Below are 72,089 nucleotides of genomic sequence, written 5' to 3'. Positions count from 1 at the left end.
GATACTCCAGAAGTAGGTGGGGTAGATTGAACAGATGTTGTAGCAGTTGCAGCAGTCGTTTGAGGCAGAGTACGAGGCGTACTAGGCCGAGGCGTACTAGGCCGAGGCTGAGAAACTACAGAAGGTGCAGAAGTTTGAATAGTAGACTGTACAGGTTGCTGGGGTGAACCAAAAACCAAGGGTTGTCCAGATTGAGATGACAACTGCACATTCGGTTGCAAGATCTGTTGAGATTGAGATGGATCCCACACTAAGTTCATTCTGGGGTACGGACCCATAACAGGTTGAGAATATTGAGGACCATAACCGGGTTGAGGGTAGGGTTGATAATTCAAAGGTACATTTCTAGCTCCTTGGACAAATGATTGACCGAAAGGTGGTTGGAAACCTTGGGTTGGGTACTGACCTTGAGGTTGATAACCTTGAGGCACGTACTGATACTAGGGTTGACCTTGAGGTACATATTGATACTAGGGTTGACCTTGAGGTACATACTGAGTCTGGGGTTGACCTTGAGGAATGTACTGTCTCGTGGGTATGTACTGTCCTTGAGGTTGCCCCCCAGGCAGAAATTGGGTACCTTGAGGTTGCCCCCCAGGCGATAATTGAGGACTTTGAGGCTGCCCCCCAGGTGGTAACTGGCCACCTTGAGGTTGCGGAATAGGAATAGTAATTGACATCATAATAATAGCTTCTACACTCAACGGCTTAGTTCTGTTATTACTAGTTAATAACCCTTGTTCAATAGGTTGAGGAGATGCTCCCGAAAAAGTACCAGTAAGTGACTGATACCTAGAGGGAACAGAAGGACCGCCGTATAAAAAGGTTTCTGGAGATTGAGAAAACATGGATGACTGTCTTGACATATTTAACGGAGGATAATAACCCCTAGGTGTTGCGTGAAAAGGAATGCGAGGTGGTGAAAAACTTAGTCCCGAGTTTTCCAAAAAATTGGTCAATGAAAGATACCAAGCGTTGCTCCTAGGTGGACTGTAAAAGATCGATTCACGCTCCCTAAGTTCTATAGCTAGTTGATTTTCAGGGATAGGGATACTTTCTTCTGGAGTAACAAGTTCTTCAATAGCTATAAGTCCAGAAGGAAGATTTTGGGTAATTACTCTTTCTACCCTGGGTGAACCAGGACCACTAGAAGTTGGAGAGGCAAATCCTGATGTTGGAGTAGTAGCAAATTCAGTTTCAGGTTCAGATATTTCAGGTTCCTTAGCTAAATCACTAATAGATGAAAAACTACCAGTAATTTCGGAAAATGAAATAGATTGCGGATTATACTCTGTTACTAGAGCTTGATAATTAGGATGTACAACTAATGAAGACTCTCCTTCTTCAGTTGACCCAACTCTACTATCTCTAGGAGTTACAAGGGCTCGTAGCCCTTCAGGCTAGCTCGGTGAAAACTCAGGAGGTTGGCCCCGAAGTCTACAGTACTTCCTCGGTAATTCAGCCACGATTAAATATTTTAACTACTTCACACGCAAACGAAGAAAAATCTCAATGAAAACCAACTAAAGCCTCTAAAGCACCAAACAATTTTGAATCACATGCCTAAAGAATCTAGGAGATCAAACCACACTCAAACAGTAACTTTCCGTACTGAAAACACTAGTTGGTGATGAAATCCAACGTCCCAGAGTTCAATATAGAAATGGTGGTTGGAAAAGTTACCCCGGCAACCTGCTTAATGAATAGACTGGCACGAGTTTCTCCACTAAACCGTCTCGAGTGAAGAGAACCCCCCAGAAAATCCAAGTGAGTCTAGCCGACATCTGCTCCAGGTACAGTGGGATCTTCCCTCCACCGTCACCTTAGGAAAGAATCCTATAAAATATGGTCACTAAGGTTACCAACGGAAACAAATATACCTGGGGGAACAGTCTACGATCGGATACGCACACAAGGGCAGAGTAACAAGCTCAATCCCCTTGAAGGCTCCTTGACATAATCCAAGGTTTACCAACAAGTGACCCCAGGCTCCTTGACAATGGTTAATCCGAGGTTTACTGTTTTTAATACGTGAATATCTTCTATCGTTCCCAATGAGGAAGGATTGATTCCCACACTAGTTCAGATATGATCTCGTGCTTCTCCTTGAGGAGCTTTCCCAGAGCATAGATGTAACAATTGGAATTTATCTCCTACCGCAAGATACAACTACTTGTTTGTTTTACTATCTTGGAGAGTTAATTACTCCCTACTCCAAGATACTAGCCTAAGCTATGTTGGTGATATAGAGCCCTAGAAATAAAAAGATTACTAGATAGATTTTACTTTAAGCGTTATTTTTATTGGTTTTTCCTTAAGTCAAAGGTGCGGAGATGAAACTTATGGTGTGAAGACTCGACTCCAAATCACTAAAAAATGCACTTAAGATGATAAACAATCTTTTCCCTTCAATGAATTTCTAGCTAGGAAAGAGTTGAGAATGCAAATGCTTGTAAAAACAAATCTTTCTTTAACAAACAAATCAAAAGAAGAGCTTTTTGTCTTTTCCAATACACTAAAAAACGAGACAACTAGTTATGCTCACGAAAATTTCCCTTTCTTTTCAAACACTCAAATACTACTAAAACAAACTTTTTCAAAAGAGATTTTTTTTATTTTTATAAAACACTCAAAACTATGGAAAAATCTAATCTTGAGATCTATAAATTCTAAAAACTATTTGAAGTAAAAGCTTACAAGATTTCTTTTCAAGGATGTTTTGCTTAGCTATAAGAAAACTAAGGACTAATTTGTCGAGAATCACAAATCATTCAAAAAACAACCAATTTTTGTCTTCTTTTCTAAAAATGAAATCCAAGACTTTTAACACAAGTCCTTTCGTAGTTTCGCAAAGAGAAACACAAGATGGATTCCTCAACAAAGGCAGATTTTGCAAATGGTCAGACTCATAAGAAGGCCAGTAAAAACCAAGGTGATCTGAGGCTTCTAAGGCTTCTAAGCTTTGAGCTACTACAAGACCAAAATGAAAATCAAGCCCGACAAGCAAAACTTCTAGGAATTTCACCTAAAACCCTAATGCTAATGGAATTAACCTAAGAAAAGTTCCTGACAAGTCACGTGCAGATCTGGGCAGAGGCTAAAAACACCTAAACAAATCCTAAGCTGACTGAAAGAGAAAATCTTAAGTTTTTCAAAATTTTGATAGGGTTCGCAGGTCCACAGTTCACATAGGTGCGGGACCGCTCTGTGTGTAAAGCAAAAGTGCAGATAGTTCCGCACTGTGTTACAAGGAGAGGGTGCGGTCCTCTCCCAAAAGTATGAAAAATAAAAATTAATTCAAGATCTACTAAACCTACCCAATCCCACACACATCAAGCCAAAAACAGAAACAAAAACGCAGTTTCTCAAGTCAAAGTAAAAGCAAATCAAAAATTCAAGTCCCTAGTGGAGTCACCATTTTGTCGGCCGGATAAGTCGTTCTTGCGGACAAGGCTGACCTCCCTAGTATCTAATGATATCTAGTGACAAGCAAACCAAACAAATTCTATCTTTCTCTAAATATGCAATTTATAAATAAAGGCAAACAAGTGTTTTAGGCCTACCTTGGGTCCAATGCAAGTTTGTGGAAGCCTCGCTTCGTTGATTCAAATGAGCTCCCTTGTAGAGAATCTTCAAACACAAACAAGCACACAAATAAAATAGCACCTGAAAAACCAATATAATAAAGCATACTTATCATGATGATCAAAGAATTCATGAAACAAATCACATAAGACAATTTGTTGAGAAAAATGAATCTGATTGTATTAACTTAAATCAAAGAAGAACTTTACAACCTTGGTGCCTTGATGCTGTACAAGCTTCTCCCAGGGTCCAGCAAGAAGTCTCCTCTACTTTGACAAGTTTCACTCTCTTCCCAATGAAGCCAAAAAGGTATGTGATCTCTCCTCTCAAGCTTAACTAGGAAGTCTCAATTCCAACAGCATTTACCCTAAAAAACGTTCAGCTTCTAACCTCCCTAGCAACCAGCCCAATGCCTTAATTTATAGTACAATGGAGGGAAGTTACTAGGTCCACCTTCAAAGGGATAAAGCCATCCTTCAAAGGGATAAGCTCCTCTCATCAAGGGATTAGCTCCTTCAGTTTTGGGATGCATGAACCACCTAGGAGCGAACCATCCACGTCAAGATTCCTTCTAGAATTAACCCAAAGTGAGATTTTAAGAATAAACTTGCGCATTTTTGACTTTCACAGTGGTCCACACCCAATCCTTTAGAGACAGAGCGGGCAGGTCCGCATGTAACATGAACAGGGGGTGCGGGACCACAGGTAGCAGTGAGAGAAAGTGCAAAACCAGAGCTTTATTGATTTTCAAAGTCTTTCTCTCATTTTCAAAGCTTGACATGAAGAGCTGAGGTTTGAGACTTGCTTAGGAGGACAATATGAATGATGATAGACCCATACTGACTGCAAATAGTCATGGTGACAATATTTTGTGTAACAGTGTGTTAATTCATTAGTGTGCTTTTTTTGTTTTTGGTGTGTTTGTTTGCTTTGCAGTCATGTGATTTTCTACTTACCCTGTGTTCCACTCAGTTTGCAGATGTCGTCAATCCATTAAGTTGGTTTTGCTGATGGTGCTTGTCGTAGCACACAGAATCTTTCTTCCGCAACATGGATACTCTATGACCCTAATGGCGAGTTGATTAACTTACAAGGTATCTGCCTTAGTCGAACAACCAATAATATTGTTGAATACAATCAATTATTGAACTCTTGTCAGAAGCAGTTTCTCTTGGAATTAGGGATTTAGTTGTCAAGTTGGATTCACAACTCATTGTGTTACAATTAGATAATCATTACTTAGTGAGAAATCCACAAATATTTTGTATTTATCTACGTGTTAGATTTATGGAAAGAAATTTTGATTTCATTACATATCAACATATTCCATGTAATTTAAATGCATTAACAGATGCATTAGTAAATTTTGTCCTTGATAGGAATTTGTGTTATGAAACCAGCTCACAAAAAGATAGAAAAGAGAGATCAACGCCTTAGAATTCAGCCTCTTCGAGGGGGCAACCTCCTTTACATTACAAAAATGAAAAATTCTTGGATGATACAAATGAAAAGACCTCCTTTCTATATATAGGAGTCTAAGGGGTCATAACATAATCAGAGCCAACATAACAATAATAATGTAAGGGCACAATAATAACAATAGTGGGCTTCTATGGGGCACAATAGTAACAATATGGGCACTACATGGGTACATCAATATAATAAGTGGGTTGTATTAATAAAATAAGGGGTTACACTAGTAGTATAGGGGCCTAACATGCCCCTCTCCTTCAGAAAGTGTTGTCCTCAACGCTTGAGTAGTTCTTGATGCTTCTGTATAAAATTCTTGTCCTCCCATGTGGAATCTTCAGCTGGTAAGTTCTTCCACTTGATGAGATACTCTGAAGTTGATCGATTTCGTAGCTGTCGGGTTCTTGTTTCTGTGACTGCTCCAGGTTCCAATATGTTTTTTCCTTCCTCTTCAATTTCGGGAAATATTGTTTGAATTGGGATCTTTTGCAAATTTTGAATAAGTGGCCATACTTCTTCGTCCTTCTTCCATTTATCCCTTGCTTCGTTTATCCAATCTGGTTGGATAATAGAAATAGCACAAAACAATGCTTCCACGTCCTTATCCTTGAAGAGTCTTCCCATTTGGTAAGGTCGCCATTTTTTAAGTGCATGTAGTATTGCCAACATTTCCTTTTCATAAATAGCTTGCTTGAGATGTAGCAGTAAAAATACCCAATCACCTACATCAAAACATTTTTCACTACGATGTTGTTCTACCTGTTGTTTCATTTGATTTTGCACCGAAGTGGCGTTATCCTTTAAAAGTTGGAGAACTTGTTGTTGATGCTCGATGTGATATTTCACTGCTTGAACCTTTTTCTTCTTGATATGTCCTTCTACCTCTAGAGTTTGAGGAGTGGTAATTTCTTCCAATCCTTTACAAGATATGGTTGGATTCATTTCTTGATGCTCGATGTGATCTTTCACTTCTTGAACATTTTTCTTCTTGATATGTCCTTCTATCTTGATAGTTTGAGGAGTGGTAATTTTCACCAATGAATTACAAGATATGGTTGGATTCATTTCCTCTTTCTTGATGTGATCTTTCACTTCTTGCACCTTTTTCTTCTTGATATGTCCTTCTATATTGAGAGTTTGAGGAGTGGTAATTCTTTCCAATGCTTTACAAGATATGGTCTGATTAATTTCTTCTTTATCTGGGGTGGGGTCCTGGCATATATCTTCTTCTTTTGATGTTTCTTGATCCTTTTATTCCTCCTCTTCATATTCTATGTAAAATAATTTCTTCTCAACACACTTATGACCTTTAGTGCATTTGCTATCACAATTGTAACAAAGCCCTTTTTCTCTTTTTTCTTCCAATTGTTGTGGTGTAACCCTTGTAGGTTGTGGAAGGCTAGGAGAAACAACACTTCCATATTTATAATTGTGAGGGGTATGATTCCTAGTTTCCATAATTTTGCTTTCCACTATGTCACAAAGCCCTTTTACTCTTTCCAATTGTTGTGGTGTTGCTCTAAAGAAGGTGTTGCTCTTTGTATCCTCATAATGTGCTATCATTTCCTCTGTGAAAATTGACCACGTAACAAGTTGTTTACGAGAACAAAGCCCTTCATACCATAAAAATTGATCTGGTTCTAAATATGAAGATGCAATACATACCTTTTGTAATAGTGGTACACCATGTAGATCAAAATATTGCTCCATTTGAAGTATCCAATTTACTGGATCCTTGCCATCAAACTTCCTCATCTTGCTTTTTCTTGATTTTAGGAGCTCGATCTTGAAAAGACTGTAAATCTGTACTTTCAGATCCTTAAAATTTGAAATTGTGACCTGTAGTATCCCTCTGTGTCCTCTTTCCAATGCCACTAGTCTGATCCAAATTGGATTCTCCAAGAAAGAGTTATGCACAATCTCCCAAGATGACCTGATTATAGACCTTTCTAGAAGAGCGAACTTGTATGAAGTGCCACGTGTCACTGTTTCTACCTTTGGATCTGAAAAATGCATACAAGAAACTACAGCCTGTTCTCTTTCTGTACCTTCTTACGAAATTTCAATCTGATCCCTAGAGAGAAAGTTATGACGATTTTCCCAAGGTCACCTGTTTGGAATGTAATTCAGGAGTCTGCAAAAAGACCAACTTCCTCAGATCCTATCTCCGCAAATATAGCACGAAAAGCTCTGAAATTCGGATCCGAGGTTCAGCGCGATTTCTTCTCAAATGGTTTTTTTTGAAACTTTTGAAACATCGCAGAAAAGAAGTTATAGCGAAAATTCCACGATGACCTGTTTGGAGCAGCGAAACCCTAGTATCCAAAGCTCCGATACCAAATGTTATGAAACCAGCTCACAAAAAGATAGAAAAGAGAGAACAACGCCTTAGAATTCAGCCTCTTCGAGGGGGAAACCTCCTTTACATTACACAAATGAACAATTCTTGGATGATACAAATGAAAAGACCTCCTTTCTATATATAGGAGTCTAAGGGGTCATAACATAATCAGAGCCAACATAACAATAATAATGTAAGGGCACAATAATAACAATAGTGAGCTTCTATGGGGCACAATAGTAACAATATGGGCACTACATGGGTACATCAATATAATAAGTGGGTTGTATTAATAACAATAAGGGGTTACACTAGTAGTATAGGGGCCTAACAATTTGCGTCATTTATAAAATTGATCATGTTATGGACACATAAGTAGGAAATGAAACATGCATATATATATATATATATATATATGTAACGAATAAAATATATATAAATAATGTAAAATAATATAAATGATAATAATCATAAATAATTATTAGTTAATTAGTAATTAGGTTGAAGAGGCATGTCTAAATGAGACATGACTCTTCATGAAGAGACACTTGCTTGGTATATAAGCAAGCCTCTTCTCATTTGTAAATCATTCATTCTTATTTTTATTTAATATAATATTTATATCCTAAATGGATAATTTGATATTCCAAGTCTTTTGGAGTAATTAATCTGTAGAAGGAACTTTGTTCGCTTCATAGATCATGCCCTTTCCTAAAGGGTGTCCATGGCAGTATTTAAGCCAGGAAACCCCATTGTAATCAGACATCATCTGTCTATTCATTTATTAATAAAATATTTCTATATATATTTCTGTTATCCAGAAGTTTTTATGCTTCATTTGGTATCGGAGCCACGTTGGCTATCAACCTTGTTGCTGTCATAATTGAAGCGTTTCGCCACACATTTGGAGATTCTCCATTTTTTAGGTCTTTGGCTATTTGCTACTATTTAAATAAATAAATAAATAAATAAATAAAGAATAAAGAAGAAGGGTATATAAAAAAAAAAGAGGAAAGGAAATAATATATTTTGAACAAACAAAAAAAAGTGAATATATATATATATATATATATATAAAGGTTTTACATTGTTGATAAAAAATGCATAATAAAGATAAGCGGGAATCTTTTCAAGTATATTTAAGACTTTTTACGTGGAGAAGCTCGTGGTTTTAGAAACCAATGGTAATTGCACGTGGTTTTAGAAACCAGTGGTAAGTTTTACATTTTATGTGGAGACATTCACTGAGGTTTTAAAAACAACCCATGGTAATTGCCCATGGTATTTTAGAAACCAATGGTAATTGCCCGTAGTTGTAGAAACCAGTGGTAAGTTTTACATTTTACGTGGAGAACATTAACCGAGGTTTTAGAAACAACCCATGGTAATTGCCCATGGTATTTTAAAAGTAAAAGATATTTTGATAACATTGGAGAAAAAAGATGTGATCTAAATAATTTTAATTGTGATGGTACCAAGAGTCACGTCTCATCCAAATTTTTTGAGAAAAGGAGATATTATTATAATTATAAAAAGGGATACTATATATTTTTTGAGAAAAGGAAATATTATTATAATTATAAAATGGGATACTATATAAGCCTTATATAGTTACATCTAAAAGAAAAAGCGGGTCTCAAAAAAGTATATATAAATTTTATATAATTATAATTTTATAATATATATAAATTAAAATTATATAATATATATAATTTATAATTATATATATTAAAAAAATTTATTATTATATAAATTTTTTATAAAAAGAGTAAAAAAGAAGAAGAGAGATTATATAATAAAAAAGATAAGAAATAAAAAAGAGGAGAGAGGAGAGAATATATCATAAAAAATAGAAATAAATAAATTGTTGAAAAAAAAGAAGAAGATAAAAGAACAAAAACAATTCCAAAGAGATGTAAAACAAGAAATCACAATACTTAGGCAACAATATGTTGGACTTGTGGATATGCATTACAAAGAAATGATGGAAAAGGACGAAGAAATTTCTCGTCTCAAGAACCACGTCGAAAAATTACTGGTACAAGTGAAGAAGACTAAATTCTCAAAGAAAGAACTCAAGCAGCATTTATGAGAACAAGAAGAGGAAAATTTGCATTTAAAGAACCTTAATAAAAATTTATTAGAACAAATCAGAGATCTAAAAGATGAAAGACTTAAAATTCAAGACACTGAAAATAAGGTTGTTGAATCAAAAACCAAAGAACTTTTACGTCTGAGAAATCATAATCAAAGTCTGCTCAATCAAACTAAGAAACTTAAGGAGGATAAGAAAACATTAAAAGATAAGTTGGAACAAGTCACTCAAGAAGAAGTATCGAAATCTCCAGTCGCAACAGTTCAAGTTGAAAATAAGGGAACGAATACCGATCCAGTGAATATGACAACTCAAGAAGACAAGTCAGCTGAAGAAAGGACACATGTAGATGTTGTAGTTCAAACAATGAACATCTCCAGTGAATGTTTCATAACCAACACAACAACATCTTCTCCAAAAGAAAGTATAAAAATGGCCACATGCCCAATAAGGAGAAATCAAACCAAAAAAGTTCCATATTGGCATCCGAATCATGAGAACAGACGAATCAACCATGCTACATATCAGGACTATTCAGACTAGAAACAACAAATTGATGTTTCAGAGAATAATGACGTAAAATCAATCTAGTTTTATGCTAACAAGTCGTTACAAATTCCAGTGATCAAAATACCATACAGAAGATTAATCGCAGACGGTCTGATCCCTTCTTAGTGCGACAATTTTGTTTGTCACTAAGAAGATCATATCAACTTGTATTGAGGATGACTATTCCAAGAGAGAAAGATGTTCGAAGCTGAAAAAGAGATCAAGCCTTTTTTTCATTGACAAGCTTTGAGGACAAAGCTCTTTGAGGAAGGAGGCAATGTAACGAATAAAATATATATAAATAATGTAAAATAATATAAATGATAATAATCATAAATAATTATTAGTTAATTAGTAATTAGGTTGAAGAGGCATGTCTAAATGAGACATGACTCTTCATGAAGAGACACTTGCTTGGTATATAAGCAAGCCTCTTGTTCTCATTTGTAAATCATTCATTCTTATTTTTATTTAATATAATATTTATATCCTAAATGGATAATTTGATATTCCAAGTCTTTTGGAGTAATTAATCTGTAGAAGGAACTTTGTTCGCTTCATTTGGTATCAATATATATATATATATAGCATCTATCAGAGTGTTTACATCAAAATATCAAAATATAAAGTGTTCTGGGACACTTGGCTTTCAAAGCCTACAAATGTGTAAAGGGACTAGATAAACTATTAGCTTGCATGATGGTCATGATAGCACGAGACTGCTCTGATCACTCGACCTAACAGTCGACGCAGTCTTGCAGAGACTCCAACTATGTGTCTCTACCAACGTAGTGGAACATCATCAATAGTTGCATACTCTAGGACTCCTCGAGTTATCTCCTCCAGATTGCGCTCCATCTCAACTAAGGGGTCTGCCCCTTCCTCATAGTTTGCACCCACTATCTGATGTGCAACTCATCGTGCTATTGGCGACATGCCTGGTGGTCTCTCTGGTCCCACATCTGCACATTTATCACAAGTTGAGTCTTGGTTTACACTTTTAACAAAAATCATAAAACTTGAAAAAAATCCAAAAAGCAAGTTTTTACCTGCATCGGTCCACTGTTTTCCTGGTGGCAGACAAAGATCTAGATCCCACCTAAAATCTATGCCAACATAAGCATAGCCGTCCACCACGAGTAGTTGGTGTTCTAGCCAAACGAAAAATTGTGGTGGGTAATGCATATGTTGAGCCGTTCCTCCTTGAGGCATGACTTGACTCCATTGCAGGAATCTCGGATCTCGGGGGGCAGGATTTGGTACCTCTTCCCACTGATACTAGAATAAGGGCACTCACTCTAAAAATAAGGTCACCAATATAGAACCAAACCCAAATTGCTTCAGGTGTCCATGCTTCCCCTTGGTCAGTTGTTATTTCATGTTTTCCAAAAGGCCTCCACACCAGTTGAATACAGTGGGGGTCAAACATGTGATAGCATATTGGAACTGGAATTTTGAAACCTCATGCAAGTCTTGCGTGCCTGCTACACGCACCATAATGAAAAAAGTTGTCCTCAAGACAAGGTTGTTGGTGATTGTTGCTATCTTCACCTTCCCTCCATTTGTCATTTCAGCACCAGGACAATGCCTCTGGACTAGAGTCCTTGTACTTTCACCTCCTTGGCAAGATCCAAAGAGTTGGACCACTTCCCCTCGTCGGGACAATCCCGTGATGAAGTAGATATCCATCTCCTCAAGTTCTAGTTCCTGGCCTTTTATGATGATTATCTCTCAATCTACAACCCAGAGACTGATCAAATAGGGAAAAAATTCCATCTGAGCCCTTAACCCTATAGTCTTGAAGAATTTTAGCATCCCACAATTCCTCGGAGCATTTATGCATTTAGGATCCTGAGTTTCTTGGAAGTCTTCGGCCTCATGGCCTCTTTCTTTCCATTCCAAGACCATTTTCTCTTGCAAAACATCATTTAAACATCAATTAATGCTTTTTTCATGGATTGAAATCATCAATTTTTGCTTTAAAAGAGGATTTTCTTCCCAAAAAATCTGCCTCGGCGCCATCATGCCTGTTTTTAAAAATAGTGTGATGGCATTGTGTGAGCCTTTGGGCTCAAGCGTGATCATTGCGGGTCCAATGACCATATCCGTGATGGTCGTCGATGCCCTAAAATTTTAAAATCTGCCCTTATAGCATAAAAATCATCGTTTAAAATGGATAAAAAAGGTGATAAAAATGCAAGAGCGGGGATGAGACTGTTACTTGTTGCAAGATGGTTTGTGAAATGGTACCCTGGATCTCCCGCAACAGCCACTGGAAAATCAAGAGAATTAGGGCACAAAATGCACTTTCAGAGCTTACTATGGTAAAATGGTAAAAAAAAATTACTTTTGGCTATTTATAAGTTTTGCAAGTCATTATTGTCAATATTTTCATAATATTTTAATATTTTCTCTCGATATCAGTGATGGGTGTGTTTCTTGTGCAGTTAGAGGTACCTTCAAAGTGAATAGTGATCATTATTGACTAATTCTTGTGATTTTTATTTTATCTCTTTTTCGGACTCATTAAATAAACGAAAAAGGAACCCCCCTGGAGTCATCCTTGAGCTCTTTTCTGACTCTTGAAAGCCAAAAAGATTGTCGAGTACTTGTAATTTTGAACTCGTTAAAGATTTAAATAACTTGTTTAAATAAATCTGAGTTAAATCATGCAACCAACCTTTTCACAGCGAAATCACTAGTTGGTGATCAAACCCAATGTCATAGAGGTAAATGTGAAAAGTGGATAGAGATAGAGTAGGTGGAATCAATTATGCTGACAACTTACTTAATGGGCATGATCTGGTGCAATTAAATTCACTTATGCCATCTCGAGTGAAGAATACCCTCCAAAAAGGTCCAAGTGAGTCTAGTCAACATCTTCTCCAGGTACAATAGGGACTCCCCCCCGCCATCACCTTGGGTAAAATCCCTAAGATAATGGTCTCTGAGGTCACCACATATAACAATTTAACCTGGGGGAATAGTCACAGATCAGACGTACACGCAAGGGCAGAGTAAAAAAGCTCAATCTCCTTGAAGGTTTCTCAACATGGTCAATATGAGGTTTATCCTTCAAGTAACTCCCAAGTACCTTCCGAAACCATTTCTAATGTGTGAAAATCACACTACTATAAGCAATAAAGAGGGTTTGATCACTTCATTGGGTCCAATATGATCTCGTGCTTAACTCCCTTGTAATAGGATCTTCCCAGAGTCAAACAATAATATATGGATTTAATCCCTACCGCAAGATTCTATTGTTTGTTTGTAGCTTTGGAAAGTTAACTCACTTTCCTATTCCAAAGCCCTATAATATTATCTAATGTAGGTTTAATGAGCTCTATAAATATAAAAAGTCCAATTATTTTTTTAGCGTTGCATTTTAAGTTGTTATTTACTCAGTAGGTTGATGGATGTGAAACCGATGGTCTTATAACCTGGCTCAAAACTAAATGCAATCGAGCATGATAATGTAATATTTTCACTTCGATGAATCGTAACTAAAGCAAGGAGATAAGTTTCATTCACTTTTAAACAATGCAAGAATCAATGATCCATTTTAAAAATGCAAATCAGAGAGAGTGCAACCTAATTTCCTTAAAATCCAAGCTACAAAATGCAAAATTTAATCTTAACAAATTCTTTCATACCCAAAATCAAACAATTAATTATTCCTTCAACAGACACAAGCCATAATTTCAACTTGATGTAATTAATTACGAATTACTGTAATCAGAATATTGTGTTGTCTTGTAGAAAGGAATAACCACTATTCACTTCGACAAAACCAACAAACTCCAAATCACAAGTGTTGTCTTGAAAAACCCTAACTTTTTACCAATACTAATGATTCTTTAAAATCATAAAAACAAAGTACTTAATCTGATATTTTTATAGAAGAAGGACAACCTCAAGCTATCTTAGTAAGGACTGATCTTTCTTTTTATTAATCAGTAATTCACTAGATCAAACTCCAGACCCTAGTTGGCAAAGATAAGTAATTTCTCAAGAAGGAAACTCAAAACATCAAATAAAAATAGAGTGGAATTTTCCAGAATGTAAATAGATCCAAGAAAGCACAACAATCAAAAAATTATGGACCCATCAAATAAAAACCCTATTTTTTCAAAAATTTACGAGACTTTCAATTTGCGCACTATTTCCAAAGAAAAAGTGCACGGGCTGAGAAAACTTAAGAAAATAAAAAACAAAGCTAAAAATCTAGAAATTTAAGCTTTCAAGATTCAGATCACAGTAAAACAAGGCTATAAAACGAAATCAGAGGTCACATGAGGACATAATGAAGAAAAAATCATTCCCTAGTATGATCGCCATTTTTTATGGAAGACTAATTTCTCTTGTGGACATGAGTGATCTCCCCAGATTCAAAAAGAGATCTAGTAACAAACAGTCAAGCGACTACTACCTTTCCTTAATTCATAATTGAAGAATGAAGTGTGATGTATGCAAGAGCCTCTTACCTTTTATATGAAATAGTTTTTCAAGTCCTTCTAATGCTTTCAAAATCCTTTCCTCGTTGCTTCAAAGGAAGATATTCATCAGCATAAACAAACAAGGCATAAAATAATAATGTAGATAAAGGTTGAACATAACATGAATGGAAATCATAACATAGCATAAATCTCAATATTAAACCAATATTCAACTATAAACCATGCAAACGATCAAGGAGCTTTGCAAAGAGCATTAGAACAAGTGAAAGTAGGAAAGAACAATGCTTGTATTAATATTGAACAAGAAGAAGCATTACAACCTTGGCCTTGATGATGTATGCCTCCTCCCAATGGTCTCCAATCCTCCCCTTAGGTGACAATATTTCTAGCCCTATTCCAACAACATAAGTTTACATTCAGAAGTCACTCCTTCATCCTCTTACCTGTGTCAAATTTATAGGCTAAGAGGAGGAGGTTTGAGATCCTATTCTCAATGGATAAGATCCTTAAAAGGAGGGATTAGGGTTCCATAAAGGGAGGGATTTTTCTCCATAAATAAAGAGATGAGGCCCAAGTATGTAGAGGCTTGAGGCCTTTAGTTGGGAAATATTACTCCAACAAGGCTTCTAGAAACAACTCTTTTTTTTTACTCTCGTTAAGAGATTTGCACAGTTCAAAGTGGAAGACAATGCACAGACTTGTGCAAGTCACAAGGTTAAAAATGCACTTGTGCAGGTAATGGACATAGAAACTGCACAATTTCTTAAAAATATTTTTTTGAGAAATGCAATACAAAATTCTTGTATTCTTTGGGATTGTTTTACTTTCAACTTTGTAGGGGAATGCTTGGAACATTACATTGGATAGCTAGGTGGGCATTTGGCTAATGGTGACAAAATGACGTGTAACACATAGTACCAATATTTTACAACCATTGTAAGGACCATATTAATTGAGTGATAATTTATTATCCTTCTTAGCTTTCTTGAGGGACATTTGTTTTATGGTTGTAGTCATAAAAATACCTAGTCGCCTAAGTCAAAACTTCTTTCACTATGATGCTGATTTACCTGTTGTTTCATTCGATTATGTAGCAAAGTGAGGTTATCCTTTAAGAGTCGGAGAACTTGTTGTTGATGCTTGATGTGATCTTTCGTTGCTTGAACCTTATAATTTTCTATTAAATATTATGTGATGGACAGTGGATGATATCCATAAAGTGTCATAAATGGGGTCATTTTTGCTACAGTATGGAAGGTAATGTTATACCACCATTCAACCAAAGGTAACCACTTGACCCATTGTGTTTGTTTATCATATACAAAGAAACAAAGATATCCTTAACAATGTAAACTTTGAAACAGGAACTATAAACTCAAAATGGGAACTCTCGCCAAAAAACCCCGAAAAAACACCAAAAACAGTGCTAAAAATGAAAAGTGTGTATACTGGAACGATGGTTTTTTTTTTAGGGTCAATTTTGAACATGTTTTAAAAATGGCAGTGAAAACGAAATTTTCGTGCAAAAAAAACCTTGAAAACGAAAAAGTGTTGATACTAGAACGACGTTTTTTTTAGGGTCAATTTTCAACATTTTTAAAAAATGCTAGTAAAACCGAATTTTTATGTGCAAAAAAACAGTTGTTTATGAGGAAAAAAACACACTAATGTTTTTGGTAGAATAACATTTTTCTTTCCTAAGTATAAATTCAACATGTTTTCAACCATAACATGCTAGATACAAAAGAAATTGGAATTTTTTCAACGATAAAATTAAAAAACCATGACATTATGAACAAATTACATGACTAAATGAATCAAAATGTCATTATTTGTATATTGAATGAAACATACATTATATCTCTAATTTAATGTTGCATTATAGATATTCTAAACAATAAAAATTATCATAATTAAGACATATAATCAAACAACATAAAAATGACTCATAACTTCTAATTTAACACCATATGGAAATCAATAATTTTATTTCAAGATACGATGCAAACATCACTTATATAAACTATCTTAGACAACTATTCAAAATCATTCATATTTTCTTGCACACCATCAGAATTCACATCTTCAGATGAATGACTAGATGCAAACAAAGATGTTCCATATTCTTCTCTTTCATCAACTAGTGCCCCATCTCAGTCCACATGCATGCCCACCATTTCAGGTTTCAAAATTCTTCTAGATCTATGACTGGTTTCAGCAGACTCCCATCTCAACACTGTTCCTTTTGGTAACAACCTTTTCAGAATCTCTATCGTCATAGCCAAGCCAGACACCAAATTGGTGTATGAGACCCCCTTGTTTGTGGGACAAGAGACCCACCTCCACGCAACAATTTAATTATTGTCTACGAAGGCATACCTACTCTAACCCCTTCTGGTTTTTGAACCTATGACCTCTTAGGAGGAAACACATGCTCTTAACCATTAGGCCTATTCATGCTCTAAGAAAGTGGATTTGATTAGCTAAAGATAGTAATCTAGAAACTCACAATTATAACTCACGATCACAATATATAACACACATGTAACACACCTGTAAGATTACAAATTATGATAATATGTTTGAGAATACAAGCATAACTATTTCCTTTTATGCATCTCTAATGGGAATGTAATTATGAACTGGAATCTAGTCTAGGTTTGCAGGTTGTGTTTTAAAAATTGATGCATTAATAAAGCCTATATGTGTAATCTTAAATGTATAAAATTGTATTTTATGCTATTTCAAAAAAATTGATTTGAACGTTCATTTTGTTAGGTTTAAAGGTTACATAATTTAGCACAAAATTCAACGTTGATTTCCAAGTTATTAATTTGTTTCAGTTTCCAAAAAAATTACATAATGCTACAAATTTTTCCACAATTCCCCAAAATAACCATCTAAGCCCAAGAATTTGAAGATATTAAAGTGTCAAAGCTCCATGATTTCTAGTAGTGCAACAAGTTGTTTATTTATTTTATTTTAGTATTGAACTGTAATCTACATTACTTGATAATTTTTAATGAACAATAACTAAGCATTAATGCCTTTCAAAGCATTTAGTGCTACTAAGTCTTCTTGATGAGCAATGCAATGAACACTTATTAAATTTGGCACACATTTCTTTTTAATAAAATGATAAATCTTGTTTGATTAACAACCATAAAAGAAGCGCCATTCGTGGAAACAAATACCATTTTTTTTATGTAATATGTTGGCTTCAACGTCTAAAACTTACACTATGGTGGAAATTGTTTTTCCCTTGATATCATCTAGTAATTTTATAAGCTCCACACCTTATGAGACATGCTCCCAAAGTCTTTAAATCCAAAAATGTAACATGAATATCAATATGTTTTTCTATTGTATGATCTTTTTATTTTTGTTTAACATAAAAGAGATTAAAGGACTCTAAAGCATATTTCTCAATTGATCTCTTTCAAATATTCAAATTTAAATAATGGATAATCTTATTTTTGGCATATTTGGATACATTAAGAGATGACAAAGGAACAAAGAGGCTTATGAAGGGAAAAAGATAAATCTTGTTGTGTTAGCTATAGTATGCCTATTGTGATAGCTAACTTTTGGTTATAGCATAACCATGACATTTTCACGGAAGGTTATAGCATATCCTATTGTTTTAATTAAAACTTTCTTTGTTGAATCTACTTATGCATGTTTAATGGACTGTCCAATATGATGTTTTTTACAATACAACAATTTTATAGTTTTCATACAAACTATATTTGCATCTTAAGATATGGTAGTAGGTGAGGTTGGAGTGAGACCATTACTAGATGAAGGAAATGGAGGTGGAGTAGAAAAGGAGTTGAACATCCACATGACTACCACCCAAGAGGAGAGAAGCAATGGATGATCAAGGAGGAAAGGAAATCAAATGCAACAAGTGTTGTTGGAACAAATGTGGATCCTATTTGAAATTTATATTAGTGACATATGGTAGAAAATGTTTTTATTCTTAAGTATTCAATGCATCCCTCTAATTGACTATTGTCAATTTAGCACCAAAATTGTGGAGTAAGGTGAGGAGGCAAGCATCAATAATTTGCAAGCAAAGCATCAACATCTTTACTAAGACGAGAATAGATAACCTTGTAGTGCAATGCAATTAATAGTAGGGAAATGAGATGAGGTAAGTTTCCCTTGGCATGTAAGCAAGATCAATCTAATGTGATGTGATGGGGTTATAAGTAAAATACAAATCTTATAAAATTTAGTAAATCAATTTTTTTTTAGAGAAAGTAGGCGATAGATTTAAACAAAGCTTAAAAAAAAGTGTTCAATATAATATGGATATAAATAATGTGCTATTATATAAATATAATAACATAGATCAATATTCATATTATAATAACTAAAAAAGATAATTGAAGCTACAAAGTGTAAACAACGATAAGAGTACCATAAAGAAAAATAAATAAAGTAGTGATATCAGTGATAGGCATGCCAAGAAAACAATGAATTGAATAATTGAGAAGCAGATCACTCATTTCCAATTCATGAATACAACACCCATTTCAAAAGACAGCCCAATGGAAATGGCAACAATCAGCCTTTGTAGGTGGTAGTGATAAAAAAACCGATTCAAAATCCGTGCTATGGCCGGGATGTTTTTATAACGAAGTTGCAGTGGCCCACAATCAATGAGTTTCCCATGGTTTGGTATTCTGGAGGCAACAAATGTGGTGCGCAATACAAATGGAACCAAAAATATTCTAGGCTAGGATTATTATCTTTTTATGAATTCGAGAGGATGATTATTGTCTTTTTCAACTTTCACTTTGGCATATTTATAATTTTTTAAAATGAAGATTTTGAAACATCAAAGCCATCTGGGTGATTTTGAGAATCGCCCCGCCACCCCGCGATTATAAGAATCACCCTGATGGCTCTTATATTCCTAAAATATCACAAATATCAGAGACATCGGGGTGATTCTGAGAATCGGCCCGATGGCTCTGATGTTTCAACGTTCGAGGAAGCATAGTTGAGATCGTAGTAGGAACAGGGAATCCGAGAGTCGTTTCAGCATTCCAGGAAGCTGCTCAGCAAGCAAGATTATGACCTCTTCCATTGTGATAAATACGATGCATTTACATTCATGAGTAGTTCCCTTGGATTCAGGAGATTTTACAGATTCATGGGTAGTTCCCTTGGATTCAGGAGATTTTACAGGAAAGAATTGGAGGATGGTTTATACGGATAGAGAAGGATGAGAGGTTTATACAAATCTCCTACTAATCATCATAATGTATGATATATGAACAACTTTATTTTGATATGTTTACCTACGCGTAGAAGTCGACATGAAAATTGCAAGTAATCAAACGTGGTCTTTTTGTTGTTGTTTTCTAAAACCAAATAATATAGCAGGCATTTTTAAATTATATCAGTGGACAGTTCGTCGACTTGGGGAAGATTAAGACGGAATGTGTGTGGATCGATGATACAATCAAAGGCAGAAATGAGGTTTACCATAAAAGATTAGGTTTCAATGTCTGCACCGCCATCTGAAACAGTGGAATAGCCAAAAGAGTGGGAAAGCCATAGCCAGATGAGGACCAAAGCTGTGATAATCTCTATCATTGAAAGGGATGGAAAGTGCACAGGAAGCCATCTGGTCTACTTTTTCATGAATACGAGTTTGTTCCCACTTTACCTTCTCTGCACGGATTCGATTTCCTTGAGTTGGGAGAAAAATGTACTTTATTATTCATATGAATGTGATCCCTTCCACGTTGCTTTTGACGGAACTGTTCCTTTTTTTGAAATACTGCCAGCTGCTATATCTTTCTCTGCAGCAACTGCTTATATACACATGATATATAAAACTGACTCTCACTCTCTAAAAGCTCATTAATCTAAAGGTGTCTCATTATATCTATAAACTCATTCTGCAGTGTGGTTTCAGGGCATTCATGAAGAGCACTTGTCATGTAGAGGATGAGTCAAAGGAGAGTTATGAGGGTACCGACAATATCAGCCGTGAAATTTGCTCACGATATAAATCATCGTGTCATGCAGAGAACTCGAAGCTTGCAGAATCAAGATCAAGCAGAAGAGTGCATTTTAAGCATCGACGAGAGCGGAATGAGAGGGATTGTAGCCTGCCGCTATCTCTTATATCTCCAAAAATCTTTGCAACTTAAGATGGGAAATCCGAATGCACACATCTTAGACTATTTTGACATTTCTACGGGGACTAATATTGGTTGAATTATCGTCTCTGCATGATCCGTATAAACCTCTCATCCTTCTCTATCTATATGATGATTTTGAGAATAGCGGGGTCATAATCTTGCTTTCTGAGCACCTTCCTCGAACACTGAAACGACTCTCGGATTCCCTGTTCCTACTGTCATCTCAACTATGCTTCCTGGAACGCTGAAACATCAGAGCCATCGGGGCGATTCTCAGAATCACCCCAATGGCTATGATATTTATGATATTTTATGAATATAAGAGCCATCGGGGCGATTCTTAGAATCGCGGGGTGGCCGGGCGATTCTCAAAATCACCCAGATGGCTTTGATGTTTCAAAATCTTCATTTTAAAAAATTATAAATATGCCAAAGTGAAAGTTGAAAAAGACAATAATCATCCTCTCGAATTCATAAAAAGATAATAATCCTAGCCTAGAATATTTTTAGTTCCATCTGTATTGCGCACCACATTTGTTGCCTCCAGAATACCAAACCATGGGAAACTCATTGATTGTGGGCCACTGCAACTCCGTTATAAAAACATTCCGGCCATAGCACGGATTTTGAATCGGTTTTTTTATCACTACCGCCTACAAAGACTGACTGTTGCCATTTCCATTGGGCTGTCTTTTGAAATGGGTGTTGTATTCATGAATTGGCAATGCATGATCTGCTTCTCAATTATTCAATTCATTGTTTGCTTGGCATGCCTATCACTGATATCACTACTTTATTTATTTTTCTTTACGGTACTCTTATCTTTGTTTACACTTTGTAGCTTCAAGTGAAAGTTGAAAAAGATAATAATCCTCCTCTCGAATTCCTAAAAATATAATAATCCTGGCCGAGAATATCTTTAGTTCCATGTGTATTGTGCGCCACATTTGTTGCCTCCAGAATACCAAACCATGGGAAACTCATTGATTGTGGGCCACTGCAACTCCGTTATAAAAACATTCTAGCCATAGCACAGATTTTGAATCGGTTTTTTTATCACTACCACCTAGAAACACTGACTATTGCCATTTCCATTGGGCTGTCTTTTGAAATGGGTGTTGTATTCATGAATTGGCAATCAATTCATTGTTTTCTTGGCATGCCTATCACTGATATCACTACTTTATTTATTTTTCTTTATGGTACTCTTATAGTTGTTTGCACTTTGCAACTTCAATTATCTTTTTTTAATTATTATAATATGAATATTGATCTATGTTATTATATTTATATAATAGCACATTGTTTATATCTATATTATATTGAACACTTTTTTTTAAGCTTTATTTAAATCTATCCCTTACTTTCCATTAAAAAAAATTGATTGACTAAATTTTATAAGATTTGTATTTTACTTATAACCCCGTCACATCACATTAGATTGACCTTGCTTACATGCCAAGGGAAACTTACCTCATCTCATTTCCCTACTATTAATTGCATTGCACTACAAGGTTATCTATTCTCGTCTTAGTAAAAATGTTGATGCTTTGCCTGCAAATTATTGATGCTTACCTCCTCACCTTACTCCACAATTTTGGTGCTAAATTGACAATAGTCAGTTAGAGGGATGCATTGAATACTTAAGAAGAAAAACATTTTCTACCATATGTCACTAATATAAATTTCAAATAGGATCCACATTTGTTCCAACAACACCTGTTGCATTTTATTTCCTTTCCTCCTTGATCATCCATTGCTTCTCTCCTCTTGTGTGGTAGTCATGTGGATGTTCAACTCCTTTTCTACTCCACCTCCATTTCCTTCTTCTCGTAATGGTCTCACTCCAACCTCACCTACTACCATATCTTAAGCTGAAAATATAGTTTGTATGAAAACTATAAAATTGTTGTATTGTAAAAAGCATCATATTGGATAGTCCATTAAACATGCATAAGTAGATTCAACAAAGAAAGTTTTAATTAAAACAATAGGATATGCTATAACCTTCTGTGAAAATGTCATGGTTATGCTATAACCAAAAGTTAGCTATCACAATAGGCATACTATAGCTAACACAACAAGATTTATCTTTTTCCCTTCATAAGCCTCTTTGTTCCTTTGTCATCTCTTAATGTATAAAAATATGCCAAAAATAAGATTATCCATTATTTAAATTTGAATATTTGAAAGAGATCAATTGAGAAATATGCTTTAGAGTCCTTTAATCTCTTTTATGTTAAACAAAAATAAAAATATCATACTATAGAAAAACATATTGATATTCATGTTACATTTTTGGATTTAAAGACTTTGGGAGCGTGTTTCATAAGGTGTGGAGCTTATAAAATTACTAGATGATATCAAGGGAAAAACAATTTCCACCATAGTGTAAGGTTTAGAAGTTGAAGCCAACATATTACATCAAAAAATGGTATTTGTTTCCACAAATGGTACTTCTTTTATGGTTGTTAATCAAACAAGATTTATCATTTTTATTAAAAAAACTTGTGCCAAATTTAATAAGTGTTCATTGCATTGCTCATCAAGAAGACTTAGTAGCATTAAATGCGTTGAAAGACATTAATGCTTAGTTATTGTTCATTACAAATTTGCAAGTAATGTAGATTAGGGTTCAATACTAAAATAAAATAAAATAAAATAAACAACTTGTTGCACTACTAGAAATCATGGAGCTTTGACACTTTAATATCTTCAAATTCTTGGGCTTAGATGGTTATTTTGGGGAATTGTGGAAAAATTTGTAGCATTATGTAATTTTTTTGGAAACTGAAACAGATTAATAACTTGGAAATCAATGTTGAATTTTGTGCTAAATTATATAACCTTTAAACCTAACAAAATGAACGTTCAAATCAATTTCTTTGAAATAGCATAAAATACAATTTTATACATTTAAGATTACAAATATAGGCTTTATTAATGCATCAATTTTTAAAACACAACCTCCAAACCTAGGCTAGATTCCAATTCATAATTACATTCCCATTGGAGATGCATAAAAGGAAATAGTTATGCTTGTATTCTCAAACATATTATCATAATTTGTAATCTTACAGGTATGTTACATGTGTGTTATATATTGCGATCGTGAGTTATAATTGTGAGTTTCTAGATTACTATCTTTAGCTAATCAAATCCACTTTCTTAGAGCATGAATAGGCCTAATGGTTAAGAGCATGTGTTTCCTCCTAAGAGGTCATAGGTTCAAAAACCAGAAGGGGTTAGAGTAGGTATGCCTTCGTAGACATAATAATCAAATCGTTGCGTGGAGGTGGGTCTCTTGTCCCACAAACAAGGGGGTCTCATACACCAATTTGGTGTCTGGCTTGGCTATGATCTTAAAATTAGATAATAATAATAATTAGGATATAGATTGTTAGAAATTCATAATCTATAAGGGTGAAAGCATGGAGTTGGGTTACACTTTTTGGCAACAGATGGCACGTTTGGGCAGAAAAAAATTATTGCTCGATTGAGCCCTTTTTAAGCGCTCGATCGAGCCATTTGAGCCCTTTTTAAGTGTTCGATCGAGCCGTTTGAGCACTTAAACAGTGTAACCCTATGTTTTTTAGGAGCTCGATTTAGCCATGTCTTTGCGGCAGTCAAATGAAGGAGATTGGGTTTGGATTTATTTTCTGGCTCAGGTAAGTTTTATTATATGGAATTGAATTTCAATATGTTATTTATTAATTTATATGTCATTGTACTAATTTACTTCATTATTTCTTTTGTTCTTGATAATTAGGTACAATACTAACATGTTGCCTTCAAAAAGGAAGAAATTGCATTGTCATTGAAAAAGATCCAATACAGTGCAATTTTATTTAGCAAAGAATTAATGCTCTTCAATTTCTTCCAGATGCAATGAAAGAAATTGGGTTGAAGAAAGGGGACTGTAGTGAATCACGTGTGGCAAAAAAGGCAAAGGAACCCCAACCACCATTACACGAAATGATTGGAAAGGCATACATTGGGAGATTCGCAGACATCAAAGATCCATTAGAGGAGGAAAATGAGCAAAATAAAATAGAAAATATTGTGGAAGAAGATAATGATGAAACTCCAGAGGACGAAGAGTTTGGATTACGTGACATTGTTGATTAAATTTAAGTTATGCTTGGAAATCAAGCTCATTTTTGGAAACTATTAATTAGTTATACTTGTAATGTTTTGACTTTGACATTTTATGAGAAGAATAAGCACTCAATTAAGGTTGTTATGTGTTCAATATTAGTATTATGTGATTTCGCAATCATTTTTATGTTAATCATTATTTTTTGGAAAAAAAACAGTGATTATTATTATTTTTTGACATGAAATTCATAAAAAAAACTATTATTTAACCATTTTTAGTTAAAATTTTCCTATAAAAATTGTGATTTTGACATGTCATCTCTAGCAAAAAATTACAAAAAATTATCAAAACGTGTAGTTTTTTAGTTATATTTATGTTAAAAATGGTTTTTTTTTTGTCAATTATTAAAAATTATTGTTTTTTAGAGACAATTATTTCATTTGGATTGAAATATTAATTAATGATGTATAAATATGTAGAATATAGAAAATTCAAAATATCGACCTTCTTCTTTAAATATGCAAAACAATAAAAACCTCACTAAAAAAAATAAAAAAAAATGAAGAAGACCAGTTCAAAAATTATTAAATTTAGAAAATAATTATTTACATTTCATGCATTAGAAAATTTAAAGTCAAAAAATAGGTCTTGTAAAAAAAGGGCCTGATGCAGAATTACCACTTTTTAAAATCAGCATGAAAATCACTACCATTATAAAACGTAATGTACATAAAAAAATGTAAAGTGCCAAAAACTATGCTCTAAAAAGACACATGTGTTTTGCATCACCCCTTTTGAAAATCGAGTCACTTTTTTTCTATCTCTACAAAACGGGTAACAGTATCAGTTCCTGTTTCAAAGTTTACATTGTTCCTTCCAAACATTTGTTCACTATCTCAGTTTGCCTGTTAGATTGAGGATGATAAGATGAGCTATGAGCTAATTGAGTACCAAGGCAAAAAAATATTCCATCCAAAAATTTCCATTGAAAATGGGATCTTTGTCACTTATAATAATATTTGGGTTTCCATGTAGCTTTTGAATTGTTTCCATAAATGCAGTAGCAATTGTATTGGCTTTAAAAGGATGAGATAATGTACAAAAATGTGCATACTTAGGAAGTCTATCAACTACCACCATGACAAAATTGTTTCCATCAGACTTGGGTAAACTTGTGATAAAATCCATTGAGACCTCCTCCCAATACTACTTGGAATTGCTAAAGGTTGCAATAAACCTGGGGTCTTAATTGTTTCAACTTTATTTTGTTGGCAAACCAAACATTTTTCCACAAACTTATGAATATCAGATTTAAGACCACCCCAAAAAGTTCCTTCTTGACCCTGTGGTAAGTTTTTAACAATCCTAGGTGCCCTCCTAAGGGGGAGGTGTCAATTCCAAAAGAATATTTTATGTGAGTTGGGAGTTCTTACATATATATAAGTGATCTTTGTACCATAATGAATCATTTAACAGATAGATGTATCAAATGTACTAAGATCTTGCTGCAAATTTTGAATGAGTGTCCACGCCTCTTCATCATTCTTTCATTCATCCCTTGCTACAATTATCCAATCAGGTTGGATAATAGAAATGGCATAAAGCAATGCTTCCACATCCTCATCCTTTCTTGAGAGTGCATCTGCAACAACATTTTGCTTCCCTTTTTTGTAGATTATTTCAAAGTCATAACCCAACATATTTGTGACCCATTTTTGTTTCTCTTCTAAAGATAATATGTCTTCCAAAAAGTATTTAAGGCTATCGTGATCTATTTTTACCTGGAAGTGTCTTCCCATTATATAAGGTCGTCATTGCTTTAGTCCATGTAGTATTGCCAACATTTCCTTCTCATAAATAGGTTTTTCTAAATACTTTCCCTTGATTGGATGACTTTCAAAAGCAATGGGTCTTCCTTCTTTCATTAAAACAACCCCAATTCCATTTCCTGAGGTATCACATTCCACAATAAGGTTTTTGTGAAGTCTAGTGTAGCTAGGACCAATGCTTGGCACATTGCCTCTTTAAGATTTTCAAATCCCTTAGTTTCTTATGGAGTCTAAGAAAATGCATCTTTCTTCAGTAATGTTGTTAGAGGTGCTGCTATTCTCCCATAATTCTTAACAACTTGCGATAATACCTTGTTAACCTGAGAAATCCTTGAATATTCTTTAGGGTTATGGGGATATTCCATTCGATTTAATTTTGTTAGGGTCTACCTTAACACCCTCCTGAGATATAATATAACCCAAATATTCCACCTCATACAATCCAAAGAAACATTTAGAGGTTTTTGCATATAATTTTTTTTCCTATAATAGTTTGAGCACCCTATCAACATGTTGAACATGATCCTTCCAAGACTTGTTGTAGATTAGTATATCATCAAAAAGTAGTAACAAAAGTTTTCTAATGAAGGGTTTTAAAATGGAATTAATCAAACCTTGAAATGTGGAATCTACATTAGTAAGGCCAAAAGGAATGTCCGATAATTCATAATGACCTTCATGAGTTTTGAATGTTGTTTTTACAATATCTTTATTCTTCATTCTAATTTTATGATATCCTAAATCAAGATCCAAGTTGGTGAAGTAAATTTCTCCATGTAATTTATCCAACAATTCATCAATGACTGGAATGGGAAATTTATCTTTAATAGTGAGCTTTTTGAGCTCCATATAATCGAGACACGTACGCCATGATCCATCTGTAGAATTTTTCTACAAATCAACTAGCTCTGATACCATGTAGAAATTTCCCACCTGTAGATCACCTAGTAATGCAATGTACTAAAGCAAAACACTTGATCTACTTCTACAACCAATTTAGCGGAAGCTTAATCAAACATGAGCAACATCAATAAGAACACATATAACTGATATGGAGAAATCAATCACATATAACACAGAAGAATTTATTCGGGGAAAGCCTCAACCTAAAACCTCAACTCTGTATTATCATACAAGTGGAAATATAGCCAGTATTACAAAAAGAACCAGCTCAAAAGCTATCATGCTCTCTCTACAATATCTTTACTGCTCATAGACAGTCAAAGGCCTCTATCTAACCTCTGGTATACCCTCCAAGCCTCCTATTTCTTTGCGCAATTCTGATTGGGGTCCAGTGCAGCCACTTGTGTGAATTGGCCTCTTCACACACTCACCAACCTCAGATCCAATTACGCAGTCCTGAAGGAGATAAATCCTCATCATGGATGGGCTTCCTTTATAGGAAAAATATTCATCCAACTGATAGTACATTGTCCCTTCTTTTATCTCAATTGGGTCTCTGTCTAAACTGACATGCATGAGTTATTCATGAGTGAATACTCAGTTATCTAAAAAAAAGTAGTTACATGCATGCAAGCACTAACTAACTGAACTCTCATTAATTTAACAAACTGTTAAATTAATCTAACTAGACTTGACTCAGTTAATTGAGCCAACTAATTACAACTCATCTTTATCTCTTTAACTAATGTATAAATTCCTCAATTAATAGATAAACTGTTGCATGTCCTCACATAGACTTCAAGTTTTTTTTCCTTAACTAATTAACTAAAGATGAATTAATTAATTAATTTACAAACTGCTGTTAATATCAAATTCGAATTTTACTTCCTATTTTTAGTCCAGGGAGTGACTAAAATAGGAATCCATCCTGAACTGCTAAAAATAGAATTCTATTTTTAGCACTTCCATTTTTCATTCCCTGTTGCCCAATCCAGCACTGGTACTCAAACTGCTATTTTTAGCAGTGTTATTTTTAGAACTTTTATTTTTAGCATTTATTGTTGCCATTTTCAACACTCCCTCTCAAAAAGAAAGGTTTCCTCTTGAACCCGATCATGTACCTTCGGAATGTTCTGCATGCAACACTTCTACCAAGTGTGGTTGCTCCAACAACTCTCGGAACAAAAAAACTCCCAACTGACCTCTCTGTTGGGCTAGAAACATACTCTGATGTTGAAGCTCTACCTGCTGCTGACAAGTGCTCCCTCTCTGACCTCTGAGCTGCTGCAACACTCCATGCATCTCGCACCGTTACGCACCTCTCTGTGCCATACTGCACTGGAGTAACACTCCTGTGCCTCTCGCATTGTTGCAGCCTGCTAGCTCTACACAGTCCTGCGACTCCTGCACTGTAGCTCTCTCTACCACTCCATCCGCATCTGTCTCTACCCACTTAGCCAGTCCTACTACTCCTCATCGGGGCTCCTGTAGCAAAGTCGAATCCAAAAGGTTGGGTACCTCAAGGATCCTGCCCCTATTCCAGCCTTCCGATCACTCCACATCGCCCCACCTCCTACCTGGAGGTATGGCTACATGTGATCCCTCTACCCACTTGGCTCGAAATTTCCCCCTACTGGAGGTCTCTGCATGAGTGGATGCCTCCACTTGGTCTCCTCTCGACTTCCCTAGTTGTGGTTGCTCCACAACCTCTTGAAGTTGCTTCACTAATTGTGGCTCCTCCACAATTGTCTGAGACTTCTTCTGGCACTGCATGTTGAGAGGTAATTTACTCTCCCTCTCAACCACCAAGTATCTAACCTTTGCCTTGCTCCTCAAAGCTTTGCATGCATCTTGTACCTCAAGTGCATACAGGTTCTTGGCTAGCACACCAATCTCTTTCATATTTCCCGCCATCACGAAATTTTCTAGAAAAAGAGTTGATTTTAAATCAACAATACCTCCCTCATCTGAACTCTGATTCAGCCGATTTTTTTTTGAATTTGGGTCTTTTTCTGCAAGGAATCCAAATCTTCTATTTTTTTTTTTTTTTTTTTTTTTTTTTTTTTTTTTTTTTTTCTGAAAATTTTGTACAGAAATGTTCAGATCTGCTCTACAAACTCTCAGCCCAAAACTCAAAACTTTGAAATCTCCTCTCAGTATATTTTTCTCTCCTTTGATCACCTTTTCTCCGATACCATGTAGAATTTTACTACAAATCAGCTAGCTCTGATACCATGTAGAAATTTCCCACCTGTAGATCACCTAGTAATGCAATGTACTCAAGCAAAACACTTGATCTACTTCTACAACCAATTTAGCGGAAGCTTAGTCGAACATGTGCAACATCAATAAGAACACATATAACTGATATGGAGAAATCAATCACACATAACACAGAAGAATTTACCTGGGGAAAGCCTCAGCCTAAAACCCCCACTCTGTATTATCATACAAGTGGAAATATAGCCAATATTACAAAAAGAATCAGCTCAAAATCTATCTTGCTCTCTTTGCAATATCTCTGATTCTCATAGACAGTTAAAGGCCTCTATCTAACCTTTGGTCTACCCTCCAAGCCTCCTATTTCTTTGCGCAATTCTGATTGGGGTCCAGTGCAACCACTTGTGTGAATTGGCCTCTTCACACACTCACCAACCTCTGATCCAACTACGTAGTCCTGAAGGAGATAAATCCTTCTCATGGATGAGCTTCATTTATAGGAAAAATATTCATCCAACTGATAGTACACTATCCCTTCTCTAATCTCAACTAGGTCTCTGACATGCATGAGTTATCCATGTGTGAATACTCAGTTATCTGAAATACAGTAGTTACATGCCTGCAAGCATTAACTAACTGAACTCTCATTAGTTTAACAAACTGTTAAATTAATCTAATTGGACTTGACTCAGTTAACTAAGCCAACTAATTACAAATCAATATTGTAACTCATCCTTATCTCTTTAACTGATGGATAAATTCCTCAATTAATAGATAAATTGTTGCATGTCCTCACATAGACTTCAAGTTTGATTTTCCTTAACTAATTAACTCACGATGAATTAATTAATTAATTTACAAACTGCTGTTAATATCAAATTCGAATTCTACTTCCTATTTTTAGTCCAGGGACTGACTAAAATAGGAATCCATCCTGAACTGCTAAAAATAGAATGTTATTTTTAGCACTTCCATTTTTGATTCCCTGTTGCCCAATCCAACACTGGTACTCAAACTGCTATTTTTAGCATTTCTTATTGCCATTTTCAACACCATCCTTATTGTCCACCAATACTATTAGAGCAGAGAAATAACTTTAGCTAGGTTGAAATATACCAGCCTCAAGCAATCTTGCAAAGATACGTTCAATTTCACTCTATTGGGCATGGGGATATCTTTAAGGCCTAATGTTTGAAGGAATATTTCCTCGAATCAAGTGAATAACATGATCATAATCATGAATATGTGGGAGGCCCTGGGAGTCTCAAATACCTTGGAATGATTGTCCAATACTTTTTGGAGATCTGGAGAAATGGATGATTTCGATGTTTGAACCTCTAATGAGCATAATTGTGCAATTACGCCCTATTGTTTTCTCTTCAAAAGATTTTTCATGCCATTAGAGTTGACTATCTTCCCTAGTTTCCCTATGGTGCCCCTTAATTCAATTTCCTTTCCTTTTTAGAAAAAATTTAAGAAATGTTCTTGAAAATTAAAAGCTATCGTTGTTGAAAATGCAACAAAAGAATCTTAGTTTGACTTTGCCTTGGTCAAACTAGAGAAAATTTCTATTTCTATTTTAGCAAAATACTTGGAGGTAGTTAAATAAGGTGACATGGCACTTGTCACTTAGTTAACTCAATTAATTTGAGTTGGGGAAGCTTGATTTCGTTCCAGTATGTCTGATTGATATTATGTAGCAATCTATTTCAGTTAATTTGAGTTATTTTCAGTTTAACTACTTCTAACTATCAAAATAACTAGTGGAGGTCAAGTTTTGGAAGTGGAACTACAACCACACTCAGTGATCAACCATTTAACTGATCAATCAACCCAAAATAATTGTTGCATGCAAATAATTCGAGTTACCCAGTTGAAATAGAGATTCCAAGGCATTTTATTATCAGTTGTAGCATATTACAATGTGTACAAGTGGTGCATGCAGTCAGAGGAATGACCCTAGGGAATTGATAATTCAATAGTGGGAAATTGCTAAATAATAGGGGAAAAATTCCCAAAAACAATGCAAGGGAATATGAGCTTTCAGGGCTTGAAAATTGGGATAAGTGTTGGCCAGAGTCAGTCAGTCGGGAAGAGGGATAGAATATACACTTTCAAGGTGTACTCAGGCTTGAGAAAGCATACGTATTTCATTTCTATTCTCTGATTAATGAAATATAGATAGTAAGGGGTTTTGAGTAGTTGTTTTCCATTATATAAATATTTGTGCATGTGTGATGTTTCCTTTTGTATGCCTATGATTCTTAGTCCAGATGGTGAATTAACTTCTGTAGATCAATAGAGTAGCTTCAAGTCTTGTGATTTAGAAAATTTCATGAGCAGTATTGAATCTACACATTAATTTCTACATGGCATCAAAGTTGGAATGAATGTGGAACAAATATTTCGAAGTTGTCATTGTAGGAGGTTTGAATTTGAAGATCAGTGTTACAGGTTTTCTTCAGGATTGAGAAGATGGCTTTCAATGGACTCAAGCTCGAGTATGCCTTGGAAGGCACCAAAAACTTTGTTGCATGGAAGGACCGCTTTGAGGTAGTATTGGATGACAATGGGTTGCTAGAATTCATCAAGATAGATGTAGAAAAATTACAAGCATATGATGCCCAGAATCTTGCTCATTGGAAGAAAGGTGTGTCCAAAATGAGGATAATCATATTGGAGGGAGTATAGGATCATATTGTCTCAAATCTCCATGGGAAAGAGAATTTGTTCGTGATGTGGAAAACATCAACATAATTGTTTGAGAACAATAGTGACCACATGAAGTTGGCACTCGAGGACAAGCTTCGAAGTATCAAGATGCAGAAGAATGACACAATTTCGTAGTATCTGAGTAGGTTTACACAATCTCATGATGAACTTGGGGAGGTCGGTGTTAATTTCCATGAAGATACTTGGTATCTCTAGCCATTTTTGGCCTTCCCAAGAGCTAGCATAGCTATCAATATTCAGTAAATGGTAGGGAGGAACTACCAACTTTCGAGCGCTTATGGTTCGATCTCGTGCAAGAAGAAATAAGGAAGAATACCAGAGACAAGACTTCATCCAAGGGTGAGGATGAGGATAGCTATGTCTTGGATAGAAAGGAAAATAAAGGGAAAGGGAATAAATCCCAATCCAAAGCACAATCTAGTCAAGGGGCAAGAAGAAAGACTTGTCCAGAATCAAGCACTTTCATTGTCATGAATTTGGGCACTATGCCACAAAGTGTCCACATAAGAAGAAAAGAAATAATACCTCAAGAGGAGTAGCAGATGAAGCCTTGGCTTCATAGTATGAGCTTGATTTTACTCTCATTGCATGCATGGCCAACACAGTGATGGGAAGTGTGTGGTACCTTGATAGTAGTGCCTCGTTCCATATGATGGGGAATATAGATCTTTTTAGTGATTTGGAGGAAAAGTATATCTATATGCACATCAATATGGGAGATGATGGAAGGTACATGACCAGGATTGGTATAGTCACATTTAAGAGGGAGTCAAGTTCCCCTCTCAAGCTCAAGGATGTGATGTTTGTTTCGTTTCTAAAGAAGAATATTGTCTCCATTGCAATTTTAGAAGACTGTGGTTACGATGTGATATTAAGAAAAGGAAAGGAATTATTGAGACACATAGCCATGGGACACATGAAGCATATTGAGTTTCGAGTGAATAATATCTACAAGCTATATGTGGTGGATTGTGATGCATTGAGCACAAAGGCAGAGAAGGTGCAGGGGTGCGATGTCAGTGAACTTTGACATAGAAGACTTGGCTAATTGCATCATGGCACTTTGAAGATCATGCAACAGATTACCACATGCCTCCCCAAAGGAGCACTAGAGAAGCATGACACATGCAAAGGGTGTACCTTGGGGAAGTACAAAAAATCCACTTTCCATGATCAGGACAACAAAGCACATGCAACCCTTGAAAGCATCCACTTTGATATTTGTGGAGTTTTCTTGACAGCCTCTACTGCCAAGAAGAAGTATTTTGTCATCTTTATTGATGACTACTCACAAAAGTGTTAGATCTTCTTCATGCAGAAGAAGGATGAGACTTTTTGCAAGTTCTTAGAGTTCAAGGCATTGGTGGAGAAAAAAATGGGAAAGAAGGTGAAGGCCCTCAGGAGAAATAATGGAGGTGAGTACATTTTGAATGAGTTCAAAAATTTCTATGCAAAAAAAGGCATTCGACGAGGGTTGAAAACACCCCACAACCCATTGCAGAATGGGATGGCTAAGAGGAAGAATTGCAACATTGTGGGAGCATCAAGGGCGATATTACATGACCAAAGCATACCTATGCACTTGTGGGTTGAAGCATGAAACATAGCAGTCTATTTGCAGAACAATAGTCCTCATCGAATTCTTGGAATGATCACACCAGAAGAGGCTTTCTTAAGGAGGAAGCCGAGAGTGTCACACTTCAGGATTATTGGAGCCTCTATCTATTTCCATGTCTCCCAAGAGTCAAGGAAGAAGTTAGAGCTGACAACAAGGTTAGGGGTATTTGTGGGTTACACAAAAACTTCCCACAACTACCATGCGTATTTTCCATCCCTCAGAATGATAGTTTTGCAATGGGATGGAAAATTTGATGAAGAAAAAGGCACACGGTGCTCTCTTGAGAGGGAGCTTCAGATCCCACCAAAGGAGGAGCTTTTAGTTCCAAAGGAGGAGCCTTATGATGTTGTGGAGTAGCCACAAGTTTAGGAGCAGAGAGTGGATACAACCACTCAAGCAGATCCATCCAGAGAAGGCAGGAATAGAACTATAGAATTTGAGAAACTTGTGGACGATGCGAGGGAGAATGTGGGTCCTCCTTCCAATCAGTGTAGGAAGAGAAGGTCACCAGATCAGTACATTAGCTACATGGCTCTAATGACTAAGCTAGTATAGAATGAACCATCCTCTTTCGAGGAAGCAGTAGAGAAGCATGTATGGGTTGATGCAATGGTGGAGGAATACAAATCCATTGTAAAGAAAAGTGTTTGGGAAGTGGTCCCAAGACCAGCAAATAAATCAATTGTGGGTTTGAGACGGATCTTCAAGGTGAAGCAAGAAGTAGACAAAAGCATAGAAAAGTACAAGGCCATATTTGTGGCCAATGGGTATTCTCAAGTTGAGGGGATTGACTATTAGGACACCTTTGATCTTGTAGCAAGGTACTCATCCATTATATCAATCCTTCCTTTGGTTGCACAGGTGGGGTGGAAGATACACTAGATGGATGTGAAAACTACATTCGTCAATGGAGTTATTAAGGAAGAGGTGTATATTGAGCAACCATAAGGCTTCAAGAATTTTGATCGAGAGTCTCATGTGTGCAGACTCAAGCGAATGTTGTATGGTCTCAAGAAAACACCTTGTGTTTGGTACATCAAGATCGATAGCTATCTCACCAGTTTGGGCTTCACCAAAAGTGAAGCTAATGAAAACCTCTATCGTATTTTGGAAGAAGGTAAATTGTTGATTGTTGTTTTATATGTTGATGACTTGATCTTGACTAGTGATTAGCAGTTGATCAGATCTTACAAGGAGGACCTTGCAAGAGAGTTCAAGATGAAGGACATGGGTCTCATGCACAACTTCCTTGGATTGGAAGTATGGAAAGGTGACGGGGAATTGTTTATCTCTCAGGGAACATATTCCAATGAGATACTTTAGAAGTTCTGTATGGAAAGTGCAAACCCATGGAGACTCCTTTAGTGATCAACTAGAGGAAAGAGGATGCCACTTCAGGTGAGGAAGTGGATGTGACTATTCAATGACAGTTGGTGGATTCACTCATGTATCTTGCGAACACATGACCAGACATGTGCTTTTCAGTCAAACAACTAATTAAATCTATGGTTAGGCAAACCAAACTATTTTGGAGGGAAACTAAGCATGTTACATGGTACCTCAGAGGCACTACCTAGTTTGGACTTCGGTACAGGCAAACAGAGGGAGTGAAGTTGTGTGGATTCACTGATGCATATTGGGCCGGAAGTACATCAGAATGAAAGAGTAGATCGGGTGGAATTTTCAATGTTGATTCTGCAGCGGTTTCTTGGTACAATAGGAAGCAGAGATCAAAGGATAGAAATAGATGATATCTATTTCATCACTGGTCTTTCCCGAAGAGGAGATAGGGTTAACTCAACAGGAATAACAAGAGGTAGCCTCAGTGTGGAGGACTACGTACACATCTACTACTCAGGAAACACCGAGAAGATTGGAACTCAGATTCCAATTAAACATGTAGAGAGATTAACCTTGAGAATCCTTCTCTTTACCATTTCCAGAGTGAATGGTTCAACTTCTCTACATCAGGCTTCTCGAGTTTCGATGAGTCTAGCAGTGGAGTCTCTCACAACAATTTTTGATTGGTGCATACCCCTCTTAGCCAATATGAAAAAACAACTTACATATATCCAAAAAGGTCAGAAAAATAACTTTGAATATGGAACCACCTTGTGCTCCTTTTTCTTTGAGAGAGTACCATGGCTTCGACCCAAGGTATTGTCCACCATCAATAGCCCAAGGGATCCATGAATGGGTAGATGGGCTGATCAAATTAAGAGACTAGGGGATGGTGAGGTCCCTAGAAACACTTTTGATGACGAGTTATTCTCCTAGTGGGAACAACAAGTCATAGCAGTCGAGGACTACCCCTATGCTAGCATGGACTTCAGAGGAGATCCAAATCTAGTGTTTCCACTAGATGCAGCGTGGGGAGCCATAGGTACAAATGTTTTTAATTTTTTAGATTTTAAGATTTTTTTTGGATTTTAAGTATAAATGAACTGAAAATATTTTTGATGAGACAAATACTTACAAAATTATTTTGATCATGACATTGATGTTGGACCAATAATAATTGAAGTTCTACCTTGACATAGGCATCACGGAAGAGAAATGGAGGGAGCCACAGCAGAGACTAAGAGGACCCTCCATGTTTTTCAGAGAAACTTGGTGAGGTTGACTCGCCAGGTACTTATGGTAGTTATAGAAGACCTTCTAGAGGAGATGTAAAGACGCATGGTAGGAGTGCCACGTGATTGGGTGCGGCTATTCTTGCGAGTGGAAAATTCCATCGTCTTATTCTGTGTTGCTCACCCTGAGCAGGACACATAGATGGATGATCAGATCTTTTTTATTAGACATGATTATGGGCACAAGCCCTAATTTTGTAGTACATTTTTGTCCCAATTTTGTATATTATTTTGAACATAAAACTCTATCTATGTACTAGCATTTTACCGTGATGATCATATATATACAGATGACTCTTCGATTATTTTTTATTTAATGTGATGAATGATTTATGTGCCAATCTAATGCTTGATTAGCGATAGAATCTGCAAATGAATTTTCTGATCGTGGAATATGAATAAATATGATATAAATAAATTATCTCTATAATAAACACACTCTCAAAAATTGGCGATATAAATAAGGATCTCTCACATGATAGATGTTATTTAATTGAGATACCACTAGTTGCGAATCCAAGTAAACTACCAATGAATCAATACCAAGAGATATTGCCTCAGATAGTAAATTAATAACAGCAGTATATTTAGCAACATTATTTGAGGCGAGACTGATACATACGCCTCTTGAAACCAAAAACTGGCTAGATGGATAATAAATCACCTAAGCTGTAGAAGCAAGGCTTCAAGTGTGTCTACTAGCACCATCGGTGAACCCTAGATATATCAAATCGTCCATCAATACCTGCCAAAGTGGATAAAAAATATCGACATCACTACGAAACCGATAGATAGATATGCAAAAATATACAATATTTACAATCAAGAAAATGTTGGGCCAAAGCCTAAGAAAAATACTTTTTAAGATAGAGCCCATTTATGGGCTCCGCCAACTCGTTTCCCTCAAAATCAACCAACTCATAAGATCCCTTTTTCAAGACCTTTTTGAATATCAAGGGACTGTACCACATAGATTTAAACTTGCCTACCCCCAAGGAATCTTTGTCTTGGTCATAGACCAAGACAAGGTTGCCTTCAGAGAAAACCCTAGGACGGACAACCTTATCATATTGAGTTTTTACTCTCTTTTTATGAGCTTCGTTGATTATGGCTGCATCTCGACATTGCTCATCGAGATGTTCTAAATGAACGAGGTGTTCTTCTATACTAAAAGTATCTGGAAGAAGTTCAACAACCAATTTAAGGGAAGGAATTTCACATTCCACGGGAAAAATTGATTCCAACCTATAAACTAGTTGAAAAGGAGTAAAACCAGTAGCAGTCTTGACTGACATTCGGTATGCCCAAAGTGTTGGATATAACATAATGTGCCAATTGGATCGATATTTGTTAATATTCCTTTGTAGGATAATTTTTAGGGATTTATTCACATCTTTAACCTACCCATTGGCTTGAGAATAATAAGGAGATGAATGATCCTGCCAGAAACCCAACTTAAGAGCCAATTCAGACATCATCTGATTATGGAAATGACTACCATGGTCAGTGAAAATATCTTTAGGAATACCAAACCAGGCAATGACTTGATTGAAGAGAAACAGGGTTGTTGTTTCACCATCATTCTTGAAAGTAGGCATAGCCTCGGCCCACTTAGTAAAGTAGTTGATAGCTACAATGATATACTTGTGATTTCCCGCCGAAGGCAGATTGCAAGTAGTAAAATCAATACCCCACTTCGTGAATGGACTGACAATGATCACAAGGAAGAGCAGAGCTAGATGTGCGCGCATTTTCCAAGTATAAACTTGAAAAGGGTGGCATCTTTTGACCACTTCAATACAATCCTTGAAGATTGAAGACCAAAAATAGTCTGCACACAAAAAAATTGGGATGTTTCAAGCCCAGAAAGATGACCACCACAAGCTCCACTATAGAAATCATTTAGCACAAGGCTCAGCTTCTTCTAAGGTTAAACAATGTCTAAGGATTGAATCAACCCCACGACGATATAAAGTGTCACCTATAATAATATAGCTTTTAGCTAGGTGACGTAACTTTCTACATTCATCCTTCGAAAAAGTGAGCGGAAACTTCAAAGTCTGGAGATATATAATGATATCTCCATACCAAGGATCTTGCGAGGAACTAAGGAAAATATGTTCATTAGGAAAATATTCCTCATAAACTATTTCTTCCTCGGAAGGCAACTCTGAGATCAATTCTGAAAACACTAAGCATTTCTTAGACTTAGCTGACATGAATTTGAGATCGAACTCTTGTAAAATGACAATCCATCTATTGTATTTGTCCCCAATCACTCGCCTACTGAGAACAAATTGAAATGGATTGATGGTTTCTAAGACGAAATTTTTTTGAAGCAGAATATAATGTCTAAGTCACTGGACAGCATGGAGAGCTGCCAAAGCTAATTTCTCAATGGGAGAATATCGCAGTTCAGGACCCACTAAGCCTCAGCTCAGATAATAGATTACATTCTCACTGAAAGCATCATCTTCTTGAACCAGAACCATACCAGTTGTTGATTCTGCTGCGGCAAGATATAAAATGAAGTGTCTTCTACAATCAAGTGGACTCAACAAAGGTGCAGAGGTTAATTCTTTTTTCAAAGCATCAAATGAGAATTACACGAAATCATCCCATAGAAATGGGACCCCTTTCTTAAGAAATCTCATAAATCCTTTAGTAATCTTGGCATAATTAGCTATAAATCTCCCTATGAAATTGGCTTTTACTTGAAGACTCTGAAGTTGACGAATAGCGAGGGGGGAGGCAACTGAAGTATTGCCTCAACCTTGAATGGATCTACCTGAATCCCAACAACCGACTAGACATGACAGCGAAAACACACTTATTTGGATTCAATCAGATTTTATAGAAACGACATCATTCAAAAATTAATCGAAGATGCTTGGGATGATCAGTTATCTTTCGAGAGCGAGCAAATAAATCATCCAAGTAAGCTTCGATAACATGTTTGATATCATGAAATTCATATGACATGGCCCGCTGAAAGGTAGCTCCAGCATTTTTAAGGCCAAAAGGCATCTTCTTATATGAAAATGTACCCTAGGGGCAAATAAAAGTTGTCTTATGTTGATATTCCAAATGAATAGTTATTTGATTATAACTAGAAAATCAATTTATAAAAGAGAAAATCTCATTACCTGCACACTCATCGATAATCTGATTAATAAAGGGTATGGGGTAATTATCTTTAGGACAAGCCTTATTCAAGCCCCTAAATTCAATGCATACATGGATCGTTCCTTGCTTCTTGTCATGGAGGATTGGATTTGAGACCCACTCAGTTAAAGGAACGTTGTATATGAAATCTTCCTTAAGCGACTTTTCAACCTCAGCTTTGATAGCTGCTAATTTTCTAGGGTTTACCGGTCAAAGCTTCTGGCGAATAGGTTTGGCATTTTCATATGTCTTGAACTCATGTTCAAATATAGATGGATCTATCCCAGGAATTTCCTCATAAGGCCAAGCAAACACGTCTCAAAACTCTTTAAATATATTGGTATAAGTTTTAATTTCTTCAGGGGAACAATCAGCTTCAACAAAGACATTTTCAATGACGTTTGGATTCCTAGATATGTTCACTGGAACAGTTTGTGAAATGACAGATATGTTACCTTTAGGCGAAAACTGTGTTGGAGCCAAAGGATTTAAAACTGTGTGAACATCACGAGTAGACAAAGGACTGGACAAGGTTGATTCTACTTCTCGCAAATCAGGGAGGAAATATGATCGATGATGCAAATCATCCCATGGTCTCTCAACACCCATCATTGCTTCTAGAATTGCTTCTTCAGATGGAAAAACAGTATCTAGGCAATCCATAGCAAAAGTTGAATCTAGAGTCCAAGCTGGAGCCACATCCCCATCTAGCTCCTCTGGTGAAAAAGGAGTAGGATCAGAGTCTGTAGTGTTAACTATATATTGATAAGAAATTTCAGCTGCAGACATAGGAAATGCCATTCCACCAACTTGCCCCTCCTCTAATGTGGTGGTAGAAGAGGTTAAGGGCCAAGGATCCGAAAAATAATGAGTTATAAAGAACTCTCTTCGAGAAGGTGTCTTGGAAGATGAAATAGCATTAATTCGAGCAATAGTAGCAAGAAAATCAAAGGTATCCATTAAGGAAGAGTACATTCCAACTCGTAGATTCTCAATAGGTTGCTTAGGATTGTTCACTAAGGGAACAGAAGATTCAGAAGATGCATTGGATTCACCTGGAGAATAATCCATTTAATCAACCATTGCACTTCTCCCTTCATGAGGAAAACTGAGGGTGCGGAATAACGGCGATACAATAGCATCCATCTCGTAAATACAATTTCTTCCCAAAAGGATATTGTAATCCAAATTTGCATCAACTATTTCTACTTCAATATTACAACCTTTCCCCCAACACAGACGGGAAAGGCTAGTATAATCCCATGTGGCCTATGACAATGACCATCAAATGTTGTTAAGAGAGTAGTTTATAGAACATCCTAAGGTGATCCAATAGCCTTCCAACATGATATGGACATTACACATGTGGAATCTCCCTCATCAACTACGGTTTAAAAGATATTGGTCTTTTGGTATGTAGACTTGATTTGAAAATCAGTATGATGTGGGAGTCTCTTCTTGATATTTGACATGTCGAATGTAAGAACAAGAGAGTTTTTTGGATCAACTACTCTGATCGCAGTGAGTAATGCACTCCGTTGTGCTGGGCACGACTAGAGTACCTCTAATGATGACATGGCATAAGGACTCTGAGCTAGATCTTCTAAAATGGAGTAGTTTTTAGCTTCCTTGGCATTGGGGTTAATTGTTGAACGTTTTGCGGAGTCTTTTGGCATTCGAGATATAGACTCAAATACGGGCCTCTCGATATGGAGCGGCTCTGAAACATCAGGAGTAGTCTTGGCCTTAGACAATTCTGGTTCACCAAAATCACATGACTGTGTAGCAATGTCAATATGTGAACTCATCATATAAGCATTTGATGGATTTTCCCCTTCTTAGTTGCCCCCAGTGGGGGTATCAGTAGTAGTATTCACACCAATAAACAACTGTTTCCCTTGGGTAAAAGGGTTAGTTATCAGAGTCTGGGAGCTAGAAGACCCTTGTTGAACCAACAAGTGCTAAGCGTCCTGAATCTTCGAGAAAATATGATTCAAATGGTCACCATTGCACAACTTGCATGGAAACTTTACTTTCTTCTTGGACTCTTTTTTACCCCCCCCCCCAAGCATCACTGTCGGGCTTATTTGCATTACCCTTCCCATCCTGATTCTTTTTTCTACCACATCCTTTTTCCTTCCCATCGGATTGTTCATTTCCTTTGGGGTTATAAGTTTGAACGGCATTGATAGATGAAGTTTGAGAAGGCATGGGCACTAATGGTGATGCCTGAATAGAAGAAGTAGTTTGCAAAGACAACTGCTACAATTGATTTAGCAGGTTATCCATGTTATTATCAATCGATCTGACTAGCTCATCGACATGGGGACCTGGATTTGGCTTGGCTAGATCAACCTTAGATCTAGGAGCATTAGACAAAATTTTCTCAAGAATCCCAGATTGAGAATATATGAGTTCTAGTTGTTGGGCTCTAAAAATAGCATGTTCTTCGGTGAATACATCGGAAAGTTATACATCATTAGATATTTCACGTTGAAAATATTTCAGAAACCATTCAAGAAGAAATTCTTGTGGAATATCGGCTTTAATAAGCCTCTTCCCTCTCCTCCATTCCCGGATATGATCAGAAATGTGGGTTACCTGGTCTTGGTGGAAATTAGCTAAGAGCTCAGTTCCAACATCATAACGAATGGGCAACTGAAAATGGTTTAAAAATATGGTAGCCAAGTCACCAAATGAAGCGAAGGTTCCCCCTGGGAGTTCAATATACCATTTAGTCGCATTCCTAGTTAGGGTGCATTGAAATAATCTCAACTTGATTGAATCATCTATCAGGGAGTTTGACAAACACCATAAATGGAAAGTGGTTATATGGTCGCTCGGATCTTCACCAGTCTTCCCTTCGAATTTGGGTATGTCTGATGGAAGTTTGGTTGGAACCGGAGGCCAAGCCGGGTTGTATCAAATAGGATCATTAGTCAACTTGATAGATATGACAAGTTTAAAGTTGCCAAGAAAGGTAAGCACGGAGGACCTTGAGGATTCCACTCAATCTGGGTAGGATTTCCGATGTTCTAAAAAGAATATTCTGGATTTGTGAATCCACCAAGTTAATTGAAGTAATTTGCAAAAATGCCTGAACCATAAGGAAAACCTTGTGGCCCAGAAAAATTTGGATTTTGTCCAACTCCTACCAAAAAATTTCCATATCCAATGAAATTTCCCCCTAGAGAGGTATTGAATGGAGCAGAGAGCCCTTGGTAATGGTTCCATGCATTAGCAAAGGGAGAAAAACTATGAAATGAACTCACAAAGGAGTACGGAATATTCCCCTATTGGCTGAAAGAGAACTGATTCTCGACTCCAAAGCTACTAATAGCTGGGTCAGTCCATCCTTAGAAAGGATTATAACTTTGACCATGGAGGGAAAAGGTATTGATCCTAGAGAGAGGTTAGAATGTGGTATATGACCACTCCCAAAAGGGAAACCCTGAAAAGAATTTGACCCACTTGCTATGGAAGTCATAGACGTGGAAGTAGCGGATTGAAAACTTAATAGAACCGAAGGAATTGTGCTGTTAGGCATTCCAAAGGGGAAAGAACCAGTGTTGGAGGCAAAATCTTGGGTGTCCCCACTTGAAGATGGAATGGAGGTAAAGCCAAAAATTGTAGTGCTAGGAGTGATTGAAGGTATGGAAATTGTACCTCCTCCTTGTACATGACAAAGGAGTCTGTACACTAGTAGCACTCATAGTTGAAACCATGCTCCTAACAGTGGCCATCGAAGGAAAAGACTGATATAAACAAGGGCTCAAAGGCCTGTGGATCGAAGTCCTGACGCATAATAGAACGTCTGGACAATCGGGAGGGAGAGGAGAAGAAGGAGTCAAAGGAGACTTGGGGATTTCTTCAACCTCTATAACGTCTTTCGATTGGAAGAGGACTCTAAAAAGGACTAGAGTGTTCCTCTCCAAATCTCAACTAACACTAGGTCTATTTTGTGAATCAATAGCTTGAACGGGAGGATCAATCTCCATTGTGTGTGTTGCCACTGATTGGAAATCATTGGCAGAATTGCTCCTACACATTCTGGAAGAAGGCTCAGCACTCGTAGGTGAAATTCCATGAAGCCTCCTAGGCCAATGAACTGGTTGATCAACCACTTTTAATTATTTTAAGAGAACTAATTAAAGACTCAAAAATTTATAAAGCTAGGCCAACTAGGAGCAAAGAGCACTCTCTAACAAAGTCCCTAGAAGATATAGTCAATCAAGCAACTTCCAAGTATTTTTGCTCTAGGTGATGAGGATCGGACACCAAAATACAAGAAACCTAAATCAAGGACCTTCTGTAGATAGTCTTGGGTAATAATGGCCCAGGCCTACCAGCGAAGGTGACAGAAATAGTTACGCTGACCTCCATACAAAAGCCTTTATCAGTGCAAGCACCCAAGCTTCACAAGGGTACCCTCCAAAAGTACTAATGAATGTGATGCAACGTCTGCTTCAGGTGTCACGGGATTCCCCTCCATAGCGACCTATGTGGTCCCTAGGAATAGAAACTATGGACACCAGTTCGTATCAAAAACTGGCCGGAACAGTGTCGCGGTGGGATCCAACAAGTAGGATAGGGAGTATCTCTCTTCCTTGTCTTCACTCTCCCTCGTGCTTGACTCCTAGTCACAGATCTTTCCCGGTCTTTCTAAAGACACTAGATTTCACTCATCATTCAACATCTATGTTTAATAGTTTGAGTGGCCTTGGAAATTTAACTCTCCACTCACCTATTCCAAGGCCCTAAACAGTTACTTGGTGTAATTAATGACAAATAAAAAAATGTTCTAGTTCTTTTTAATTAAGTGCTTGATTTTAAAGGGTTTTTTTTAGGTCACGGGTAAAATGAGAGTGAAACTTATGGTGTTTTGACACAAAAGAAATCAATAGAAACTTATCTATATGCAAATTCAGCTATTTTTCTTTGATGAAAAGAGATTTCTATGAGGTTCTACGAAAAAACTTATAAAAAAATAAAAATAAATAAATAAAACAAAATAAAATAAAAATAAAATAAAATAAAATAAATTCAGAAACACACTCCACACACTCAAAATCTAACAAAAATACTAAAATTCTTATAGTGCAAACTAACTTAATGCAAACTATAATGATGATGCAAGATTCTACGGATGCTCATATAATAAGAAAATTTGTTTCTTCACAAGATCAATAGGCCAACTTGACTACAAGGAGGGCATAAATTCAATGAAAAGATTCCTTCGAAGCCAAGCAAAACCAATCGAAAAAAGTTCACAATTGCTAAAAAAAACGAAGAAACCAAAGACAAAAACTGAAAAGAAAAAAAAAAAGGCAAGAACTATGTTTTTATCTTTTTCTTTTTTAAATAACCCAAAGAAAACATTTTTGAGACTACAAAAGACTACTAAACTTCAAAGACAAAAAAAATCATAAAGAGTCCCAAAATTTGCAAGTTATGCACATCATTAATATAATGAAACTTGAAATGATAAAGGACTACAGACTTGCATATATTGATCTGAACAGTAGTATAAAGGACTTCAGCAAACCAAAACAATGTTAAGAAATACTTTTAATATTGCCAAAGAGTCACTCAAAAACCATGAGAAACAAAATAGGTCAACCAAAAAGGAAAGCAAAGCAAAGAAATCTGGAAATTGGGTTATAAACAAAACTGAAATCAGTTTCTTATTCCGCAAAGTCAGAACAACTAAGAACTCTCACAAGAATCCTTGAACCCAAGACCCAAACTGAAACTTTAATAAAAAATAATACCCTAGGTTGACTAGGTTTTTTCAACAAGAAGAAGATTAGAAACTGAAAACTTGCAAGAAAGCAAAGCATCACTAATAGTGAATGACCAGAAAATAGCAAAAACCACTAGGCAACAATCTTAACTAGACCAAATATTTTGAAAAGTTAATTCAATATAATGTATACGCAACTGTGTAGATACACATAAGCATGTATACGCGAGTCTCTTTGAAGAAATTAGCATGCATGCGCTATTGTATCCTCTGAGAAATGTGCATATAAAGCTCAATCAAGAAAAACAAAAAGATCCAGGCCCGATCCAAAAGATCAGACTTGATGCCCAGGAAGCAAACAGGTCACAGGCACTGTAAAAGCAAGAAACCAATCAAACAGACCCTGATCAAGAAGAAACAACCCAATCTAGTAAAAACAAGAATGTAATCCCCATCGGAGTCGCCAATTCTCTTATGGATAGAATCACCCTAGGGTATTGGGCTGAGAACCCCAAGAGAACGGAGGGCATACAACATAAAGAGGAGTGCAAAAAGGCAATCCTAATATTTAAACTACTGAAGTAGGAAGAAGAGGTATTACCCGGAGGTCCTACATTTGAGTTCGTTCACGTAGGGTCCAAAACCTATGCTTCTTCCAATGCCTTAGAACCTGCAACTCATTCAAGAAAATCATATACAACAGCAATAATAGAAATCATGTTCATGATATAGGTGTTAGGTCATATAAACATGTAAGAAAATAAGCATTAACAAAAGATTTTATAAGCAAATCATAACATAGATTAATGCACAAAGACCATAAACATGAGGAACAAGAAAATGTCTGTTTATTGATGTAAGCTAAAGAAAATATGGAAGAACTACAACCTGAGTCATTCGCCACCTCCAAGCAAAACCGTCCTCTAAATCTGTCTTGCCCAAGCCTCAGCAATCCTCCTCCATAGGTATACACAAGGATGTCATGAAAGGATGAAGGAAATATCAACAAGGAAACAAAGGTTTCCTATGACTTGGGAGTGTTGAAGGCACATTTATTTCTTCAGACTTGATCAAGGATGTAATCAACTATAATATCAACATCTAATATTTTCTCCTCTCTTAGGCCTTCCCATGGAGGTTTATTTATACTTCTCCAAATTAGTTTTTTTTCAGTTTGGAAACAGTTGGGCCACGAGCTATAGTAGGTGAGAAATAGGTAAAACTTGTAAACTCCACCTAAATTTAAGGATATTACATATATTTTAATGTTTTAACACATATACGCAGTTTGGGTAAATATTGACCCGCATGTACACGCTTTTTATACAGGGCCAAATAGCATATGGGATTTAAAAAATTGTTTGTTAGAATTTGGACCAAGTCTAAAAAGGAAGGGTTGCCCTGGGCCATAACATAGAGCATCAAATCTATCAATGGTGGTAAATGGTGCTATAACAGGGGGACATCCTTAGGAGACAAAAGGTACAATTATAATAAAATGGGACTATGAGGGGTTCTAGCCTACAAAAAAATATAACGATAGAAATGCACTCACTCAATAGCTAGGGCTTAATGATGGGTTTTTGAATTAACATGGAGTGTATATATTATTAACATGCTCTTCCCCTTAAAAGGAGTGTTGTACTCAACACTTGACTATCTGTGGGTGTTTATTCATGAACAACTCATCCTCCCATGTCACTTCTTCCATTGGTAGGTTCTCCCATTTTATGGGGTACTCTGTAATTTCTCAATTTCTTAGTTTCTTAGTCCTTGTTTCTAAAATTATTTATGGTTCTAGTATTATTTTCTCTTCTTCATTAATATTTGGTAGAACTATTTCAACCAATAACTTTTCACTAATTACCTTCTTTAAGTAAGAAACATGGAATATTGGATGTACACATGAAGATGGAGGCAACTCCAATTTGTAATTCATACTTCCAATCCTCTGCAACACCTTATAAGGGCCATAATACCTCAAAGCTAATTTATTTTCCTTCTTTTTTTTTTCTTAAAGGGTGTATATTTATATGGTTGCAGTCGCACAAATACCCAACCCCCCACTTCAAATTCCTTTTCACACTGTGATGTTCATCTACTTGTTGTTTCATCATATTTTGTGCCATAACCAAGTTTCCATTCAATAGTTTGAGAACCTATTATTGGTGTTATATGTGGTTGTCTACTTCTTGAGCCTTTATAGTCCCTTTCAAGGGTGATGTGATGGATGGAGGATGTGATTCATAAAGTGCCATAAATGGTGACAACTTTTATGATGGAAGGATGTGTTGTACCGCCATTCTTCCTAGTGCAACCATTTGACCCATTGTGCTTGTTTATCATATGATAAAGCAATGTAGATATACTTCTAAAAATGTATTCACAATATTATTTTTTCCATAATATTGAGAGTGATAAGATGATAGTTATAAGCCAATTGAGTACCAAAACAAGAAAATAATTTAATCCAAAAATTTCTAGTGAAAATTGGATCTCTATCACTTACAATAATTGGGTTGAACTTAAACAGGAACGCAAAAAATCACATATATAACCATAAATACATAGATGCAACAGAAATAACACTTCATTTCATTAAAATCAAATACTAAAATATGCTTACAAATAGAATGGAAATAAACTAGCTCGGGCGATGGTAGCTTATCTCTGAGAAGAGATGTGGTGGCTAGATGCCTCTGAACTGTGCTACAATGAGGCTCAAAGGACTATTTATTATTGAGAAACAATGGAAAACCTTAAACATCCAAAACCCTAACCCTAGGAGATGAAGCGCCAAAACTATGGGCCCCGTTTGGGTAAATTGGTACATCAACTCCCCGGGATCATAACTTTGGCATACGATCTTTGTTTGGCTATCATAATACCTTGTTTCGAAGATATCAAAGAGAAGGCCAAAAGCTAACTAGTAAACCAGATTGGGACTTTTTTTGATCTCCCCTTTTTTCGCTAAAAATGTCGTTTAAGACCAAAAAACAGCTCTGGAATTTCAGGTTTCGAAAAACTGCCAAAAATAGTAAATTGCGCTACAATTAAGAAAACTGAAAAACTGAAAGAGAAGGCATTCGGGGTCCAAGTGGAATAGTTTGGTGGCCACCAATATCCACCTAGATTATTCCTTCCCCCTTAGGAAGAAATGGTACCTATTGCGTTGAGTGCCTCTATGAGATGGGGAAACTTTTGTTGAACTTGGTCCCTGGTGAGCCACTTGCCTTGGTGCAGGAGTTGGCCACCTTTGACAACACGGTATAGTTGGTGCTTCTACTAGCGAGTGTTCTTGATCAATGCATCCATGATCCAATCAGTTGTGGCTTGTTCCATGCAAACTGGGTTTAGCTTTGTTGGTGTGATTTGTTCTGCGATATCGGATGTGTCCAGCAATAGTGGAAAGTATGATCGAAGGTAGTCTACAATGAACACTGGGTGCATACCAAGAAAGGGTGGAATTTTGATCTCAAAGTTGTTTTCCCCTACAGCCTTGGTGATGTTCTATGGCCCATATTGGAGCGGTCATATCTTGTGGTGGGGTTCAGCGAGGCGCTCCTTCTGCGAATGTAGCAAAATTTGTTGCCCGCCTGGAACTTGTGCAACACTCGATGTTGATCATGGCACTACTTTTACTTTGAATTGGCTATGTACAATATATCATGGACTTGCTGACAGATGTGTTGAATCCACTTAATGAATTTTTTAGCTCTGTCAGCTTCAGACTAGACATGAGTTGAATCTGCCTGAGTAGATCCAAATGGTATGACCACATCAATGGGACCTGATGGATGAAATCCCAACCCTACCTGAAAGCAGTTATGGCCCATTGAGCTGTGGCTATGGTTTTTTTAGTTGTGTTGGACATAGGGGAGGATTTAATCACATTTGCATGGATGCTTCGAGTTGTACATGTGCATAATCTGCACAATCATCCTGTTGATGACTTATGTTTGGCCATCAATTTGGAGATGGAAAGTCATGGACTTAGTGAGTTTGGTATCCAACATCGACTAGAGACTTGACAAAAATGCACTTAGAAATCTATTGTCCCAATCAAAGACAATGAATTGTGGGATCCCAAAGTGTACCCACACTCACTCAAAGAAGAGCTTAACAGTGGCCTTTGTTGTGATACTCTTCTTGTAGGTCGTCATAATGGCCATCTTAGGGAATTTGTCGACGACCACAAAAGCGCAGTCATTGTCATGCTTAGTAGAAGGAAGGCCCGACATGTGAATCATGAAGATGGATTCCCAAGGTCAACTAGAAGTAGGTCGAGGAATATATAGGACTTGTTTCTTGATGGTTGGTTTAGCAATGACATAGGCAATGCAGGATTTAATGTACTTCCCAACATCCTAACAAAGGTTCAGCCAGTAAAAATATGTTTGCAGTATGCCAATTTTTTCTCTACTCTAAAATGTCCAATGACCTGACTCTAGTGTGCCTCCAAAATCATATGGGTATGCTCACTTGAAGGAACACAGATGTGTCCAAGGTGGCATAAAAGTGCATCCTGGAGATGAAATTTTGGAACTCGCTTACCTTGTAGGAACGTTTGGTATGTGTTGTTGAATTTTGGATTGCTCCCATAAAGATGCAGCTACCCTGAAGTCTTGTGCCCATAGGAGTCGAGAACAATGATTAGCACCATGACTGGTGGTTGACTATGGCAGTATACAACATTATTGGTGTTGCACTTCTTGTACTTAATGTTCAAATGGAATTGTTGCAGGTATGTGGACCATTTTTTATCGTGATTTTTCTGCAACTTCCGCTGTGTCTGTATGAATTGCAAGGGTCGGTGGTCTGTGTGGATGACCATTTCCTTCCCGAGAATGTAATACATCCATGACGGAAGGCTTAAACAATAAAATACATTTCTTTTTCATAGGTAGGATACTTTCGTACTGTGTCTGAAATTTTCTCACTGTGGTAAGCCACTAGATGATCCTATTGAGTAAGAACTGCACCAATAGCATAGTCGGAGGCATCTGTCTCAATCTCAAATGGTTGTTGCAGGTATGGTAATGTGAGCACTGGTGCAGAGTAGAGATGCTGCTTCAACTCAGAAAATCCTTTTGTTGAGTTTTGGACCAAAAGAATTAACTTTCGCTCCAACCTTGGTGACTTGACTTAAATACCAAGTGATATGAGAGAACCCCAACACGAACCTGAGGTAGAAATTGGAAAGGCCAAGAAAGTTGCGAAGCTCTGTTAGAGTGGTTCAGGCTAGCCAATCCCGAATTACTTGTATCTTTCTTAGGTCCACATGCACACCCTACTCATCAATGATATTCCCCAAATATTGAATCTGGGTCATGCAAAAAGTGCATTTCTCTATATTGGCACAAAACTTGTGTTGTCGCAGGGTTTGGAGGACTTGTCGAATATGGTGAAGTGCTCTTCCCAACTCTGGCTGAAAATAAAGATGTCATCTAAATACACCACCATGATTACATTTGTGAAGGGTCGCAATATTTCGTCCATCAATCTCATTAAGGTTGCGGGGGCATTCGTCAACCTAAAAGGCATGACCAATCATTCGAAAAGGCCCTCTGTGGATTTTAAGGCAATATTCCACACATCGGAGGGTTCGATATGCACCTGGTGATAACCGTATTTCAAGTCAATATTTCTAAAATATCTGGCCCCCTTGAACTAGTCCAAAAGGTCATCAATCTATGGGATTGGGTACCTATTTTGGATATTGATCTTGTTCATCGCCTGATAGTCAATATAGAGTTCTAGGTCCCATCCTTCTTTTGTACTAATACAATCGGGCTCCCACGGGGTGATGATCTTGGCTTGATGTGCCCTTTTTGAAACACCTCTTGAATCTGCCTCTTGATCTCATGTTTCTCCAGAAAAGAGCGTTAATAGATTGGTCCATTTGGTAGCGACGCGCCCGGGGTCATATTAATGAAGTGCTTGACCTGACAGTGCAGCGGTACCCTCATAGGTGAGGCAAAAATTTCCGTGTACTCCTCCACGACCATATCCATTTGTCATTATTGTGTGGAGGAACCCTGTTTGGAAGTCGTGCCCACAATCTTCTTCTTGCCCCGAGGGTGAATCATAAGGAAAACAAATTTCTTGGTTTGTGAAATGATATTACTAAATTTTTTTGGAGAGATCAAAGAGATGGCTGTAGACAGGGCTACCTCCGGTATATTGTACAACTTATTACCCAAAGTAATAATCACAGAGTGAGGTCTAGACTCATATACAAGATTTTACTTCCACAAATATGGTTTTCCTAATAATACATCACAAACCTCAAGAGGAGAAACATCACAGAGTACCTCATACGTGAAGGGATTGATGTTGTAGGGAATGTGGCATTGTTGGCTAATGCAGAGATGTCTCCTTGGTGAATCCACCCGATGGCGTATGGTTGTGGATGTGTTGTAGTTGATAGAACCAGCCGCTTCATGACCTCTACTGAAATGAGGTTCTTTTGGCTCCCGTTGTCAATAATGAACTACAATTGAGGACCCTTCACCCACATATGTGAGTGGAAGAGCGTTCCCCCTCCTCTGTAGCTTCAGGCTCATTCTTCTGGATCTTGGTGGTGGAAATGGTGGCACAGGGCTCTGCATCAATGAACCTCTTCCCTTTGTCATTCCCTTTGTCGGGTTCTGACTCAGAGTTGAAACATGCATCTTATTCGGAAGCCTTCACCTCGACCACTAGTTATTGCTTGGCCTGACACTCACTTGTGTTGTGAGTGGAGTTCTTATGGAATGTGCACCATTTTCCTATGTCCTTCTTTGTCTTTGGGGTTTTTTTATTTTCTTGCGGCTTCGATGCATTTTCCTAGGTCACCCCACCTTTGCTTTGTCCTTTTCTCTACATTTTGGGGGTGTCTTTCCCTTGCATCGAATTTTCATATCCAAAGTCTCACGTCTTTTGTTTAAACTTATGCTCAATCTTGATAGCGTATCGGTACGTCGTTCCGAGTGAGGAGATGTCTAGGAACTCCATCTCATCCTAGATGTATCTGTGTAGACATCCGTAGTACTCAAGTATCAAATTTCGCTCAGAATCCTTGATACCCAACTTCATGCAAAGGATGTGAAAAACATTGGTAAACTCTGGCACATCTGCATCCCTTCCCTTTTGCAATGTAGTCCAATTTATGTATTTATCCTCATAGATCCCAATAGGGTAGTACCACTCCTTGATGGCATCCCATAATGAATTCTGAGTGGGTGGGCTTAAAACAGTGACGGTGTACTTTCATCTTTCTTCTCACCGTAGGTTTCCCACTAGTTCTTGACGTGGGGGGCGGCTTTGAGAAGTGCAAAATTAATATTTTCCCAAATGAAAAAATCATAAACAGAAAAATATCCTTCTAGCATATTTAACTATTTATCTATGGCATCCACATCTATCTGACCTTCAAAATGTGGGGTTGTCAAAGTTAACTTGTACCTTAAAGGGCGTGGTGCTTCCAAAGTGGCTTCTCGAAGAAGATGTGTTGCCTTTGGGTAGCCGTTGAAGGATCTGGGCAAAGTTGTCCATCATTGCGTTCCTCTGTCACTCGAGGGCTTCCTCGAGAAATATTTTGAAAGGATCACCTACCCCCTCATCCTTATTCTCTTCCACCATTGGAGGATGTCGGTATTTGCAAGGCTGGTCTCGCAAAGGTTTGACTAGTTCGAGCCCTAACTCCTTATATCCTGACCTTGTTGAGTACATGCAAAGAAAAATAGAGAAAGAGCAGACCGCTCTGATACCACTGATCTGAACTTAAACAGGAACGTAACAAATCACATATATAACCAGAAATACATAGATGCAACAAAAATAACATTTCATTTCATTAAAATAAAATACTAAAATATGCTTACAAACATAATGGAAATAAACTAGCTCGGTCGATGGTAGCTTATCTCTGAGAAGAGATGTGGCGGCTACATGCCTCTGAAATGTGTTACAATGACGCTCAAAGGCCTACTTATTATTGAAAAATAATGTAAAACCATAAACATACAAAAAACTAACCCTAGGAGATGAAGCACCAAAAATGTGGGCCTCGTTTGGGTAAATTGGTACATCAACTTCCCGAGGTCATAACTTTGGCATACGATCTTTGTTTGGCTAGCATAATACCTTGTTTCGAAGATCTCGAATAGAAGGCTGAAAAAAAATTGGTAAACTAGTTTGGGACTTTTGTTGCCTCTCATTTTTCTCTAAAACGTCGTTTAGGCCCTCAAAACGTCTCTAGAAGTTCAGGACCTGAAAACTGCCAAAAATAGTAAATTGTGCTACAATTAAGGAAACTAAAAAACTGAAAGAGGCAGTGTTTGGGGTCCAAGTGGAATAGGAGTGTGGCCACCAATATCCACCTGGATCAATAATATTTGGTATTCCATGTAGCTTTTGGATTGTTTCCATGAATGCTTCTACCATGTTATTTTCTTTAAAAGGATGAGAAAGAGAGAAAAATGGGCATACTTTCTCATTTGATCTACCATTACCATAATCACACTCTTTCTTTGATATTTGGGAAAACATGTAATAAAATCCATTTAAACTTCTTCCCAATGTTAGCTCGGTATGGCTAACGGATGAAGGACCCCTAGGTTCTTGAAGTCTCTCCTTTATTTTATTGGCATACCACATATTCCACCACAATTTTTTGCACATGTTCTTTAAGACCTTCACAAGAAAATTTTCTTAGTCATATGGTATGTCTTCAAAATCCCTGAATGTCCTCCTACAGGAGAATTGTATAACTCCAATAGGACCATCTATTTGAGTTGAGAATTCTCTCATAAGTATAAGTGATCTTGATAGCATAAAAAATCATTTTTCCTTGTAATTTTTCTACTACATCAAGGTCCACCTGTAGTTATTGAATGATCTTTTATATTTTATCATATTTTTTCAATTCTGTCCTTGCTTCTTCCACCGAGTCATATTATGGAATGGAAATACCACATAGTAAGTTATTTGTCTTCCTCATTCCGGGAGAGTGCATCTGCCACAATATTTTGTTTTCCATTTTTGCAGATAATTTCAAAGTCATACTCAACATATTTGTGACTCATTTTCTATTTTATTCTAAAGATATTCTTTGTTGAACCAAGAAGTAACTCAAACTACCATGATAAGCCCCAAGGGTTAGCTCAACTGGTTGAGTCCCCATTGTTAAGTACCTCACCGATTGGGAGGTCACAAGGTCAATTTTCCTAGACACCCTTAGGGTTAGGCTTTACTAGTCTAGCCAACAGGATTTAAAAGATTCCCTTCAGGGTTGATCTGCCCAGATTTTTCCAAGGGAAAAAAAAACTCAAACTACCTTGATATTTTTTTACTTTGAAGTGTCTTCCTATTAGGTATGGATGTCATTTCTTAACTACATGTAATATGGCCAACGTTTCTTTTTCATATATGGGTTTGAGAAAGTTCTTTCCTTTAAGTTCACTACTTTCAAAGGAAAGGGACCTTCTTTATTACATAAAGATTGCACCAATACTATGGCTTGAGGCATCACACTCTATAATGAATATTTTTGTGAATTCAGGTGTTGCCAATATTGTAGCTCATATTGTGCTTGAGGTTTATTTATCATTTATATCACTATCAGGAGTTTAAACTTAATAAAACTCCTTTATATCCTTTACCATTTCCAAAAAGTCTAAAAGATATGAAATATTGTGTTTGTTATATATCGTCATCGCTAAAGGAAGAAATGTAAAAGAATCGGATATAAAGGGTTTTATGGAGCTATATGTATATATGGAGAGATATGGATATATATAAGTGCATATTGAAATAAAGAAGAAATAAAGAAATATGTTGGATTTATAAAGGAAAAAGTGTTAAAACATATATAGTCGGACCCAAAAGGTATATAAGGCATGGTTTTAAGTTCTATCAGGTCCGCCATATCCAAAAGTCCCTCATATAATAAGCGCCGATTGTGATATGGATAAGCTGGACCCAATATAATATATATATATATATTTTTATAAATTCATCGGGTCTACAAAACCTTTATGCATATAGAGGTTGGTTCCGCCGATTGCGATTGCGATGGCCAGACCCAATATAATATATAGTGCGTTTTATAATGCGGCAGGTCCGTCTTAGCAACAACATATTATATATATATGGAAAGCACCGATTGCAATGAGTGATTGAGTTCCGGGCATGATAGATTTATTAAATTGGGTTAGTTCCTTTTCAGTTTCGCTTTACGTGTTTTGCGTTGATTTTGTTGTGTAAACGGAAAAATCAATGTTAAAGCTGAGTCCGAAGAAAAGGAAGTTTTCAAGCTTTAAGGTAGGTTTTCGGGCGGAGCAAAAGCGGTAGATGGTTTTTATGGAATTCACCCAATCCCACTCAGCATTCAACATGTAGCAGTCGGGTGGAGAGAGGAAACCGCCCATTTCGGGTGGGTATTCTCCGGGCTTATGTCCCACCCGAAATCTTTACAAACTATCTAATCTAAAAGGTGCAGATCTACGGTGGGGATATATTGGTGGAAGGGTATGCCTCGATAGTTGTGCAAAGCCCACGTTAGAAGCGGAAAAAGTATGATTTATGGTATATTTCCATTATTAATAGAAAAGCGCAGATATGAAGGAATTATGCATAAGCCCAGGATTACACAAGTCAACACACTTCATTACAGCTAAAGCAAGTTAAACATCATTTAGGGCATTTAGAGAGGAACTATGAAGTGGATTAACAGAGCAAGCCAGCGGTTATTGTCTTCTTCTAAATTCAGTTGTTTCGTATTATTTCATGTTCTTTGAGGTGTCTTTAAACCTCCGTAAATTCCGTAATAGTTTTTAATTCAGATAATTAGGGAAATAGTTTAGTAGTTTGACAGTTTCACAAATGTATAAAAGGAGGAAAATTTACAGAGAAGGGGTTGAAACTTTGGAGAACCCGGAGACTAGGCCACTGTATTCCTGATATCATCGTTGATTAATGAAAGAATCAGAAGTTTCCATGAGTTGTTGCATATAATTTTGTAAGCTTCTCTGTCATGTGTCATGCTATGTTTTCTTCTTTTCAAGTATAGTAATGAAGCAGCAGGTCTTTATTTACTTATGTAGATAAGGTTAAAATTCCTTAAAAGAGCGCTCCTATACTTGAAGTCATCACTTCCCTTCTAAATTATAGATAATAGTTTCTGTGAAAAATCAGCATATTGTCTATGATTCAGTTCTCATTATCATAGTTCCTCTAAGTTACAGATAGTAGTTTCTATGAAAGATCAGCATATTATCTTTAACTTACCCTTCAAACTTTCTTCATTCGTCATTTATATCTAGCAACAAATGGCATTCTGAGATGTTCTGGTCATACATGTTTTAAGAGTTTAAAACCAAGTTTTACAGGTCCTTCATTTGAGAACGCAACAAAAAATAAGTGACATTAAGTGATATTTATTAATGTCTTAAGCATAATTTCCCTACAGCCAGGGAATTAGTTTCTTAAGGAACAACATTAATTGGCATCGCTGCCGAGGAGAGAAGACAAGAATATTTTTCCCTAGGTTTTTAAGATTTTCCTCTGGTTGTTCAGTGAGGAGGAAATACTTGGCTATTTTGAATAAAAGAAATAAAAGGCGACTCCATTTTAAAAAATACCACATACTGAAAAGCAATAAAATAAGGACACTTTTTCTTGAATTCATTAAGTTTGAAGCTGATTCTTGAGAGTGACAAGTTTCAGCAATTGGTTGTAGATTCACACCTGTGATTTTCACTTACCACATAGATTGGCGACTCCAATGTACTTTGAAGTTTTCTTTTCTAGGTTTTAATGGCTCTCCCTACATTCCTAGTCCATAAATTTGATCCATTCGATTTTACTGGGATCACTGGCTATCCTCATGATATGCCTGCATTTTCTGTGTGGAATGAGTATCTTCCAAAATTCAGTAGAAAAGAATATGAAGATCCAGCTCAGCATCTCCAAGAGTTTCATGAATGCATGGAGCAGCAGGGCATCATTCATGAAGATGTTAAGATGAAGTTGTTTATGTTTTCTTTGGATCAAGAAGCTAGGGCTTGGTTTAGGTCTCTGCCTCTTTCAAGCATTTCATCTTTGAAATATTTCCATTCAGTGTTCAATTCTTCTTGTAAAACTTATTACCCACACAAGTTTCTTTTTGAAGGTTGTTGTGAATATTATGATGCTAAAGAAACTTTAAAAGCTCAAGATAATCTTGTTGATGAAACTAATGATTTTGTTGATAATATATCAAGAATTCAAAGTTATGATCAAGTCTCTGAAAGCGAGGAACTATCATGTTCTCAAAATGATGCAGAGAGGGATATAAAACAGTTTTCTTCAATAATATCCCCGACCGAGAATGGGTTGAATCTGTTCCAAGCAGATCAAGAGAGGATTCAGATAGAGGAAAGTTCAAGCATGCATCAAGAGTCTCTGCTCATCAGTCAAGAAGAGGAAGAAATGATTGAGTTGCAAATAAATCCCCAGAGTTCCTATTTTGTTAGATTTGATGATCTTCCTATCTATAATGAAAATGGTTTAAATGGGGAACAGGATAAAGTTCTTCAAGTGCATCAGTTGGGTTTTGAAAATATAGGAAGAAACCAGCAAGTGGAATATGTTGGACAACAATATATTGAGCCATCTATCATAGCAAAAGAGCCTATCATATGTGAAAAGAAAGATGATAAAGATATTGTATATCATTGTATTGAAGAACATAAAGATGCCCATGGATCAGAGGTAAATGATTTCTTTGAAGTTGATTGTATGTCATATAGTAATGTGAATAAATCTCTTTTTCTTTCTGAAGTTACAATTACAAGCTATTTTCAATCAAAGCTTGGAGACATGAAAGTGACATAGATCATTTCCTTAAAGATGTTGCTGATTATTTTGCTGAACATATTATCCCAACAGAAGGTTCAATTGAGCAGGAACCTTCATACATAGAGAATTTATTTTTTGGAGCTGATAAAGAACAAAATTTCTTTTATACTCTTGAAGATCCTATGGCAGATTACATGGAGGAGGTTATCATCAGTCCATACATAGCATTTTGTGGATATACTTCTAATTTTTGTTGTGAGCTGCCTTTATGCATAATTTATTTTTCATTTAGGATGAATTGTATTTTAAAAATTCACTGGCAGAATGGTTCAAGATTATGCACTCAAATGCTAATCTGGTATCATTGGAAGATTGACTTCACCTGATTGAGGTCAATCATGTACATATGTAGGGACTTGTACATAAATAAGCTCAGGTGTTGAGCATTTGGTTTCCAGTTGCAGTTCTTCAGTTTAATGATTAGTTGATGAATAAGGGTGACTTTCCCAATTGGAAACTGGTTTGTAGAGGTGTCAAACTTCAAGATTGTCAGGTTTCAGTTGTTAGATTTCAGGGTTTTCATAGTTTTGGACTCCATGCCCAACTAAGGCTACTGATCTATGATTTTCAATATTTTTCTATCAAAGTGCAAGCATCTAATCACTGCAGATATTGGTGTGGGTTCACTATAGAGATTTTCACACAGTTAAGACTTGGCGAAGCAATATATGATTCCATGCTCAATGGATAAGGCACTGATCTATGGTTTTTAGTGCTTCTGGGACAAAAGCATTATCCCCAGTTGGAGCCAGATGTTGTAGCTTATATTGTGCTTGAGGTTTATTTATCAGTTATATCACTATCGGGAGTTTAAACTTAATAAAACTCCTTTATATCATTTACCCTTCCCAAAAATTCTAAAAGATATGAAATAACTTATTTGTTATATATCGGCATCGCTAAAGGAAGAAATGTAAAAGAATCGGATATAAAGGGTTATATGGAGAGATATGTATATATATAAGTGCATATTGAAATGAAGAAGAAATAAAGAAATATGTCGGATTTATAAAGGAAAAAGTGTTAAAACATATATAGCCGGACCCGAAAGGTATATGCAGTGTGGTTTTAAGTCCCATCAGGTCTGCCATATCCAAAATTCCCTCATATAATAAGCGCCAATTGCGATATGGGTAAGCCGGACATGATATAATATATATTGTGATTTATAATTTCATCGAGTCCGCAAAACCTTTATGCATATAGAGGTTGGTTCCGCCGATTGCAATTACGATGGCCAGACCCGATATAATATATAGTGCGTTTTATAATTGTGGCGGGTCTGTCTTAGCAGCAACATATTATATATATATACGGAAAGCACCGATTGCGATGAGCGATTGGGTTCTAGACCCGATAGATTTATTAAATTGGGTTAGTTCCTTTTCAGTTTCGCTTTATGTGTTTTGTGTTGATTTTGCTGTGTAAATGGAAAAATCAATGTTAAAGCCGAGTCCAAAGAAAAGGTAGTTTTTGAGCTTTAAGGCAGGTTTTCGAGCGGAGCAAAAGCAGTAGATGGTTTTTAAGTAATTCACCCGATCCCACTCAGCGTTCAACACATAGCAGTCAGGTGGAGAGAGGAAACCACCCATTTCGGGTAGGTATTCTCCGGGCTTATGTCACACCTGAAACCTTTACAGACCGTCTGATCTTAAAGGCGTAGATATATGGTGGGGATATATTGGTGGAAGGGTATGCCTCGATAGTTGTGCAAATCCCGCGTTAGAAGTGGAAAAAACATGATTTATGGTATATTTCCATTATTAATAGAAAAGCGCAGATATGAAGGAATTGTGCGTAAGCCCAGGTTTACACAAGTCAACACAGTTCATTATGGCTAAAGCAAGTTAAACATCATTTAGGGCATTTACAAAGGAACTCGGCAGTGGATTAACAGAGCAAACCAGCAGTTATTGTCTTCTTCTAAATTCAGTTGTTTCCTATTATTTCATGTTCTTTGAGGTGTCTTTAAACCTCTGTAAATTCCGTAATATTTTTTAGTTCAGATAATTAGGGAAACAGTTTAGTTATTTAACAATTTCACAACTGTTTCACAAATGTATAAAAGGAGGAAAATTTACAGAGAAGGGGTTGAAACGTTGGAGAACCCAGAGACTAGGCCACTGTATTCCTAATATCATCATTGATTAATGAAAGAATCAGAAGTTTCCATGAGTTGTTGCATATAATTTTGTAAGCTTCTCTGTCATGTGTCATGCTATGCTTTCTTCTTTTCAAGAATAGTAATGAAGCAGCAGGTCTTTATTTACTTATGTAGATAAGGTTAAAATTCCTTAAAAGAGCGCTCCTATACTTGAAGTCCTCACTTCCCTTCTAAATTATAGATAATAGTTTCTGTGAAAAATCAACATATTGTCTATGATTCAGTTCTCATTATCATAGTTCCTCTAAGTTACCGATAGTAGTTTCTGTGAAAGATCAGCATATTATCTTTAACTTCCCCTTCAAACTTTTTTCATTCATCATTTATATCTAGAAACAAATGGAATTCTGAGATGTTCTGGTCATCATGTATTAAGAGTTTAAAACCAAGTTTTCCAGGTCCTTCATTTGAGAACACAACAAACAATAAGTGACATTAAGTGATATGTATTAATGTCTTAAGCACAATTTCCCTATAGCCAGGAAATTGGTTTCTTAAGGAACAACAGCCAATATGGGAGTTGTACAAATAACCTCTTTAAGTTCTTCATACACTTTGATTGCTTCTTTTAGTCCAAGAAAATATTTTCTTCTTCCATGATTTTGTTAGAAGTGATACTTTTGACCATAATTCTTGAAAAACTTGCAGTAATATCTTGTCAATCCTAAGAATCGTCTGAGTTTCTTCAAGGTATTTGGGATTGGTTCTTCCCTCATAGTTTTTATTTTGTTAGGATATACTTTGACACCATCATGACATAATATGACCCAAATATTCCCCTTATTGAACTCCAAAGGAACACTTGGAAGGATTTTTATATATTTTATGTTTTTCTAATAGCATCAAGACCCTATCAACATATTGTACATGCTCTTCCCAAGATACTAGCAGAAATTTTCTAAATGAAGGGTTTGAAATTAGAGTTCATCAATGCTTCGAAATATTGAAGGTGCATTTGTAAGTCTAAATGGAAAAACCAAAAACTCATAATGGCCTTCATGTGTTCTAAAGGTTATTTTTGGGAATGTCTTCTTGCCTCATTCTAATTTGATGATATTATGAATGAAGATCCAACTTAGTAAAGAAAGTGCTCCTTGTAATTCATCTAACTATTCATCAATGATAGGAATAGGAAACTTATCTTTAATTTTCATTTCTTTGAGTTGTCTATAGTCTGGACACATACACCATGAGCCATATTTTTTTTATAGCCATCACCACTAGCGAAGAGAAAGCACTCTCGTTGGGTTGAATGATGTCTACCTCTAAAGTTTCATGAACCATATGCTCAATATCACTCTTTTTTGCATGTGGATATTTGTAAAATTTTAGGTGGTATATTTCCAGGTTGCAAATGAATAGCATGGTCATGATCTCGAATAGGTGCAAGACACTTAGGCATTTATCCAAATACCTTAGCATGATTGTTGAATTTTTTTAAGATCCACTACAGTAGAGGATATATATGTTTGAACATCTAATGAAAACAATTCTGCAACTACACATTGTTGTCCATTTTTTAACAAATTTTTCATGCTATTAGAGCTTATCACTTTACTGGGTTTCCCTTGGATACCTCTAAGCTCAATTTTCTATTCCTCTGAGAAAAATATTATGAAAATATCTTGGAAATCAATTGCCATTGTTTCCAATGATTCTAACTTGGACCCCTAATACAACATTATCACCACCCATTTGGATTTCAATAATGGGACGAACCAATAGATACTTCCCCATATTCAGCGTAACATTATTTCACTTCATGTTTTCACTGCGACAAACACCCTCCAAAATTTTTCCTACACTCGAATTTTGGAGCCTATTGTGGATCTTGTGATTGATCGTTCTATAGTCACTTTTTGGTTAGTTGATGCTTTTGAGCTCCCTTCCTGGTTTGCAAGTGTCTAGGGTACTTTTTCACACATGCTTAGTCTGCAAAAATTTCATGAGCACATTAATTTTCCCAAGCTTGAACAAGCATAGCACGGTCCATCAATACTATGCATGTGCGATGTCCAATCCATGTCTACAGTTAGTGCGCACTGACATTGATAGTTTCCTGCGTCTATCTACATTTGTACTTCTATTTCAATGAGTTTTTCAAATTGTCGCTTTCACGTGCCTTTGTTTTCACAACTGTAATTTTCATGTTTTTGTTTGTCTCTTTTTCTTTCTTTCACTCTAAATAGTTTCGTTTTCATGTTATCTTTTCTCTGCATGTGCTGCTTTCATTGTCATTCGCATATCACAAGTGTCGTTCACACTTTAGCACTTGTCATCTTTTTGCCTATTAAGTGTCGCACAATGTACATAAATTTTTTTGGTAATTTCAAGAGGTTCTCCTTGTGTGGATGAGTCAATATTACCATGTAAACTTTCATCGCACTCATTTCCAAAGTTTTAAGCATTGTTGCACAAGTGTCATCACGGTCATCGCAAAGTGTATATTTAGTGTCACACTTGTCGTAGGTTGTCATAAAGGTTGTCGCACTAAGGAAAGTATGTGTTCATGTGTTCTAAATGATCTATGTTGTGTCATAAAGTGTCTAAGTGTGTGATCACAGTCAAGTCCTATCACTATTCACATCAGTTTCACTGATCCCACACTTAGCCAAATTTCGGAAAATTCACAGCAACTTAGCCTCATCAGGCCTTCCTTAATTGTGCATTGCACAGTTCCAACCCTCAAGCTACAACCCTACCTCTTGAAATTGTGTAATGAGCATTTCTTGCCTTCCAGGACTGCACACTGTGTAGTTTCGGTGCTCAAACCCGAGCCTTGATCTCCAAAATTGCACAATTCAGCCCTCCAACTTGCCCCCAACTACCCACTACACAGTCTCTAATATCAAGCCCAAACCTTGATCTCTTGAACTATGGAACTGTGCAATCACCAAGTCTACTCTGCCTCCCAGAACTGTGCAGTTGATAAAAGCAATGTAAAAGCCTACATCCTAACTCACTAACCCTCAAAACGGTGTAATCTACCTACACAATCCATCTTGAATTGCGCATTGTGTAATCTCAAGGTTCAATCCTTAGCCCTAATCTCTTGAACTGCATAATTACGCAATCACCTAGGCTCTGTTGTCTTCCATAACTGCGCAATGGGAAAAATTAGTGTTTAAACCCTTATCCTGGCTCCCTAAGCTCCCCAACTACACAATATTTTTGCTCAGTCCAAGCGTGAACTGCACATTGCATTGTCTCAGGGATCAAGCCTAGCCCTTGACTTCCTAAGATGCGCAACTGCATAATCACTAAGCCTCTCCCTCGTCCTAACACCTAGTTTCGGCTTAGTTAGTGGATCATCATGCAATATCTTACACTAGGGGTTTATTGAATTGATGTTGTCTTGTCATGAGTGGATCACAAATGTCATGAACTCTATCATGCTATGGAAATATGATGAAGACGGAGATGGATAATGGGGATATTCTATAATATGCCTAAGGAGTTGAAGAGATTAGATGATCATCATATAGGAAGATGAACGAGCACTATATTACAACAGAATATCAAAGATCGAGACCACATGAAGACTCCATCTGATTCATAGCCCTTTGGAGGGTGGATATGAAGAACAAAGGATATATCTCAGGAAGATGAATAATTTCACATATCTTGATGAATACAAAGGAGCAGCAAAGAATGGATTGATATTTCCATGTCATCATGTAGCCCATGTCAGCATTTTCATGTCGTGTCTTGTCATGAGTCATCATATGCCACATCTTTATGGTGGATTATGTAATTATATATTCAAAGTGTATTGTAAAGTGGAATTCCAAAGGACATGTACAAAAAATGAAGAGTCATGTAAAGTTGAAAATTCATAGGAATTCAAATATTCATGAGGGTAGTCAAAGAGTCACAAGGGATGTGAAGCATCACCCCATTGGTTATATATACACCCTCATTGTATGAGAAAAGGAATTTTCACCTTTTTCTCCTCCAGCAACGCATTAGAGAGACAAGATAGTTATTTTTGGGAGTAAGGAGTGGCTAAAACGCTTCACTATTGGAGCTATTGGTGTTCATTGTATACACGTGTCTTGGAAATTTTACTTAATATAAGAAGCCTCATGGCCAACACATTCTTCATGCATGGATTATGAATATTTGTAAGACTATTATGTGGATGTTTTTTATTCATGTTTGCTTTCATATGTGCTAAAGTAGTTGAATTATTTCTATTATTTTAGTACTTATCATATTGAGAATGTGTTGTAATGGTTACTATTGTTGTCACACCCTTGTGGATTATTCCACTGGATATTATATATATCTCTATTGTTGATTGGTTGTATTGATTGTTACATATTTTTGGACTATTTTCTAGATGTTAGACAAATCCTTATTGATTACGTGTGTCTCTACTAGGGTGGTACTATTACCTCTCTCTTGGGGGATCACTTTCTTTTCTCCCTCCACAGTAGAATAACCTTAACACACATACTACTGAACACTCACCGAGCATACTCACTTGTCGAACCGAGATTACTAGTGCATAACTCTCTTGTGTTGAACTTTGTACCCAAGGAAAACCTATAAGAATACATGGCATCCAGGTCGATATCTCGGATGGGGCTCCTATTCCAAATGGTGTGAGGTCTAATTGGAACTTCACATTGGGGAGACCCCCTTGGTTAACGGATTTCCAGCACCATCAACAAAATGGTGCTAGAAGGAGGGCTAGACGACAAGTTGTGCCCATTGAGTCTGCTTTGAATCTCCTATCCAAAATTTCTCTTCCCAAAATCATAATCCTGGGATGTTTTTCTATATATCTTAAGCTTACCATCCCTACAGAAGTTTTCCATAACCTGTCCCAATTTAAGTTTGATGGCGAGGTTGAATTGACTCTTTGTAAACTTTTGTTTCAAGTTGTTTGGTTTTTCCTTTCTAATGGAATACATTGAAAGGATGTTATGGCTAGATTTCTCACCCTCACATTTGAAGGTCGTGTTAAGAGATGGTATCATACATTACCTACTGCTTCGATCCATTCATTCGACCAGCTTGCGAAGGAGCTTCATAAATAATTTGATAGGTATGATTACTGGGATTTTCTTAAAAAAATTAATCAACCAAGAATGAATCCTAATGAATAAATCGAGGATTTGTTGGACTGTTCCCTTCACTGTTTCTATGAATTTCCTGAAGAAAATATGGATTGGGATTTATTTAAACAAAAATTCAAGTATTTGGTTCATATCTCTTTGCACGATGAATCCAAACCACCTAAGGTTTTTGCTTCTCCAACTCTTGTAAACCATGAGACACCCCTAATTTCATAGGAGGAACCTATTATTCCTTTTGTTCCTTTCCCTCCTCCTTTTCCAATTCCGATGAGGGTACCTCCCTGCGATTATAATAAAGTTGGGATATCTTCTAATAAAATTCCTAATCCATCTCCTCATTCTTCTTTTGCTTGTCATGACTCGAATTCAATGGAGGAAATCCCAAAATGGCTCATGAATCCCATGGTAAATACTAACTCCTCCATTCTGCAAGATGATGTTGCTATTCATAAATCTAGTCTCAAATACGATATAGATTTTTGTTATCCTCTATCATCTACGTGCCATGACTCTTTGTACCATTATCTGCCTGATCAATGTGCTCCCCTAGTTAGTTTTTCACTCTTGATTTTCGAGTTGTTGGTTCAAATTGTGATCAGATACAAGACAGTCACATTGCATAGATAGAGGAGCAGGAAGGTGAATATGCTTTCAATATTTCTTCTCTTTTTCAAAATCCTCCATTACAAAACAATGTGCTTCCATTCTTGAATTATTCTCAATCTTCAAATCTTAGTAGTGAATCAAGTGCAATCAATTCTTTCAATCAATCTATAGCCTTGGGAAACAATCATTCCAATGATGATGACTTTGTTGATGTATGCAAACACAAATTCCCAAATGCATCATCTGGTCTTTCAAATTATCATGAAGACTTTACTTTAGATCTAGGATCCAATTTGGTCAAAGAAGATGTCCTTATCAAAACTTCCACTTCATCTCACTATCCTTTATCCTCTACCATTTGTGATGCATCTGCTTGCAATGAAGATACACCATGCTCTTCAAGTTCTTCATCCAATGAGTTAACGTCTCAATTGACACAAGGTGGTGAGATTATCCATGACTAAAATGAAAACAATCAAATCATTGAGTACTCTTCCAATCCCTCATCATCTCTTCTCTTGCATGAAGACAACTCTCCAAACTAGCTTTCTCACGAAATTTCTTTGATTCATACATCTCCAGATTTGTGATCAAATGAATCTTTCAACTTGAGTAATCTAGGTGTTGAATTTGAAGGTCAATTAGATGACAGAGATGGATGCCATCCAATGAGAAGTGGTCTTATTGAAACCAGTGTTAGCAGTTATCCTCACACCATGCACAATCTGGTTCAATCTTCAAAATGTAATTTTAGAATCCTTGAAACTTTCGGGACTTGTCAGGGAGTCGAGGCACCTCAACTTTCTTCGATGGTTATGACATGATATCGCGACTCTGATAGGCCCCCAAAACTAAATCATATATGGTTTCTATCACAAAATCCTTCTCTTTGCATGGTTTCACTAGATGTAAATAATAATAATAATAATAAATAAATAAATAAAAATTGAAAGACGTTTGGTTTCGGATGTAATCTTTCAAACTTTCAAAATTCGATTTTTGATCAAATTTAAAAATATTTTTCAGTTCATTCATATTCATGCAAAAACTCAGGTTTGAATATGTTTATCTCGTAGGGTCATGGAATTGAAAAGTTGATCATTTCAAAGACTATCTTTGGCCGAAGGAATCATGCCTATCGGATCCATTTCTTAATAGTCAACTCCTGGTTCTTCTTGTGAATGTTATATTTTGAATCATTTCCTCCATCACACCGGAAATCCCTTGAGTAATAATGAATGCATGAGTTATTGTGTGAATCAAATTCTTCTCCATTCACTATGTCTTGACTGGTATCATGTGTATGTTGTGCTGGCATTCCTTTTAAATTCTTTCGATGATTACGTTGCTTGTAAAGTTTATCACTAGTTACAAGAAAATGGTTTGTCACATTCGGCATGCAAGGAAGTTGGTTCTATTGTGCAGAGCATTTGCATAGCTGTTCAAATTAATTTATATTTGTTTATTACAAACTTGGAATTTGATGCTTTAATTCACCCATCTGATCATGATTTTGTCTTTGATTATTGTCATTCATCTTATCATTTTCCCACCAGCAAATCCAATGACAGTTATTTTACATCCTTTGATAGTTATGCTTCAACATTTCAATATTTGGATATTGGTCAAGAAGTTGAGGCACTTCATCCTTCGTTGATGGTTATGTCATGTCCTCACTGTTTTGGCATGCTTGGTTAATATGATCAGATCCATTTTCCCTCACAAGATTCTCATCCTGATCCCGTGTTGTTAATTGAAGATTCATTATTTCAATTTTCTCAAGATTTTCAAGAAGATTGTTTCAAATTTCAGGATCCAATCATCGAATGGTTGGATAAATCTTAGTTGGAAAGCTCTATTGTAAAGAATAGATTTCAACCTTTTCTCATGCTTGCTAAGCAGTATGACACAGAAGAAGGTGCATTCGCAAGAAGTCTTTGAGGTTTGTCTAATTATGATTTTCGTTGACAAGGTAAGAATGTGAACTAGATAAAGGTAGTGGTTGTAACATGTCTTTCTTCCCACGGGAAATACCTTACTTTTGTTGTGCAAATTCTTCAAGCTCTCATATTTTATCTTGCACATTGATTTATATCTATTTTAATCGATCGTATATTTTTGTTTGCAGGTCGGGAACAATTACAGTGGCTACATTGGAAATTCCATTATATGTGACCATGACCTTCTAGTTGGTTAGGTTAGGAGTAGGTCTAGTTTCATTTTAGTTTACCTACACATTCATCCTGCATTTGTTTCCTGTAGTTTGTCTTGTGTTTTCTGGTTTTGGTTTTGCATCATGTTTTGGTTTAGCCACTTTCTGTCTTGTCTTTTGGTTTTGTTCTTTTGTTGTGTGTTGTCTTTCCTTTCGTTTGATGAGATCTTGCATGAAGATGCTTTGTTGGCTCAAAAGGAAATGTGGCAAAATAGAAAAGGACTTTGTGACACTGCAACATTTGGCTAACTCTATGTCCTTCTTCCTTGTCTTGATTACATATTTTGGTCGATGATGTTCCGATGAAAAATATGATCCTTGTGTCGAACCATGATCTCCATGTCTATTCTGGAAAGCTCATGCCCACGCCTAGTTCTTATGTTTCAGTGTTTTCAGGTTGATCCAATCAAGTAGAGAAGGACAAGGGAAAACTCTAAATGATAAAACCTAAATCAGAGGTCTCTATAATATAAAGGAACAACCTCTCCTGCTCTCAATAATTTTATATCCCTCTTCCGCCCATAAATAAATAAGTTCCAATGCACAGTCCTCTTTAAATAAATAAATAAAGGTGAAAGAAGAGAAAGGCTTCCTGTGCAAATAGGTAAAGCAAGAAACTTTGTCGGGTTACTCTCCAGGCTCACTGGAAGTGGAGCAATGTTTTTGTTCCTAAAGTGACTCTATTCAGATATTGTCCAGGCCTACTAGCAGTGGAGAAACATTAGAGATGAAAAAATATACTCTGAAAATCTAAAGCTCGTGAACTTCATTACCCTGTCCTGATTTGAAACATTGTGTGATCGTTGATCTTATGTTTGTTTTTAACCAAGTAAAGGAATGAAGGGGAATATGTTTATGCATGGTGTAAGTGTGGCAGTCATGGTGATATGAATGATGAATCAATACTTCCTAAAGAAATAGACCCTGCATGAAAGAATTGACCAAGGCAGAGAAGTTGGATTTCTATCAATGTGTCACTGAGTGTTGTCGCTGTGAGAAACACCCTCCAAAACTTTCCTACACTCAAATTTTGGAGCATATTTTGGATCTTTTGATTAGTCATTCTATAGTCACTTCTTGGTTAATTGATGCTTTTGAGATCCCTTCTTGGATTTGAAGTGTTGAGGGTACTTTCTCACACATGCTCAGAGCGCAACAATTTCATGAGTGCATTATTTTTCACAAGCTTGAACAAGAATAGCACAGTCCATCAAGATTATGTATGTGCGATGTAAAATCCATGTCGATAGTCAGTGCACACTGATATCGATAGTTTCTCACTTCTAGTTGCCTTTTCACTTCTATTTCAATGAGTTTTTCAAATTGTCGCTTTCGCCCACCTTTGTTTTCATGAGTGTCTTTTTCATGTTTTTAGTTGTCTCTTTTGCTTTCTTTCACTCTAATTAGTGTCATTTTCATGTTGTCTTCACTCTAGCATGTGTTTCTTTCATTGTCGTTCACATATCGCAAGTCTCGTTCGCACTTTAGCATTCGTCGTCTTCTTGCATGTTAAGTGTCGCACAATGTACATAAGCTTGTTTTGGGTGTTTCAAGAGGTTCTCCTTATGTAAATGGATCAATATTACCACGTAAACCTTCATCACACTCATTTCCAAAGTTTTAAGCATTGTTGCACAAGTGTCGTCACAAAGTGTATCTTCAGTGTCACATTTGTCGTAAGTTATCCTAAAGGTTGTCACACTAAGGAAAGTATGTGTTCATTTGTTCTAGATGATCTATGTTGTGTCATCAAGTATCTAAGTGTGTGATCACAGTCAATTCCTATCACTATTCACATCAATTTAACTTATCCCACACTTAACCACATTTTGGAAAATTCCCAACAACTTAGCCTCATTGGGCCTTCCTAAACTGTGCACTGCGCAATCCTAGCCCTCAAGTTGCAACTGTGCCTCTTGACACTGCGTAATGTGTAGTACTTTCCTTCCAGGATTGTGCACTACACAATTTCATTGCTCAAGCCCGAGCCTTAGCCTCCAAAATTGCGCAATTCATCCCTCCAGCATGGCCCCAACTGTGCACTATGCAGTCTCTGAGATCAAGCCCAAACCCTGAGCTCTTGTATTACACACTTATGAAATAACCAAGTCTAATTTACATCCTAGAACTACACAGTTGATAGAAACAATGAAAAACCCTGCAACCTTACTCACTAAGCCTCAAAACTACCCAATTTGCCTGCACAATCCAACCTCAAATGTGCATTATGCAGTCTCAAGGTTCAAGCCTCAGCCCTAAGCTATTGAATTGTGCAATTTTGCAATCACCTGGGCTCCTTTGTCTTCTACAATTACACAACGGGAAAAATCAGTATTCATCCTGAGCTCCCTAACTGTGCAATTTTTGTTCTCAGTCCAAGCCTGAACTGCGCATTGCGCAATCTCAAGGCTCAAGCCTGACCCTTTACTCCCTGAGTTGTGAAAATGCATAGTCAATGAGCCTCCCCCTCATCCTACCACCCGGTTCTGGCTCAGTCAGTGGATCATCATGCAGTATCTTAGACTAGGGGTTTATCGGACTAATTTTGTCTTGTCATGAGTGGATTGAAAATGCAAGAACTCTATCATGCTATGTCAAGATGATGAAGAAGGAGATGGAGAAGGAGGAAATGCTAGAAGATACCTAAGGAGCCGAGGAGGTAAGATGATCATCAAACAAGAAGACAAAGTAACACTAAATTACAACAAAAGATCAAAGGTCAGGAACACATGAAGACTCCATCTGATTCACAACCCTTTGGAGGGTGGATACAAATAACAAATCATATCTCTCAGGAAGATGAAGTGTTGCATATCTCTTGTTGAAGACAAAGGAGCAGCAAAGAATGGCTTAACATTGCCATGTCATCATGCGGTCACTGAGGAAATTTCAGCCTAAAAGTGGTCTCCTAAGGAAAAATCAAGAAATTAATAAAAGATGTCATGTATGAAATTTTTTAATATTACTTTACTTTTATCTATGTTCTACAATATTTATTAGCACAAGATTTAATAACAAATTTTAATATATTATTTCTAATTTTTTACTTTTATCGAACTCCCTCAATATATGGAACTTCTATTAAAATAATTGTCTATATATATTTTATATTTAAATTCAATTGTCTATATTTATATTTTATATTTAACTATCTATATATATTTTATATTTAACCATCTATCTATATATATTTCATATTTAGCCATTTTTTGTGTTTTTAAAACTCTATTGTCTACTAAAGCCACAATTTCACCAAGAATATATTGTTTGTCAGAATATGGTAATTTGTCCTTTCTAGAATGCATTTTTTTAACTATTTAACTATACATTTTATATTTTTTGTGACAATCCTGTAATTTGTCATTTTTTAATACGTTTTTAGCTATTTTATATTTAACTAATTTTTAATTATTTAACAATTTTATATTTAAATTATATTTTATGTTTAACTATATATTCTATATTTTGGTTGGGAATTCGGTAATTTGTCTTTTTTGGAATATGTTTTCTAATTGTTTTATATTTAACTAAAACTAT

This window comes from Pinus tabuliformis, chromosome 6 (genome assembly GCF_031772625.1).
Source record: "Pinus tabuliformis cultivar Carrire ecotype Pingquan chromosome 6, CPIR1, whole genome shotgun sequence".
NCBI classification, from domain to species: Eukaryota; Viridiplantae; Streptophyta; class Pinopsida; order Pinales; family Pinaceae; genus Pinus; species Pinus tabuliformis.
This window is presented reverse-complemented; position numbering follows the sequence as displayed.